The following is a 72,089-nucleotide window of genomic DNA, read 5'->3' as shown; positions in this document are numbered from 1 at the left end:
TATAGGCTGAACAGAAGCTCGGGCACGGCCCCGTGTCCATTGGGCACGGCCCCGTGTCCATCCTCCTCTCTTTCTTCATAAAATGCAGTTTGTCTGCATTAGTTGACCACGCCCCCGTGTCCGCTGAGTACGACCCCGTGTGCAGAAGCATATCTGTACTATCAAGATTTGCCTGGATTCCGCGAATCTTATAGTTGACCACGGCCCCGTGTCCGCTGAGCACGGCCCCGTGGTGGGCGATGGAAGCTTCTACAACTTTGTCTTTTCTGCTGACACTTGGGCACGCCCCCGTGCTCATTGAGCACGGGGCGTGTTCAGCCCTCTGTTTCCTTGTTTTGCTTTGGGAAGATGCTGTCGGGAGGCCGGGCATGCCACGTTTGTTCCTTTTCTTGTATTTATGTTAGATTTAGCTGCCTTTTTGCTTCTTTTGTTTATTTGAGCTCATTTAATCCTGAAAATACAAAAGGAAGACAAAAGCACACTTTTTCCAACATTAGTACTAAAAAGGGGTTAGTTTTATGCCACAATTGATGTATTTTATATGTTGCATTTGTGCACATCAGCATTAATCAATCTTCTAAATGAAATAAAGATATTATTAGCAAAACTGATTCTATGTGTCATAATAATGTTTGGGAATCGACTGGGAAGGACACTCGTCAAATTTTACTCTGAATTTAACTTCGATTACACCTCTTGTACACCATACTGCACCAACTCTTATACACTTAGAAACCAATGTTGCTCCTAATATACCTGAAAATGATAGCATTTAACCAAGAGCTAATCCATAGTACTGAAACTCCTGATAAACGCAATAATCAACTCAGGAGGTCATTTAGGTTTAAAAAGCCTACTAACTTTGATGATTATGTATCTTGCCTGACTAAAGTTGAAATGGATGTTGGAAAGTTAACTGATCCTACCTCTTCTAATTAAGTCATTAGCATTACTTAATATTCTAGATGGAATAAAGTTATTATTAGCGAACTGATTCATGTGTCATAATAATGTTTGGGATTCTATTGAATTACCTAAAAGGTGTTCATAACTAAACTAAATCCGAATAGAAATATTAAGACACTAAGAAGTACGATTGATTGCTAAAGGTTATACTCAAGAAGGAAAAATTATCAAAAAAAAAAAAACCTTCTTACCTATCATACACAAGGTTCCTTTGAGGATCATTACCGTTCTAGTAGCTTATAATAAATTTAAGCCACATTAAATGAACATTAAAATAACTTTCCCTATCAGTGACCTACATGCTCATAAAACAACCAAAAAGTTCTAACCTGAAGGTTAAGAACTATTAGTTTGTAAGTCAATGAAATCCAAGTATTGGTTGATGTAAGTACCAAAATGAAATGAAATCATAATGCAACTCTCTTCATCAAGAACCAAGTAGATTAATGCACCAATATCAAGATGAGTGGGAACAACTAATCCAAACTTATTCGTACATAGATGACATTTTTTAACAAGTGTATGTTACATAAGTTAAGTATTGTTCACACATGTTTTGACATATGGAACTCGGAGATACATCTTACATGATAGATATCAAAATACACCATGATAGACCTAACATGACATCGGTTTTATCCCATAAGCTTTATATTAAGTGGGTCTTTACACATGTAATGTACAATATTGCTCTCCTTCATTGGCTAAAAGGATAAATGAGATTATTCCCTTTGTGCTTTATTAATTAGAAGCCTTATGTAAGTTTGATTTTAAACTCGTTTAGATACTGCTCATATTGCTAAACACTAGACCGGTCTAGATTATTATGAATCATTTAATAAAATATTACAATATCTTTAAGAAATGAGAGACAATAATCTAATGAAAAAGTGAGAACTCAAACTGGTTGATTACACTTACTCTGGATTTGATGTATTCAAAGAAAACAAAATGTTAACTGTAGGGTATATCCTTATGTCAACCGATAAACATATCTCATGGAGGAGTCATAAGGAACTACTAACAATAACCTAAGTTAAAATGACATAATATGGTGTTAATCACAACGCAGTTGTCACTAAATGTTGTTGGAACTTTATCAGTTGACTCACAATATAATAACTCCACGTAAATACTATGTTAAGGACTTATTGTGATAAGTCAGCTACCCTTCTTCCTCGAACAGTAACAGTTTGATAGGAGTTGCATTAAATTTCGATATGAAATTATTGTTCCCTTATGAACAAGTAGAGGAAACTAAATCATTGTAATGGATACATTCATGATATGCTTTTGGATCCAATAACTAAAGTTCTATCACCAATAAATATTATATAAGCGCTTATAATAAAGATGGATTTTCTGATGACCATGTATAATTGTATATCGTATGATGAATGATTAATTATGATTTTTTTCTCACTCGTTTGGAGTTTGTTTCTCTGAATATGTTCACACTAGTAAAGATATATAGACAATAATTATACAAAATAACGTTAGGGGTTTATTTGTCAATTTGATCCCAAGTTACTTAAGTTTTAAATTTGTGATTATAGTATGATCAATGGGGGTCTTGAGTTGAATATTGATTCAATAACTGTATTCTCTGCTACGGTTTCGGTTTAAAACTTAAATGAGTATTAAAATTCAACCAGACATAATTAATACTCATAATAAATGATAACTCATGTAAGAACAAACACTTATTTGTTTATTCATTTATATTAAATGGTCATTATTATCATTTATGTAATAGATGATTATTGACTTTATTACCCCTATATCAATTAATTAATAATTATTCGCTGGACGTATTTATCCTTGCTAGATAAATAAGGTTTCCCCTTGGATGTATATATATAGTCATCAGACAGAATCTATATCGAACTAAACACAACCATACATTTATTTCTTTTTTAAAGTTCACAAACGCAAGTATCTAAAAAAATTAAATTAGATGAGTTAAAAACTAATATTATTTATAGTTTAAAGGGTTTAAAAATTAAAAGAGAAAATAAAGTAATTAATAGCAATAATAGTTGTTAAGTGGAGAGTTCAAATGAAAAGAAACTTTATGTAAAAATAAAAAAGAAGAAATTTCAACCAATAAGAATACTTCGTTTTATTTCATTTAATATAAGTATTTAATGTTACTATAAGGGTAATATGGTAAACCTACAAAGATCATTAATTAGTAGTATTGCTCTTTAATAGCTAACTACATTAAAATTTGTAACTTATCTTCAAAATATATATTTTTTCAAAGAAATAAAATAAAATAATTTAGAGTGTAGGATAAATTACAATGTGTATATGATAAATTATGGGTTTTGTAGGATAAGATTCAACATGTGTAGGGTAAATTTCGAAAGGTGTAGGGTAACTTTTGATGTGTGTAGTCAAAAAACATTAGTGTGAAGGATGATAGTTTTTATAACTAATTAATTAGTCAAAGATGATAATAAATGAGATAAGTGAAAAAGTATTTAATGTTTTATAATTATACCATTTATTCTTTTTCTTTCAATTAAATTTTCCTCTCAAATGAACCTTCCTCTAATTGTTAAATTATAAATAAATATAAACTTTGCCAAATATTAGTAGTGAAAAGTATAGAAATAGAGAATTAATATAAATTTAATATTATAACTATAATTATAATATAAATAATATTGAAATAAAAACAATATATGATAAAATCAAAACTGAATGAACAGTACATTCAGTTTTGATTTTTTATTATTTTTTAATTTTAGTTCTTTATTTATTACGTGATCTTCTTTATATTGGAGCGAGGGTTGGGCCGTGGTTTGGATACAAATGCTTAAGTCACCATCCTGGGTGGGTATGGGTTTCGGCGTGGCCCCTTGGGCGGGAGTTTCAGCCCGGGCGTTGGGCATGCCTAGCGGTCCTCCGTGGCCGACTTCATTCAGTTTTGATTTTTTATTATTTTTTAATTTTAGTTCTTTATTTATTACGTGATCTTCTTTATATTGGATCGAGGGTTGGGCCGTGGTTTGGATACAAATGCTTAAGTCACCATCCTGGGTGGGTATGGGTTTCGGCGTGGCCCCTTGGGCGGGAGTTTCAGCCCGGGCGTTGGGCATGCCTAGCGGTCCTTCGTGGCCGACTCTCATTGGCTGGGTTGGCTAGGCCATAGCGGCTAAGTTTAAATTTTAAAAAATAACCGTTTGGCGCTAGGTCCTCCGTGGCCGGCTCTCATTGGTTTGGTTGGCTAGGCCATAGCGACTAGGTTTAAATTTTAAAAAATAACCGTTTGGCTTATATTGGGGCGAGGGTTGGGCCGTGGTTTGGGTACAAATGCCCAAGTCACCACCCCGGGTGGGTTTGAGTTTCGGCGTGGTCCCTTGAGCGGGAGTTTTAGCCCAGGCGTTGGGCATTTCTAGCGGTCCTCCGTGGCTGGCTCTCATTGGCTGGGTTGGCTAGGCCATAGCGGCTAGGTTTAAATTTTAAAAAATAACCGTTTGGTGCTAGGTCCTCCGTGGCCGGCTCTCATTGGCTTGGTTGGCTAGGCCATAGCGGCTAGGTTTAAATTTTAAAAAATAACCGGTTGGCTTTAGCCCGGGCGTTGGGCATGCCTAGCGGTCCTCCGTCGCCGGCTCTCATTGGCTGGGTTAGCTAGGCCGTAGCGGCTAGGTTTAAATTTTAAAAAATAACTGTTTGGCGCTAGGTCCTCCGTGGCCGGCTCTCATTGGCTTGGTTGGCTAGGCCATAGCGGCTAGGTTTAAATTTTAAAAAATAACTATTTGGCCAAGCCAAACGATTCACCCAAGTCACTATAAAACCCTCCAACCCCACCACCTGTCCACATCGCTACCCCAACCCTTCGCTCCACCTACCCGAACCAACTCCCCACACTTGATACCGGCACAACGCGATGAAGGGCAGCCAACCCGGTGAGACCCGTTACTGGCCGGAAGCTTTCGCTAGCTATCGGCACAACGTGGGGAACGACCGGCACAGTTTAAACGCGTGCTAACACAAGTGGCGCGAGCTACGACCGAAGCTCGACCGTTTTAAAGCCTACTACGATAGCGTCCCAGGTGGTGATATAAGTCACGAAAACCGGGTGGCGGTGGCCAATATCGAGTTCCGGGGCAAGGAGCGGAAGCCGTTTGACAAGCTCGCCCTGTTCGAAATCTACCTAACGCTTTAGTCTTTTTTTTCTTAACCGACCCAACACGTCACTTACCAGCGGGGAGGCTCGAAGTCCACGTGTCAACCCATGCCCCAAACATGAATCCTGTGAAACAAGAGTTAGGGTTTACGCTCAGTCTTTGCAAGAATTGAAACAGTTAAATGAAGAGTTGCAGGATGATGTCGGTCGAAAACACCAATGCCTTTCGCGCAACACGCGTCATTGAAAAACACTAGTTTATATATAAAAGAAAGGGTCAAACCATTAAATACTATGCACATAAACACTAGCCATTGGGATCGTACTTTGATACTCTCCCTGCAAAGGAGAACAACCTAAACATTTGAGTTACCTTACATTGTTAAAGCTTTATGTATGTTTCTGTATGTATCTATCTATCTATCTATCTATCTATCTATATATATATATATATATATATATAGAGAGAGAGAGAGAGAGAGAGAGAGAAAGTATAATGTACATCAGAGCTTAACCTACATTAACATACATGACAAAAAATATAACGTGCGTTATTATCATAGAACGTGCGTGATTATAGTCCCATGCGTTATTATGTGGTCCCATGCGTGATTATGTGGTCCCATGTGTGATTATGTGGTCCCATGCGTGATTATACCCCTGATCCAACGGTTACCATTGTCTCCTACGTGATGTATGATAAGGCTTTTTGTATGTTAACCTTACTCTATATATATATATATAGGGTAGGGATCCTAAGAGAAGTCCACCCTATTTGAGAAACTTGAGAAGCATTCTGGACCACACATTTCCCTAAGCTTTTCGTAATATACCACCACCATCATCAGCCACCACCGCTACCCACTCCAAACGACCATCGACCACCACCACCGCCACCCCCACCCCACCCTAACCCCGACATCGGCCCCGCCACTCCACACAGTCGCCATTGTGTTTAGATCTATCCTCCTTTACCGCCTACCCGGTTGTTTCCGGCATTTAAAGGCTTTAAATGCGGTGGTGAGTTTAGGTGATTCCGGGTAAAAGGGGGTCAGATGTGGTGCTTTTGGCCGGCTGGAACCTTAGATCTGTTTAGGGTTCAATGTAGATAGCGACGGCAATGGTTAAGACAAATTCGGTTGTGGGTGTTTATGATTTTGCAGGTGGCAGTGACACGATTTTGCAGATGATTGTGGTAGGATTGAGGATTTGTGACAGTAAGAAAAGGAGAAATATATTGGTGGTGGTGGCAAGTGGTGATAGCAGGTGTGGTGGTTTTGGACAGCTGGAACCCTAGATCTGCTTAGGGTTCAAGCCAGATAGCGACACCTAGAGTTAAGATAGATTTGGTTGTCGGTGGTTACAATTTTGCAGGTGGCGGTGGTATAATTTTGAAGGTGGTGAAGGTGGCGGTGGTAGGGTTAACGGTTTGTGACAATAAGAAAGGGAGAAAGATAGTGGTGGTGATTGAAGGGTAGAACAGGTTGTACGGGAGAAGGGTAGATGGTGGTGATGGCAGGTGGTGGTCGTCGAATGGTGGGGTGGTCGTGGTTTGGTAGTGTTGGGCAGGTGGTGGCGGCTAGAGATGGTGGTCATATCTGGTAGAGAGAAGTAGAGAGATAGAGAGAGGTTTTATATATTTTGTATCATATCAATAAATAAAAAGATAAAACAAATTTAAGGAATTAATGATAAATAATTAGATACTTATATATAAAATTACTGAAATATCCCTATCGTTAGTTGATTGGTTTAACTGAATTAAGAGTTGGGGAGCTTATCAGGAAAAAACATAGTACACTATTGGAGTAAAATGACACTTTTTAAACATTTAAGACAAAATCGTTAAAACGACCAAACCACAAGAAGCTAAACTGAAGTTAACTTTAAAAAAATATTAATATCCAAACTTCACTTTAAAACCTATTGAGAGTCAAAGGTTGCTGCAAGTGGAAGACAACAATTAATGTTTAACAAATCAAAACAACCACTCATTTTCGGTCTCTTTAGATATGAACGTATGCGTCAAAAAGGCATAGCATGAATTTTCAACGTCTCAATCAAATATACATATTTAAGTAAATAATTGAAGAATTTATTTAGCTAAATATCAAAGTTGTAATCATAATAAGAGGACCCTAATGCTTGTGGCCCAAGAGAATTATAACATTTTCTTATTAATTTAACGTTACTAAATTCATATATTTGTTTTTACTACCCAAGTAAATCGAAGTAAATCAACAAGTTTGATACCTCAATGATATCAAACAACCAAATCCTGAATTTATTTATTACTACTTGTCAAACAAGTTTTTTTTTTCTTAAAAAAAATGCCTGAGGCTCCTTTTGTGCAACCTCAATGATATCAAACAACCAAATCGTGTACAACCATCTTGTATTCGATTGTCAAGCGAGACATTACTATGAATAAAAAAAACATAATGCCAATTATATTTGTGGTTCATTAGTATTATCACTAGTACAAAACCAATTTTTTGGTGGTGTAAATTTCATGTTTTTGGTGCTATCTTATAATAGAAAGCACCAAATAATAAAACACACCACTTAAAACTACATTATACACCACCATTAAATTCTTACAAATTATACACCAACAAAAAATAATTATTTGAGGCTAAGGTTGCTAATAGCACCAAAATACACAATAAAATTGATTTTTTACTCGTTAATACAGGCGGTAATCCTTTTAAATTTTTTCATTTTCCCTCTATTCTTTTCCAAACACCCTTATTTGCTTAACAGTCAAACAAAAACTCAAGTGAGAACTGGAAAGAGGAGACTGGGGATGAGACGAGAGCCGGCCATAGATTCCTGCGCCTCTTTATTCGGAGAAGACATAAGATGATGGCAATCGAGTGGTGGTGTTGTAATTTACGCCAACCAACTAAGACGGTCGGGTTAGTCAACGAAGCTATGTTCGAAGCATAGATCGACGATGGTAAGCAATCAGTTCTTCATGTTTGATTTCAGGTTAGATCTGATAACTCTAATGTTAGATATGGTGGTTTGATTTCAGGTGATGCTAGATCCCAAAAACGTTAGGAAACCCTAATCCCATATCCATTCGATTTCTCCATATTTACTCAAATTCTTTTAAATTTACAATTTGGTGGTGGTTCGTAGTGATTACTCTAACTAATCCCCAATTTGAAACTTACAATTGGCTCAACTCTACATTTCTAGGTTTTCGATCTCTGTGTGTGTTCACCTTCTTCGTTTTCCATTCTGCATTGCTTAAACAACGGTGATTCTACCTCCATCAGTGACAGCAATGGCGGTAAACCTGCTCTTGATTCTTCTAGCGACGGTAAACAATTCATTTCCTTCCTTTTTGATTAAAAATATATGATTTTCATTGATGCAGTTTTCGATGGAACTTATTTTGTTGTTTATGTACTTAGATCTGATCTATTGTTTGGCAATGTTGCTTTTCATTTACTATAGTTACAACTTACAAGTTAATGAATTATGTGAACTGATGAAATGGTATTATATATATTATGTGAATGACTGGAATGTTAATATATATATTAGACATTAAGGTACTTTTAGGTGGTTAAATGTAGCTAGGCCATAAAGATGGTTCGTTTATGTGCACATACAAACTCATTTGTTACAATAACGAGTTTAATTTTTATGCTTGGTTGTAATACGATAACCTTCATTTTGTTTTGTTTATTAATCGGCAACAAAATTCCTGAGTTCAACGGGATGGTTTATCGGAACAGATGGTGTGATGCATTAGATCGACTTTTTGAGACAAATAACTTCCGAGATAGGGGTGAGCATATTTTGGTCCGGACCGATAAAACCTGATAACCGACCCGAAAAATACCCAAACCGACCCGAACCGCATAAGGTAGGTACAATGGTTGGTTCCAGTAATTCTTATAATTCTTATGAGATTGTTCGGGTCGGTTCGGGTCCAAAAACCGAATAAAACCCGAAGTAAAGAATACGGATCGAATTTTATGTAGCATATGTTCTATTTTGTTTGGCTCTTTTCTGTTCAGCTTCACACCTACAAAACTTTCCTTTTGACCCACTTAAGTAATTTTTTTTTATTTACTATGTTATACCACTTCAATTTTAGGAGGTTATTACAAGAATAAATACTAATTTTTACTAAAAGTTTTCTGATCATACCTTTGCAGGTTAACTAGTTAATTTATGGTTAACGGGTGAAAAAATTTTAATAAATGGATAAACGGGCCAGGTTTTGTTGCATGTTATTCTCTACTGGGTCAAGTCGTGTTCATTCCGAGTTCGTATACTAATTAACAACTATTCGTTTTCTATAATACCCGACCTATTAATTTATTATTTGTTGGTGTTATTATAATTAGTGGTATAACTATTGTTGTTGTTTTTGTTATAGATTGTTTTGTTATTTAACGAATAGGTCTAATAACATTACATGATCTTAAGTAATATACTATACCTTGATATTAAACTTCACAGGTTAATGAAACCAAATCACATGATTTAATATATGTCTCCACTACAGAGAAAGCTACTGCAAAAAACATTGAGTGCTTGATCATACACAATCATTTTGAGGAAGGATGGATGGTGTCTCGACCACCCCTCAAGAGAACTTGGTAATTTTTAGTTTCTTTGCGTTGACTTGCTTAATTATGCATTTTCATTTTTGACCATTCCATTTTTCTATAGGATGATGTATGAGGTTCCTAATTTTGAAGCCTGACAGTCATCGTGTTCGATAGGATAGGCCATACAGTCATCGTGTTCGAGCGTGCTGACCGAATCAGAGAATTGATGATGTATGAAGTTCCTAATTTTGAAGCCTAACAAAATCGACGTGGTTCAAAGACGGCTACTAAGGTAGGTGTGGATTTGTGGTAAATGCCAATGTCGGAACTGATCTATCATATTCCGTTGCAATTCTATAAGTTATATAGTTTTTAACAATTAATTAGTAGAAAACAATAACTTTGATTATTGACCCGTTTAACAATTTAGGTTGAAAAAGTCCGATTTGAAACGAAAAATGAACTTGCAAATGAAAGGGATGCCAGACAAGAGTTGGAGCAAATAGTGCATCAGATGGAAAAAGAAACGAGATTAATTTTAAGTGGCACATGGCACAGGTATGTGAATACTTTATTTGTTTAAAATAGTCTAGTCAACGTAATTCATTGTGAATATGATGCAGTGCAAACAACAGAAAGGCAGTTGGGAAGGTAGGTATATGGTAATCAAACATATGAAAGAGTTTATCGACTCTGTACAACATGATTTGGTTAACCCGAGTGAGTTTTCGTAAATATTCATAAACTTTGTTTATTGCATTAAATTATATATATTTGAAATCTAACTTTTGTATTTATTTGTTTTTAGCTTTGGAATGAAGAAGGGTATTTTGAAGAATCTCAAATTGAGAATTTAGTGGTAGATTTAATGTCGGGATTTATTAAAAAGATGTTTTGATCTTGTAAGCATTAGTTTGTGTTTCATATTCTTGTAATCCCGTATACTTGAACGGGTTGTTGGGTTGTTTAATACTAGTTAACTTTTGTCGTGAGCATGTGCATTTGCGTGTAATTGGAATTATATTGGGAAATATTACTAAAATTTCTGGAATTTTGCAAAAATATTAAAAATTTATATTTTTTTCTTGTCTTATTTTGTGGTGCTATGGTGTGTTTAAAGATTTAATGGTGCAGTGACTTATTTTTTATTATTGATTTTTTGGTGGTGTGTTTGAATATTTAATGGTGGTGGGACTTGTGTTTCATCATAGATTTTTTGGTGGTGTGTTTGGAGATTTAATGGTGCTGTTATTGAACAGCACCAACAAATCCTATTATTTGATGGTATATTTATTAGTGCTCTATGGTACAACATAAAATAAAGCATAAAATACAGCACCAAAAAGGTTATTTTGTACTAGTGTATTTAAGTATATATTAAGTCAAAAGCTTTTATGGAAAAAAAAAAACTAGCTAATGAATTAAAGTAATGTATAGACATTTAAATTATGTTAGGATCATTTTTTTTTTGGAGTACATATGGTCATTTAAATCATCTACTATTAAGTTGTTTGAAGTCCCGGGCAATTTGGTGGAATGTCTTGGTGTGGTTAAAACTATCGGTACAAGAGAATAATGATTCATGCGAGGAAATATTTGAAAGAATAGAAGAGTACAACGGATTGAAGGAATGGAAGAATGTAATAAAAGCTATAGTCATGACAACTTTGTGGCAAATTTGGAAGTCTAGAAATGATGTGGAATTTAATAGAAAGGAAGGATCGGTATCAAATATAATAGACGGAATATAAGAATTATCGTTTCTTTGGATAAAAGAAAGAGCAAAAATGAAGAACTTAGTATGGGAGAGGTGGAAAAATTTCAATATCAGAGATATCATAAAATGAAGTTTGTAGTTTTTGTTTCCTTTTAGTTTTGTTTCCTTAGAACTTAGTATGGGAGAGGTGAAAGGATTTAAATTATGTTAGGATCATTTAAATCATCTACTATTAAGTTGTTTGAAGTCCCGGGCAATTTGGTGGAATGTCTTGGTGTGGTTAAAACTATCGGTACAAGAGAATAATGATTCATGCGAGGAAATATTTGAAAGAATAGAAGAGTACAACGGATTGAAGGAATGGAAGAATGTAATAAAAGCTATAGTCATGACAACTTTGTGGCAAATTTGGAAGTCTAGAAATGATGTGGAATTTAATAGAAAGGAAGGATCGGTATCAAATATAATAGACGGAATATAAGAATTATCGTTTCTTTGGATAAAAGAAAGAGCAAAAATGAAGAACTTAGTATGGGAGAGGTGGAAAAATTTCAATATCAGAGATATCATAAAATGAAGTTTGTAGTTTTTGTTTCCTTTTAGTTTTGTTTCCTTTTGTTGTTTGTTCCTTGTACTTTTGGGTTTTACAGCTTGCTGGCCCTTGTTCTATAATTATAGAATTTTCGTCGTTCAAAAAAAAACATATGGTCAGAGTTTTGAAAATTATTTTTAAAACTTACTCTTTTTTCCTTCTGCATATTAAAAGATGAAGAAATGAAAGGATGGGTTATAGAAACAATTTTATACACTCTTTACCCTATTTTATACACTCTTTATATCGTTTTGTACACCTTATTTTATACACTCTAATTCATCTCACAAAAAACCTATACCCTTCTATGTTTTATACTTTTATACCTATGAGGATGTAGAGTACTTGAGCACATTTCCGTCTGACTCATCTAGTTTGTCGGAATCTTTGGGTTGCGTTTTGAAATTTTTTAAAAGGATGTCTTAGCTTGGAGATAGTAAAGTTTTAATAATTACCACAGATAAGGAACTAGGGTTTTGAGCAAAAATAATTTTTACGGGGCAAATGTCATAATTACCAATGTTCTATTATTATTTACTAGGTTATAACCTCTTATATTACATGGATTATTATTTTTGTAATTTGAATATGTGAGATAATAATAATAATAATAATAATAATAATAATAATAGAAAAGAATATAATGTTTGAGAGTATAAATCAATCCATTATCCCTATTGTCCAGCCAAATAGATTACAAGAACTGTTGGATAGATCAAGATAAGATTGTTTTGACTTAGAAATAGATAATATTGAAGTTTGAATCTCAGTAAAGGTTAGTCAATTTATTTGTTGTTTAAGGATTTTTTTAATCTGATTGTAATTGATCTTAATTTAAAGTGTTGTTCCCCTTGAGGTCAAGGGTTAGAGCCCTGTCGAAAGCAGATTTAGTGTAATTTAAGTCGTTAAAAACTGATCACAATTTAAAAAATTATTTAGTTGCTTTGAGCCCATGACAGTCTAGTCCATAAACCCGTGAAACACGATTAAATTATCTAACACCCATCACAATGTAAATTGAAATTTTATTTGTGCTCTCTCATAGATTGAGTGTGTGTGTGTATAGGAGAAAGATCGATTAGAAATCAACCTTTATTGCAAGAATCAATGTGAACACAATCAAAAATACCTAAAAAACACTCACAAAAAAATTAATATCTTTTTTAATAAAATCGCTACTTTTCGTCAATAAAAAAATTTAAAAAAGATTTTTGGAGACTAAAACTAGCGATTTTTATTAAAAAATATTAAAAAAAAAAAATTGTGCGTTTTTTAGATTTTTTTAGGTCTTTTAAGGGATTTAGCTTTATGGTTTAGTTTTTAGCATTTATCTTAGGTGGGGGGGGGGGGGGGGAGGGTAGGTTTTTTGGGGGGTTTAGCTTTTAGCATTTAGCTTGGGTGGGTGGGGGTTAGGTTTTTTTAGGTTTTAGTTGGTGTAGTGGGTTTATTTTATTGTGTTCACATTGAATCTCGCAGTTCTTGCAATAAATGTAGTTCTCGCATGAACTGTACCATATATATATAGTGTGTGTTCATTGTGGAACACTAAAAAAGTGGGGAACCGGAGAACACTTTTAAAAATTTAACTTAACATGTTAAAAATCAATTTTAAAAAAAAAAATTGACGCTACTCCTTATAAATACTTGTAGAAGTATTTTTAATAAAAAAACTAAAAATATAAAGAAACAGTTAAAAATAGGCAAAAAAAATTTACGAAAATTATTTTTTTTATTTTGAATAGTTTCTACCCATTTTTAGAAGGAAAAGCGCTGAATTTTTTTTTTAAGTTATTTTTAACATGTTAAGTTAATTTTATAAGATATTTATTTTTAAACATTTTTTTATATTTTTAGTTTTTGATTGTTTTTATTAAAAATGTTTCTACATGTACTTTTAAGAAAAAACGCAGAAACAAATTAAAAAAAAATAATTTTTAACATGTTAAATATAATTTTTACAAGTGTTCCCCGGTTCCCCACTTTTTTAGTGTTCCCAAATGAACCCTCCCTATATGTATGTGTGTATATATATATATATATATGTGTATGTATGTATATATATATATATATATGATAATGATCATGTGAGAAGTAGTAGGCTAATTGAGAAACTTAAGAAGCATTTTGGACCATACATTTTCCCTAAGCAAAAAAATGCAATAAAAAAAGTAAAAAAAATGCAATTTTTTTTTTTTGGAAAATCAGAGCTTTTTTTTTAAGATTTTGTTTTGTTTTTTTTTTTAAATTTGGGATTTATATACATGTGCATATTGTTAATCTTTTAACTATACATATGTGTATATTGTCAAATATACATATATGTATAAACATGTTTAAAACTGAAAAATAAGTGCTATTTAGGGTTTAACATTAGTATTTAGGGTTTAGCATTAGTATTTAGGGTTTAGCTTTAGGGTTTAGCATTAGTATTTAGGGTTTAGCTTTAGAGTTTAGCATTAAGGTTTAGGGTTTAGCATTATGGTTTAGCTTTTGGGTTTAACATTAGGGTTTAGCTTTAGTTTTTGGATTTAACTTTAGCTTTAGGGTTTGCATTAGGGTTTAGCTTTAGGGTTTTGCATTAGGGTTTAGAATTAGGGTTTAGCTTTAGGGTTTAGGGTTTAGCATTAGGGTTTAGCTTTAGGGTTTATGTCACACCCCCAAAATCCACACGCGGAGTATCACTGCATGGAGGCGTGACTGACCAGGATCAAGCCACCAATCATATTGAACATTGCAAGTATTAAATAAAGTTCAACTCATCAATATAAAAGGTGTTCAAAACAGAACATAGTCACGTGTTTAGCGGAAGCATAATTGTGAAACCCCAAACATAAGTAATAAGTTCAAAATGTCATAATGTTTTTAACATGGCATCCACTGTCCATGTCCCACAACGACTGCGCCTCCTAGTGCAAGCTCCATAAGTACCTAACGTCCTGCAAGGCATGTAACAGAGAGTCAACAACAAAGTTGAGCGAGTTCACAGTTGATTGTTCAGCTAAAGAGTTCGTTTCAGAAATGGTAAGTTCGTTCCATAACCCTGCGTTACCCAGTATCTTTGTTTCCAAACCTTTACAATAATAAGTGGGGGCTTCCCATGTTGTATGTACTAGACTAGTTATATCTATAGGTGTCCTTCCCAATCCGAGGACAATGGTAAATATGAGTTTACGTAGGTTTTACGTAAGTGCCCTTCCCTAACCGAGGACAGTACGTAGCGAGTACGTAGGATTAGCGCTGGTGCCCTTCCCAAACCGAGGACAATAGTACTTAGGTTTTACGTAGGTTCTAACACTGGTGTCCTTCCCAAACCGAGGACAATAGTACGTAGGTTTTACGTAGGTGTTCGCACTGGCGTCCTTCCCAAACCGAGGACGGTAGTAAGTAGTCTAGTAGTCTAGTAGTGATGCAAGTACGGGTAATCATTCAATCCATACCCAACCCACCGGGAATCCCATGCCTTGGAAAGGGTGTGAACTCACCTTGGTTTGCTCGGTATGCTAAAGTATGTGCTCACAAATAATCAGCCAAGGCCTAAAGTACGCACGTGTGCATAATCAGTTTACATTCACGAATTCACGTATAAATACAATCACAGTGGGCATTGAATCAGTGATCACCAAATAACACAAAGCACATATTCAATCTCATGCAAGTCATGCTTAACATTTAACAATAGTTAGCTAACCCAGTTATTTCTTAACAGAAATAAACTTAGTTACTGTGTAGTTTACCCACTCGACGAAACATACTCGTTTCGTCGTGAACCCCTTCGACGAAACCCACCCCTTTCGTCGTGCATGTTCTCGACGAAACACTCTTGTTTCGTCGTGACTGTCCTCCGGCGAAACACTTCCGTTTCGTCATCATCGGCGTTTCGCCAATTATGTCAGTTACGTCATGCCAACAGTTACACACAGAAAACCCTAATCATCTTGAACAGCCATTACCCAATGATCACCCACAATCACACAGCAAACATACAATCATTCGGAAATCATTGATACCATTTATCATACCAAATCATCATGGCACATAATATCTAGCATGTATCCTAATTCACCAAACAACCTTATACGATCTGGATTTCAACCCGTATGTATTTCCATGATAAGATCTATTTAACACAATACAATATAGACAGAATCATGAGCAGTGAATGTAACCAATTAACCATAAACGACAGAGTTATCAAACTTTCATAAGATCCATATCACATACAATCATTGGATTATCGGCACAACGATTCTAGACTCAATAATGTTTATGAAAACCCTAATCCTACACACAAAATCATCACATAATTATTTAGGTCAAATCATAGAGTTTTACACTAACCGAGATAGAAGGAATGATGGTTTGATCGCTAAAGAGGGCTTGGTAGACACAAAGCTGCCGTCACACAGAAGAGGAGAGAGTTCTAGGGTTTCTAAACTGCCAACAGTGTGACGAATGGAACAGTGGGACTTAATAAGTATACACGTAACATACTGGGCCCTTAATGGGCTTCGGCGAATCAGTGGGCCGGCGAAACACCCGTTTCGTCGGGATGCTTGTGATGAAACAACATCTGTTTCGTCGCTATGGGTTATGGCGAAACACTTTTGTTTCGTCGGTGTGTTCATGGCGAAACAATCCGGTTTCGTCGGGCCATTCAAAGTTTAAATAGTATATGTTTGTCAAACAGATTACATGATATAACACTAAACACATAGATTCAACAATCTCAATACGTTTCAACATATCACAAACGTGTACGGTTACAAAGCAAACAACTCGTATAAACCAACAACTTAAACAAATAACGTGCAATAAATGCGAAGGTGAAATCTTGGAAACTCGAGTTGTCACATTATCCCCAACTTGAAAGAAATTTCGTCCCGAAATTTAGCATGCGGTTACTGAGGAAGCTAGTTGTGTTGTGTAGTTTACTGGTTTTCCTGGGGTGTCACATCATCCCCCCGTTGATTTGGAATTTCGTCCCGAAATTCTGTAGTAGCTTCAGCCTCAGTAGTGGTTGCATTGTTCTCGAACAACTGGGGATATTTGAGTTTCATTTGATCTTCTCGTTCCCAGGTGAACTCTTGGCCACGACGGGAGTTCCAACGAACTCGAACAAGAGGTATTCTGGTGTGCTTGAGGACCTTAACATCCCGGTCTGTGACTTCAACTGGTTCCTCGACGAATCGCAACTGATCGTCGATAATTAGCTCCTTCAAAGGAACTATGAGGGTCTCATCTGACAGACACTTCTTCAGATTTGACACGTGAAAAACGTTGTGAACTCCATCGAGTTCTGCTGGTAGGTTCAGTTTGTAGGCCACCTTGCCTATTTTCTCAATGATTTCGAATGGTCCAACATAACGTGGGTTAGGTTTACCTCGTTTGCCAAAACGAACTACACCTTTCCACGGTGAGACTTTGAGTAGCACTCGATCCCCAACCTGGAACTCGAGTGGTTTCCTGTGCTTATCAGCATAGCTTTTCTGACGGTCACGAGCTGCCACCATCCGTTGTCGTATCTGAGCAATTCTTTCTGTTTCGTCTACTACAAGTTCTGGACCCGTGATCTGACTATCACCCACCTCTGCCCAACAAAGAGATGATCGGCATTTACGCCCGTACAATGCCTCTAATGGAGCGGCTTGAATGCTGGCGTGGTAACTGTTGTTATACGAAAACTCCACCAAAGGGAGATGTTTTTCCCAGCCGTTGCCAAAATCGATTGCACATGCACGTAGCATGTCTTCTAGGGTTTGAATAGTGCGCTCAGACTGCCCATCCATCTGAGGGTGGTAAGTTGTGCTCATGTCTAATCGAGAGCCAAAAGATTTGTGCATAGCTTGCCACAATTCAGAAGTAAAACGTGCATCACGATCGGAAATAATAGAGGTTGGCACGCCGTGCCTCGAAACCACTCCTTTTAAGTAAATGTCTGCTAATGTAGAGAACTTGTCTATTTCCTTGATAGCTAGGAAGTGTGCAGACTTTGTGAGTCGATCCACGATCACCCAAATAGTATCATTCCCACGTTGCGATCTAGGCAGGCCAATAACAAAATCCATGGAAATTTCCTCCCATTTCCATTGTGGTATCTTGGGTTGCTGGAGTAGGCTAGATGGTTTCTGGTATTCGGTCTTGACTCTCGCACAAGTCAAACATTTGCTGACGTAAGTTGCTATGTGGGCTTTCATGCTAGGCCACCAATACGTAGTTCTGAGATCGTGGTACATTTTATCCGAACCTGGATGTACTGAGTAGCGAGACTTATGTGCTTCATCCATCACCAGCTCGCGTAAGTTTCCATAATGTGGGACCCAAATGCATCCTGATATATAGTAGGCGTCGTCTTCCTTTTGTTCTAACCGTTGCCTTGAGCCGCGTAAGGCTTCAGCCTTGACGTTTTCTGGTTTCAATGCTTCTACCTGAGCATCTCGTATATGTGCTGGAAGACTAGACTGAATAGTGAGTTGCAACGCTCGTACACGCCTAGGTGTAGTATCCTTTCGACTGAGGGCGTCGGCCACCACATTGGCTTTGCCCGGATGGTACTTAATTGCGCATTCGTAATCGCTTAATAGCTCGACCCATCGACGTTGACGCATGTTTAATTCCTTCTGTTTGAAGATATGCTCGAGACTCCTGTGATCGGTGTAGATGGTGCACTTGGTACCGTACAAGTAATGTCTCCATATCTTAAGTGCGAAAACAACAGCTCCCAGCTCCAAATCGTGTGTAGTAAAATTCCTTTCGTGAATCTTAAGTTGGCGCGAGGCGTAAGCAATGACTTTATCCCGTTGCATCAAAACACAACCCAGACCCTGAATTGATGCGTCGCAATAAACTACAAAATCGTTCGTGCCTTCAGGCAATGAGAGAATAGGTGCGCTGCAAAGTCTATCCTTTAAGTGCTGGAATGCTGATTCTTGTGCATTACCCCAACGATAAGTAACGCCCTTCTGTGTTAGTGAGGTGAGAGGTTGCGGCAATCTTGGAAAAATCCTTGATAAACCCCCTGTAGTAACCTGCCAAACCCAGGAATTGGCGAATTTCTGTTGGTGTACGGGGTGCATGCCAGTTCTTAATCGAGTATACCTTGGATGGATCAACATGAATCCCATCCTTGTTTACCACATGGCTTAGAAAGTGGACTTCACGAAGCCGGAAGTCGCATTTCGAAAACTTGGCATACAGCTGTTCTGTTCGGAGGAGTTCCAAAATAAGTCGTAAATGCTGCTCGTGTTCCTCCTGACTCTTAGAGTAGATCAGAATGTCGTCGATGAAGACAATAACATATTTGTCAATGTAGGGCTTGCATACTCTGTTCATAAGGTCCATAAAGACTGCAGGCGCGTTTGTTAACCCGAATGGCATGACCAGAAACTCGTAGTGGCCGTAGCGTGTTCTGAATGCTGTTTTGGAGACGTCCTCATCCCGGACTCTCAGTTGATGGTAACCTGACCTCAGATCAATCTTCGAGTAGTAGCTTGACCCTTGCAACTGGTCGAATAAGTCATCAATGCGTGGAAGAGGATAGCGATTCTTCACAGTCACCTTGTTTAGTTCACGGTAGTCAATACACATCCTGAAGGTACCGTCCTTCTTTTTCACAAACAACACTGGAGCTCCCCAAGGCGAAGAGCTAGGACGAATAAAACCTTTATCCAAAAGTTCTTGCAATTGTTTGGACAGTTCTTCCAGTTCGGTTGGAGCTAAGCGATAAGGTGCTCGAGCTATGGGCGCTGCTCCAGGGGCCAGCTCGATTTGAAATTCGACCTGGCGATGAGGCGGTAGACCAGGTAAATCTTCAGGAAATACTTGAGGAAAGTCGCGCACTACTGGAATATCCTCTAATCTCTTCTCTTTCGTTGATGCGTCAGTAACAAGTGCTAAAATAGCGGTGTGACCCTTTCGCAAACACTTCTGGGCCTTAATAAAGGAGATGATGCCTACCACGGCACCACTATTGTCGCCATGAACTTCGAGAGGTTCTTTACCAGAATGGGGAATACGAACAATCTTCTCTTTGCATAGGATCTCTGCTTGCTGTTGGGATAACCAATCCATCCCAATGACGATGTCGAAACTACCCAGAACTATAGGAATGAGATCGATTGAGAATGTCTGACCAGCGAGGACAAGATTACAACCCTGAACTATGTGTGTGGCCTCTAGACTTATACCATTAGCTAACTCTACGACATGCTTGGTGTTCAAAAGTGTTGGTGTGCGCTTGAGCATTTGACTAACTTTTAGAGACACATAACTGGAATCGGCACCCGAATCAAATAAAACAGTAACATAAAAGTCATCGAGAAGGAACTTACCCATCACCACATTAGGATCATTCCTTGCTTCACCCTGACCAATCACGAACACTCGACCACAAGCACCTTTGTCAGCATTGTTGCCCCCATTGTTGTTCCCGTTTCCTTGATTGTTCTGATTCTGATTCTGATTTAACTGTGGGCAGTGTCTCTTGAAGTGACCTTCAGCGCCACACTGAAAACATCCCTTGTTGCCCTGTTGCCGTTGCTGATTCTGCGGTGCTTGCGGTTGCTGCTGACGATTCTGATTTGCAGGTCGTGAGCTCTTGCAATCCTTGGCCTCATGACCCATCTTGAGACACCTCTGACAACGTCCCCTGTTGCACTGACCACTGTGGTGTCTGTTGCATTTGTTACACTTTGGGTGGTTCCCTCGATATCCACCCTGCCCCTGACTACCAGAAGATTAGACCAGGACTCTAGTAGTCGTCAGTCTTTCGCTGCTGTGCCTGGGACTGAACTGTAGTCGAACCCTTGCTGGAATCCCCATCCCATTTTCGCTTGTTGTCACTGGGAATAGCAGAAGTATTAGTAGCGGTAGCAGCACTGATACGTTTAGGCGGCTTGTTATGTTCCACTGCCTGGTCTGTGAGACGATGAGCAAGACGAGTAACATCCTGGATGGTAGCAAGATTAGCAGAGGTCACAAGGCTTTGAATCTCTGGTACTAAGCCTTTGAGGTACAACTCAATGCGCTTGATAGGAGGGTCCACCATAGTTGGACACAAGATGGCCAGCTCGTTTGACCTTTTCGTATACGCCTCTATCTCTGACCCTGTCATCTTCAGGTTAAAGAAATCCACTTCCAACTTGTGGATGTCATCACGAGTGCAGTATTCCCGCTTGATCAATTCCTTGAAATCGTTCCATCGGGTGGCATTAGCAGCCGCCAACCCCAGCATCTGAACTTGCGCATTCCACCAAGTTAGCGCAATGCCTTCGAGAGTACCACTGGCATACTTCACTCTACGAGCCTCAGGGCATTCACACATCTCGAAGACCGATTCGAGCTTCTCGAACCAGTGGAGGAGTCCAACGGCCCCTTCAGTGCCACTGAATGTGCAAGGACGACAGTCCATGAAAGTCTTGAATGTGCATACAGGTGGCTGAGCGTGCTGACTTGTTGTGTATAAGAACAGGACAAAGTTAAACACGAGAGTTGGTTTAGGAGTGTAGGATCTAAAGATCCTAGAGGGAGTTTGCGACTGCAGGGTATACCTCCTGCTTGAGCGGCTGCAAGTGCCGCAGCAACTTGTTCGTTAATCAAAGCCGTCAACTGGGCTTGAGTCATATTGACACGTCCACTCATGATCTTCACAACAAAAGGGAAACATGAGTGAGAGAGGTTCGTGAAAGTGCGATGACAGAAGAGAGTAAGCACACATGTGTTTTCAATCAACAGTTGCTACGTTTATCTAAGCATACCATGAGCAAGGTTCTATGTAACTAACAAGTAGGCAATAAAACATAAACCATATCACCTATGTAACTGACCAGGATCAAGCCACCAATCATATTGAACATTGCAAGTATTAAATAAAGTTCAACTCATCAATATAAAAGGTGTTCAAAACAGAACATAGTTACGTGTTTAGCGGAAGCATAATTGTGAAAACCCAAACATAAGTAATAAGTTCAAAATGTCATAATGTTTTTAACATGGCATCAACTGTCCATGTCCCACAACGACTGCGCCTCCCAGTGCAAGCTCCATAAGTACCTAACGTCCTGCAAGGCATGTAACAGAGAGTCAACAACAAAGTTGAACGAGTTCACAGTTGATTGTTCAGTTAAAGAGTTCGTTTCAGAAATTGTAAGTTCGTTCCATAACCCTGCGTTACCCAGTATCTTTGTTTCCAAACCTTTACAATAATAAGTGGAGGCTTCCCATGTTGTATGTCCTAGACTAGTTATATCTATAGGTGTCCTTCCCAATCCGAGGACAATGGTAAATATGAGTTTACGTAGGTTTTACGTAAGTGCCCTTCCCTAACCGAGGACGGTACGTAGCGAGTACGTAGGTTTAGCGCTGGTGCCCTTCCCAAACCGAGGACAATAGTACTTAGGTTTTACGTAGGTTCTAACACTGGTGTCCTTCCCAAACCGAGGACAATAGTACGTAGGTTTTACGTAGGTGTTCGCACTGACGTCCTTCCCAAACCGAGGACGGTAGTAAGTAGTCTAGTAGCCTAGTAGTGATGCAAGTACGGGTAATCACTCAATCCATTCCCAACCCACCAGGAATCCCATGCCTTGGAAAGGGTGTGAACTCACCTTGGTTTGCTCGGTATGCTAAAGTATGTGCTCACAAATAATCAGTCAAGGCCTAAAATACGCACGTGTGCATAATCAGTTTACGTTCACGAAGTTCACGTATAAATACAATCACAGTGGGCATTGAATCAGTGATCACCAAATAACACAAAGCACATATTCAATCTCATGCAAGTCATGCTTAACATTTAACAATAGTTAGCTAACCCAGTTATTTCTTAACAGAAATAATCTTAGTTACTATGCAGTTTACCCACTCGATGAAACATACTCGTTTCGTCGTGAAACCCTTTGACGAAACCCATCCCTTTCGTCGTGCATGTTCTCGGCGAAACACTCTTGTTTCGTCGTGACTGTCCTCCGGCGAAACACTTTCGTTTCGTCATCATCGGCGTTTCGCCAATTATGTCAGTTACGTCATGCCAACAGTTACACACAGAAAACCCTAATCATCTTGAACAGCCGTTACCCAATGATCACCCACAACCACACAGCAAACATACAATCATCCAGAAATCATTGATACCATTTATCATACCAAATCATCATGGCATATAATATCTAGCATGTATCCTAATTCACTAAACAACCTTATACGATCTGGATTTCAACCCGTATGTATTTCCATGATAAGATCTATTTAACACAATACAATATAGACAGAATCATGAGCAGTGAATGTAACCAATTAATCATAAACGACAGAGTTATCAAACTTTCAGAAGATCCATATCACATACAATCATTGGATTATCGGCAGAACGATTCTAGACTCAATAATGTTTATGAAAACCCTAATCTTACACACAAAATCATCACATAATTATTTACATCAAATCATAGAGTTTTACACTAACCGAGGTAGGAGGAATGATGGTTTGATCGCTAAAGAGGGCTTGGTAGACACAAAGCTGCCGTCACACAGAAGAGGAGAGAGTTCTAAGGTTTCTAAACTGCCAACAGTGTGACGAATGGAACAGTGGGACTTAATAAGTATACACGTAACATACTGGGCCCTTAATGGGCTTCGGCGAATCAGTGGGCCGGCGAAACACCCGTTTTGTCGGGATGCTTGTGACGAAACAGCATCTGTTTCGTCGCTATGGGTTATGGCGAAACACTTTTGTTTCGTCGGTGTGTTCATGGCGAAACAATCCTGTTTCGTTGGGCTATTCAAAGTTTAAATAGTATAGGTTTATCAAACAGATTACATGATATAACACTAAACACATAGATGCAACAATCTCAATACGTTTCAACATATCACAAACGTATACGGTTACAAAGCAAACAAGTCGTATAAACCAACAACTTAAACAATTAACGTGCAATAAATGCGAAGGTGAAATCTTGGAAACTCGAGTTGTCACAGTTTATAACACTTATTTTTCAATTTTAAACATGTATATACATATATGTATAATTAACAATATACACATATGTATAGTTAAAAGATTAATAATATACACTTGTTTATAAATCCCAAAAAACTATTTTAAAACATCTTAAAAAATGCTCTGATTTTTACAAAAAAAAAAAAAGATTTGCATTTTTAACCTTTTTTTTTTTTGCATTTTTTGCTTAAGGAAAATGTGTGGTCTAGATTGCTTCTCAAGTTTCTCAAATGAGGTGGATTTCTCTTAAGATCCCTACCCTATATATATATATATATATATATATATATATATATATATATATATATATATATATATATATATAGGTAGAGGATCCTGTAAAAAGTGTGAGAAGTATATTATAACACTATATATAATACTATATAACACCATATAAACACCGTATAACAATATATAACACCATATAATACCATATAACAATATGTAACACTATATAACATTATATAACAAATATAACACTATAGTTTGTCTGATAGCATGTCTATGATAGATGTCTAGTGTTATATTTGTTATATAATGTTATATAGTGTTAAATAGTGTTATATGGTATTATATGGTGTTACAGATTGTTATACGGTGTTTATATGGTGTTATATAGTATTATATATAGTGTTATAATACACTTCTCACACTTAGGCCCTTTTTACACTATATATAAACGGGATCAGGAGAAAACGGCAAAAAGTGTGAGAACGGTGAGAACGCATCCTGGCCGAACACGTGGCGTGAGGCTTGATCAGGGACCGAGGGGTTTTTTGTGTTTTTAGTATTCTTCTCCTTTCACGGTTTTCGCGTTTGAGAAGCTTCTTTATTTTTTTGCATGCAAGATAATTTTGGCGTTTTCTAGATTTATTAATTATTTGGCGTTTATTGTTTTATTCTCAGGTTTCTTCTCTTTGAGGTAATTCTTTTTGTGTCACATAGTTAATATTTTTGGCGTTATGGCTTTTTCCATGTTTTTTTACGTTTTGTATCTTTCTGTTAATAATTCATTACCATAGATTAATATTTTAAAAAATTACAATAAGTAGAAAATCTAATAGTCTTTCGTAGGTGGGATTACATCGGAGATGTACCCATTGCTTTGTTCTTCACTTTCTTCAGATTCTTCATCATCAAATTTCATTTTTGCGTATAACGTCATTAGCTCGTCTCTTCTTTGCTGCAACCTATTCAAGAATATTACTGCATCATTGGATTTTGGATCGTTTGAAGGTGTTAAATCACAGAGTTGTTCAATGATAGATAGCAACCCTGTCTTCAAAATTTCTTCCATTGGTCTTGAATATTGCACCCCGTTTTCATAAGTTACTTCAAGTGTTCCTTCTTCCTCATGCAATACCCAACTCCTAAGTTTTGGTATTTGTGTATCTTCAATATCATCATCATCTTCTTCATTATCTTCTACTGGAAACTTTCTCTCCAGTCTTCTTATTACAGTTCTTGTTCTTTCACAATCGTTGTCTCTTGGAACCCCAAGGGCCAGGATATCCTTTTAAATATTTTCATTCATTCCCATCATGGCGTTTATTGTTCTTACCTTAACCCTTCTCCTGTCAGCGAACTTTATGATGAATCTTTTTTCTTTCCTTACAAACCTCCATGCAATAACCTTAGCCATTTTTTAAATTTTTTGGCGTTTTGGAGAATATGTGGCATTTTAGTTTTTTTGGTGTGTTTGAACTTGGGTTCTGATGGTTCTTTTATATTGACTTTTTTTTTCCCGCGTATGTCAGGTAATTATGGGGTTTTGAAAAAGATAAATAAATTTAATATAATAAATGTTAGTAATTATGTTTTCCGTCGTTTCATTTTACTGTTTTTTGCAGTTTACCGTGTTTTGTTTTAAGACTCAATTGTTTTAATGGTGTAACATGTCAAATCTTTTGACAGCTGTAATTATGGCGTTTTGTTTTCCAATGGCGGTTAGATAACTATTGGACTTCTTTTGTTTTATATTCTTTTGCACATTTTTTCACTCTTTTTTTATAATATTAGTTGTTCAAATTAATTTTTCTTATAGTTTGTAGTTTATTTGGGGGCTTTTGTATGGCATTATGGCGTTTTACACGTATTTGCTAATTTTGGCATTTTATTATATTTTTCGTTATAGCATTAATATTATTTTGTTGTTTATTAACTGACATTACAAAACCAACAATAGACAAAGAAAAGTAAAAAAAAAGTTAAAAAAAAAAAGTAGAAGCAATTTATTATTTTAAATCTTCAGTGTCATCTGTCTCTTTTTTCTTTTGAAATTACAAGAAATGTGACAAATAAATTGCGTTTTGGGTTTGGCGTTGTTTATTTTCTTTGTTCATGTGTTGAATTGTCTTTGTTGATGTTTGAGTCATAGAGCGACCCCCTGTGGGTGGATGCTACCTGCCACTAGTATGGTCTCTTCTTATCATCCAAACCTTCTTCAGGAACAAAGATGACAGTATGACATATGAGTGTCATCAGTCCCTCTTTTTTCAATTTTGTCCATCTCATGCAGCAAAATCTTTTCTTCACTCGCGTAAAAAATCATTAAATGAAGTTCATGCAGAACTTTACTGAGGATCAAAGAAAAAGATGTTTTTGCTGTCGTTGTACTTTTTGGCATTTTACATTGAGTTGTAAATTTTTTTAGCAACCACTGTGTGTTTTTTTGTGTTTTTTTTTTGGTGTGATAAACGGAAGGTGGTGAGGCGTTTCTATTTATAGAATTTTTTGGCGCGTAGGTTAGGCGGGATGTTATTTTTGTAGCACAAAATGTAACTAACATTTATTCGGATGTAAAGTTTGGCGTTATATATAATGGCGTTTCCTATGTTATGGCGTTTTTGTAACCAGAGAGCTTAAATAAAAACACAGAAAAAAGCACCCAGTGATAAATTTGGCGTTTTGTATTTATTTGGCGTTTTATTTTCAATGGCGTTTTATGTGAGGTAGTTTTTTTACTTTTTTACCCATAATGACGCGCGTCCACGTAATAAAATTGGTGTTATTTACTAAAATGCCACCGCGCCAATCTAGTCTATAGATTGTTTTGATCGGGCGATGCATAAGTGTTCTCTCCGTTCTTATACTTTTGAGCGTTTTCTCTAAATCCTGACCCTATATATATATATGTATATATATATAGAAACGGGATCAGGAGAAAACGCTCAAAAGTGTGAGAACGGTGAGAACGCATCCTGGCCCAACACGTGTCACGCGACGTAGAGAAGGGCGGAGGTGCTTTCTTGTCTTTTCAATCTTTTTTTATTTTCCCAACGCGGTATAATATTTTATGGCGTCTAAGTTTTTTTTGGCGTTAATTGTGTTTATTAAATTTTTTGGCGTTGAATTAATTGTTTTTGTGTCACATAGATAATTTTTTGGCGTTATAGCGTTTCTGGTTAATTTTTTTTGGCGTTTTGTATAATAATTCAATACTAGTAATTAATATTTGCGTAAGATTACAATAAGACCAATTTTTTTTGGCGTTTAGTGACTTTTTTGGCGTTTAATACATTTTACAAGGTGCTTTGCCAGCACCCGTATTCCCAGTTTTCATACTTTTAGCATTTTGATGTTTGTAGTTTTTGGCGTTTTATATAATAATGTATTTTATTTATAGAGAATTAGATAACAAAACAACATATAACTTGATATCAAAACAATATAAAATGAAAATATAAAAATAAAAAATGGTAATCTAATTTCTCTTCCGAATCTTCACTGTCATCAGACTCTATCTTCTTGAATTTTTTTTTTTGGCGTTTTGAACCTTTTTTTAATACTTTAGCTAGATTCCAACTTTCCTATATAAATCCCGTCTTTTTCAGAAGAAGCTGCTTAGTGGCATCCTGCGTTTTGGTGTGATATTCTTGTTTGGTGGCATGCCATTGAAGATCAACTCTTGCTTGATGCTATTTATAATAATGGAGTCCAAAATAGCATTTTACACTTGTGTTGATCCCTTTATTCCATGCCGATATTCATCAAGAACAAAGCTCACATGATGGCATATCACTGTCATCAGTCTCTTTTTCTTGAATATTTATCCATCTCATTCAGCAAAATATTATTGAGATAACCCTCTCAGAAGAAGAATCCATTTCAGTGAAAGCTTTGCCATCTATGGCGTTTTAAAGTGACTGGTTTCTAGAGGATATGGCGTTTGTGTTTTCTGTGTGTGATCAATTTCATTGTGTATAGACCCCTCTCTTATAGGAGTTTTTTGGCGCGTAGTTTAGGCGGGACTCTTTTATTGTAATAAATGATAGTAATAAAGTAACTGTCTTTTCAGTTACTGTTTTTGTATTTACTGTATTGATCAGCTTTTATCAGTTTTACAGGTGATAGACGTCCCATCTTCTAAGTTTGGCGTTTTTTTTAAATGGCGCTATGCAGACCAAGATGACAAAATACAATAAAGGAGTAAATAAAATATTAAGCAGGAAAAATATTTTTTGTTATTTTTGGCGTTTTGTAAGGAGTAACCATGTTTAGTATTTTTTGGCGTTTTGCTAATAAAGAGAGAAATATATCATTTAATTATCTTAAAAAAACAAAAAAAGATTACACAGAAGAAAAAAAAGAGGAAAAAATTAAAAGCCTTCGTTAGAAGGAACTTTATCCGAAAAGTAACCATCACTTGCGTCATCTTCTTCCTCCTCAGAGTCTTCATCTGGATCTTCATACATGTCATCACTTTCACCTTCATCAGCTTCTTGTTCCTGAAGATTTTGAAGCCTCCACTTGAACATGTCTTGCATTAACTCCAATTTTGAGTCTATTTCTGTGTTGCTACAAGTTGCGTTATGCAATTCTTCCATGAAACCCAGACGCTGCTTTGTCATGATGTTTTCTAGCCAGTAGACTTCCTGCTCTCCGCTGTCGTATGTAACGGTCACTATGTCTGTTTCATCATCAAAACGCCATGATGTCATGACAAGGTCCGGGTTCACATCTACTTTGATTGGTCCAAATTTCCTGGTTAATGCTTTCATAAGCATATGTGTTTCATGGCATTCGTTTTCTAGAGCGACGCCAAGGGATAAGATTGCCCTCTGTATCTCTTCTTCCATCTTCAGAATTGCCCTGACCGTTTTAACATACACTCTCCTTCTGTTGTCAAAACGTAGGACGTATCACCTGATCCCCAGAGTGTATCTCCAAGAAACGATTGTTGCCATTTTTGGCGTTTTGTTAAAGTTGGCGTTTTTGGTTAAAGATTGTTTTTTTTTTTTTTTTTTTTTTTTGCAGAATTGGATAGATTGAAGTGATTATGGAAGCTATGTTTTACCTCGTTTATATAATGATGTTTTTCGCGCGTAATTTAGGATGAAATTTTCTTCTAATAAATGTTAATAACGGAAATTCAGTTTCTGTGTTGTTTCATCTTCCTGTAATATCCAACGCGTTTTATGACTAATTTTTTGCGTTTTGTTTTTAATGGCGTTTTATTTCTTTGAATGGCGTTTTGGATATGAGCGGTAAAAGACCCTTTTTACCCTTAATGAAGCGTGTCCCACATAATATAATTGATGTTATTTACGAAAACGCCACCACGCAATCTAGTCCATGGATTGGTTTGATCGGACGACCCATAAGCGTTCTCACCGTTCTCACACTTTTCACCGTTTTCTCTAAATCCTGACCCTATATATATATATATATATAGGGAGAAGATCATGCGAGAACCACCTCTTATTGCGAGAACCGCGAGAACCAATGTGAACACAACCAAAAATGCCTGGAAATAGATAAAAATCACACAAAATTTTTTTTTTAATATTTTTTATATAAAAAATCGCTACTTTTCGAAGCAAAAAAAAAAACAATTTTTTTTTGCAACTAAAAGTAGCGATTTGAGCATAAAAATATTAAAAAAAAAATTAGATTTTTTTTTTGATTTGTTTAGATTTTTTTAGATTTTTTTAGGTTTTTTGGGGGTTTAGTTTTTAGCATTTTAGCTTGGGAGGGGGGTTAGGTTTTTTTTTTTTTTTTTTTTGGGGGGGGGGGGGTTAGGTTTTTTTTTTTTTTGGGGGGGGGGGGGGTGGAGGTTTGGTTTTTTTAGGTTTTTTTAGCTATTTTAGGTTGTGTTCACATTGGTTCTCAAAGTTCTCAAAATAAGGGTGGTTCTCGCATGAGCCCCTCCCTATATATATATATATATATATGAACACAACCACCCTTTATTGCGAGAACCAACTATGAACACAACCAAAAAATACCTAAAAAATAAAAAACACTAAAAATTTTTTTTTTTTTTTACTATTTTTTATGAAAAAATCGCTATATTTCGTCACAAAAAAACCAAAAAAAAAATTCAAGTAACAATTATCCATGCACATGTGCATATGTATCATTTCTTTGACAAATTCCGTAATACATTACTAATATCAGACAATTTCACTTTCATTTACACTACCATTCATAATACACTACTTTTTACATTAACAATATTAGAAATGCACATGTGCATCTATATGTATGAACTTGTTATAACATTAACAACACTAGAAATGCACATGTGCATCTATATGTATGAGCATGTTATAACGTGTTTTGGTACACCACTTTGAATACATTTTCCCTTTCATCTATCATACCATCCATAATACACTACCATTACATCCTACCATCGGAAATACAATACCATTGCCTCCTACCATCCATAATACAATACTATTACCAATATTTCACTTTATTACATGTATATCAACACCCTTTATACCATCCAAACAACATATTACATCATAAAGTGACAAATATAATCAAACCACCAACCACTAGATATAACTAACCAAAACACATGTATATGGGCCTACTTCATCATTTAAAATCACAAACTTTTTGTATCAAAACACGTTATATGATGGTTATACATAATGATGCACATGTGCATTCGTAATATTGGTAATGTAAAAAGTAGTGTATTTCGGATTGTAAGGTAAATGAAAGTGCATTTTTCTACTACTAATAATATATTACGGAATTTGTCAAAGAAATGATAGATATGTACATGTGCATCCATAACTGTTACTCGAAAAATTTTTTTTTTTTTTTTTTTGTAACGAAATATAGCGATTTTTATTAGAAAAATATTTAAAAAAATGTGTGTTTTTTGGATTTTTAGATATTTTTTTGTATTCACATTGGTTCTCGCGGTTGTCACAATAAAGGTGGTCTCAAATAAACCTTAATATATATATATATATATATATGTTCTTTTTAGTATATTTAGAAATTGTTTAGCTACTAAGATCATTTAACAAAAATACTAATACAAATTTATGTGAAAATTATTTGCTTCAAATTTTGTTTGACAAAAGAAACTAAAATAAACAATATTCAAATTACCAAAACAGATCATAGTATAAGCCTTGAGGTTAGGTTCTCAGATCATTTCCCATAAGGGGGTTTTACAAATTTATTCGGTTTTTTTTTTAATTGGTGTATAGACATTATTACTTAGTGAAGATAGATATGATCCGGTAGTTCCACTGGTGGTACAGTGATACTCTAGTGGTCCGTCAGTAATCTAAATTTACCGGAACATAGTATAAGGATTTGTTTGTTATTATATAGTTAAGTTATTTTTTATTAGATAATAATAAATATTTAGGTATAATATTTTTTAGAAAAATTAAAATCTAAAGAGAAGATGTTTGTCATGTGACATGAGAAATTGCCATATGTCATTTAATAGAATGGAGTTTAGATTTTGTTAGGGTGTTAGGAGTGGAGTCGGCAAAGGTGTTGGCAAAGGGGGTAGCTGCGCGGCAAACACCGCCGCCAACCTTTGTCGATGCCGAAAATCAAGGGAATCGGTGGGTGCATGCCGCTGCGGGGAAGAGAGGAAGGAGAGAGAGAGGGTAGTGTGGGGTGTGGTCCATTCTAATCTCAACCAATCAGACCTTTTTTCTTTTTTCTTTTTAAGTTTACCACTTCACCAAATGTCTAAACCATTGCCAACACTTTTCACCAAAGTTTAAACACTTTTCACTGATTGACGTGGCACACTCTCATTGGTTGATTTTTTAGTTTGCCACTCTCAAGTGTTTAACCACTCCTAACACCCTTAGGCATTGTAGCTTTTTTTGAACGGTGAACTTCATGTATAAGATTATCACACTCTTCAAATCAGAGAGTTTCGTATTGCCCCACTTTGGTCAGACTATGTTGTATTAATCGGGCCTACGCTGGTTTCAAAGTTTGGCTTTTTTGGGCGTTCCCCTGGGAAACCATACCGCCAGCTTCCATTTGACAATCGTTGTGCCACCACAAGAGGCCGAACTCTCTGGCGTAACACACGGTGGGACGAAACCCAATTGGGCGCGGAAATCGAACTGATAACCTTACACAAGACTAGTCCAAATCCTTTATTGCCTATATTCACCCTAATATGAGATAAATAGAAATTCAACTTGAGTCTATTATTATTTATTTCACTAGACATTGTAGCTAGTTTGCATTATTTGACTAATTGAGTCTATTATTATTTATTTCATTAGACATTGTAGCTAGTTTACATTATTTGACTAATTAAAAGAAGACTTTATAGCTTATTTTGGTTACCTGGGGCTGGTAATATCATAAGCATCGATGTAACGTGCCGAGGTGACTCTTTTTAAGATTTGAACCTATAACCAACCACTAGGTTGGTTGGGCTTGGGCATCTTAGATAAACAAGCTCAAGTGCTACTTAATAAGATATCTGTGTTTAATAATGTGATGACATGAAATTCATTTATGCATATTTTATTTATTTTTTATTGTTATCATTATCAGGGCCGGCTCAATCAATTAGGAGTATGGTTGTAGACGAACCGAATAAACACGAACAAGGCCTTGTTCGTGTTTGTTCGTTAAGGAAAAAATGTGTTCACGAACGGTTCATGAACACTTACCGAACAAGATTTTATGTTCGTGTTCGTTCATTAAGGAAATGAGCGTGTTCACGAACGGTTCACGAACACAAATAAATTTGGCGAATGTGACGATAGCTAAAGGTGGATGGCCTAGAGAGTAGTACTGGAACTTGAAGCCCTAATTGTGAAACATAGGTCGATCATATTCGTCGACGTAAATAATAAGTAAGGAAATGTGAATGGTGCATAAACAAGGTGGAAATAAGGTTTCTAATTTAATTGTTAGATAAAATATATGAAAACACAAAAATCTTTAATTAAAACACAAACAAACAAACATAAACGAATGCAAATGAAAAAATGTTCACGAACACCTTACCAAACGTTCACAAACACAACTGAATGAACGAGACCTCTGTTCATGTTTGTTCATTTAACTGATCGAACGAAATTTCTTGTTCATATTCGTTCGTTTATTAAACAAACGAACATAAACAAACTTTCCGCCGAACAATTCACGAACTGTTCGCTGAAAGTTCGGTTCGTTTACAGCCCTAATTAGAAGTCCCAAAACGAAGTAAAAATCCAAAGCTTTTTTTTTCTTTGTTCTTTAATATGTTTCCATAAATTACTCAATCTGTCTTACAGCCTGATAATTACCCGTTCATATTCCTTAGAGTTAATAGCCAAAATGGTCCCTGAGGTTTGCTCACTTTTGCCACTTTAGTCAAAAATCCAATTTTTTTAAATCTGGGTCCCTGAGGTTTGCATTTTGTTGCCATTTTAGTCCAAATTTCAAAAAAGTCTAATTTTGTCAGGATTTCTTACTGAATTTTGTCTTCTTCCTCATTTCTCATAAGGGCAAAATTGTCATTATAGATTATTATAAACTAATTTATATTAAAAAAGATTTAAAAAGCCTCAAAGAACTTTAAATAACCCTAATCGATCAAAACCTCTCACATTCCCCCATCATCTTCTTCCTCAGACCTGCTTCCCTTCCCCTAATCGAACATCGAACCCTAACATCGAACCCTATCTTGTTCACTCGAACCCTATCTTGTTCAGTCTGCAGTTTGGATGAGATCAAATTAATTCGCTGCTGTACATTTGTCCGAATCTGCATTAGTTGTCCATTCGCGCAAAATAGTTTGAAAGCTGATACTGATTCATCCGCTGGAATTAGTTTAATTGCAGAATTATTCATTCGCTATAGGTTTGTTTGTTGCAGTGTCTATTAGCTGTTACAGGTTTGCAGGTTATAAACGAACAGTAGGTTACGAATAGCAGATAACAGAACTACAGGTTATTAACTGTAAACAGCAGTGGAGTCGCTGAAATCATAGAACATGTTCATCTGTTACAGGTTCATTAGTTAATACAGATTTGTCCATCTGTTTAAAATCAGGTTTATTCGCTGAAAGCAGAAGTATATTCGCTGAGAACCTGAATATGTTGATTTGAGTGAACAAGATAGGGTTCGATGTTCGATTAGGGGAAGGGAAGCAGGTCTGAGGAAGAAGATGATGGGGGAAGGTGAGAGGTTTGATCGATTAGGGTTATTTAAAGTTCTTTGAGGCTTTTTTTTATTTTTTTAATAATCTATAATGACAATTTTGCCCTTATGAGAAATGAGGAAGAAGACAAATTTCAGTAAGAAAATCCTGACAAAATTAGACTTTTTTGAAATTTGGACTAAAATGGCAACAAAATACAAACCTCAGGGACCCAGATTTAAAAAATTTGGATTTTTGACTAAAGTGGCAAAAGTGAGCAAACCTCAGGGACCATTTTGGCTATTAACTCTATTCCTTAGAATTTTAGATTCAGTTTATTTGAATATCACATGCAACTTTTTTTTAACGGTGACTTTTATTTTGAGTGACCCAATGTCACACCATCTAAACGGCGGCCCTAGCCAAGATCTTCTCATACTACGTTATCTTAAATGGGTCCGCGTTAAATTGATCAGACTTAGTTACGGCGTTTCCCCGGAAACCACTAGTAGCAAGTAATCCGTACATGAACACTGTTCAAAAGAATTTCTTACATAACTGGAATACCTACAATTTGATGATGTAGCAAGGCTACATAAAGCACCGGTTAAGATTAAATTTTCATTCCAATGTAATGGACTTTTCCATTGTTACCTAATTTCATCAAACCAATAACTACGTTAAAGTTCTAATGCATATTAAATTATAACCCTTAACTGATATTAAAAACAGACGGTCACTATAAGTAATATATAAACTCTTTCATCAAATATTCAAAAATTGCACAAACTCAAACTTGCAATATGTGACACAAACAACAACCAATGGCACAACTTTAACAAATAATATTGCATCTCAAACATCACCTACCCAAGTAAATCATTCCTATTAGTTTTTTTCAACTCATTTTAACAATAAATTGAGTTTATTTTCTATAAAGAAAAAAAAGCATAAAAATTGATTTAATCACATCCAACTTACCTTTGTAGATATGCGCATTCGGAAAGAAATAATGCTTTCGGTTTTAATTGGTTTAATCTCCAAATCTAGAATTGACTTCGGAAACGATTTCTGGTGTGCTTATTCATAACTGATTTCTGTTCGAAACAATTTCCAAAGTTCGTTTAGATTACCCAGGAAAACGTCAAACTGTTCCAGTTCTACATGCGGCTTTTAGATTACCCCGAACAGACTCAACCCTCAAGGCCTCACGAGACTACTCACATGCCCAAACTTAACCCAGTTCAAACCTAATAAACTTCAAAAATATGAAGCCCTTCCAAACTGGTGGTCCAAAGCGAAAGCTTTATTAGGCTTTGATCATCATCATCTCTTATGGGGCGCATTGAGGAGAGAAGGAGGATTGTAATAAATGTGGTAGATCATTGTGATCAATGTTGAGGAAAGAGAGAGGAGCGACATTTGTGAGGACAAGCTAGCACATCCGTGAAGGATTGTGGAAGAGGGAGAAAGTGAAGAGAGGAATATGGATTGCATCTCTGGGCGTCCGTCAGATCCATCTGAGCTGTGTTAGGTGGCTTCATGCATAAAGGGCCTCAATGGGATGCTTTTGAAGAAAAAACTACATTCATCATTACTTCTGCATGCTTCTCAATTTCATTTCCTATATTTCTTTGAGAATACGGATTTTCACTCCATTATTGACATCATTACTTCATCAAAATATCATTACATACTCCCCGCAAACGCCCCCATCTATCTATCCACTCGCAGAGAATTTTGGGCAAATGTGAAGCTAACACTTCAAAACAAAAAGCCCTTTCTCATAACCTCCACCGTAAAAAACGAACATGTGGAAATCACCGCAAAATCTATCTCTACCATGTTTCAATTAGAGGATTTGACAGGTATGGAATCTTACCCCAAAAATGACTTACATGCCGAGTTCATAGAAAGGGGCTATGAAGGTTAGACGGTAGGAGCAACACTTTACGAACCAAGGTTCCCACCAGAAATGAAATTCTTTTTCCATACTCTCTTGGTTTGCCTATCTGCAAAAACCACTGCTTGTAATGAAATACCCCTAAAAACTCAGTGCTTGGGGTACGCTATTTGAGAAATTCAAATCATAAGCTATCCCAGACATTGTCGCTTGATTTGGTAGCAAACTTAAGAGCAATCAAGAGAGGAACTAGCAATCCTTTTCTAATCTATCCAAGACTGTCAAGCTTTTACCTTAAAAATGTTTTAAGAAAAGAAAAATTTTGAACAAGGTGAAGCACTTGAAAGTAACAGTCATTCAAATTCAAATGAAACTTTTACACGCATGATGGCCAAAATCCAGGAAAATGTTGTACAAGAAAACATTTTGGAAAACCAAGCAACAGATGTCACAACATTTGTTGCTCGGGCCACTACTCTTGGTGGCCACATTACACAGCCCCGGTGGGGAAGGAGATCGTCAAAAGGTAACGGGAGCAGGTGGGGAACCGGTGGTTGAAGAGAAACAAACCGTGTGAGTTGAGAAAGAAGTTATGAAACTAAGGGTTTTATCCCATCTGCAGTCAGGCACGGCCCCGTGCTTTAGAGGCACGACCCTGTTTATTTTAAAAATTAGTTTTTTGTGTGGTCGTTTCTATGTCCACTTGGTTCCTCTGCTCAAATTACCTGGCTTGTGGACTTTTTGTTATCGTCTTCCAAAGTGTACCTACAAGATGGATTATTGTAATAAAGCAGATAAATATATACAAGTTGTTACCATGTTCTTGTTATTTATCTATCTCTTCCAAGGTCATTTCTGTTTCTTCATCCTCGAAGAATCCTTCATTGAACTTAAGCCTACGCCCATTAACTTTAAATGGTTCTCCGTTTGGAGGCTTAATATATATTGTACCATGAGGGTAAACTTTGGTGATGGTAAACGGTCCTGACCATCGAGACTTAAGTTTTCCGGGAAAAAGTCGTATCCTTGAGTTAAAGAGGAGTACCTGATCTCCTTCTCTGAATTCCTTATGTCCGCTTATATATTTATCATGTATTCTTTTGTAACGTTCCTTATAGAGTTCTGAGCTAGAATATGCTTGTATTCTTAGTTCGTCTAACTCATTTAACTGGTGTAGGCGATCTTTTCCTGAAATTTCTTGGTCTAAGTTTACGTTTTTTAGTGCCCAATATGCTTTGTGTTCAATTTCTACTGGGAGGTGACAGTTTTTTCCATAGAATAGCTTATATGGCGTTGTACCTATTGGTGTTTTGTAAGCTGTTCGAAAGCCCATAAAGCAGCGTCTAATTTATCTGCCCATTCTTTTCGATTTTGACCCACAGTTTTTCTAGGATTTTTTTTAAACCTTGATTTGTTACTTTGGCTTGACCATTGGTTTGAGGGTGATAAGCGGTTGAGAGACGATGATAAACCCCATATCGTGTTAGAGTTTTCTCCATTTTTATATTACAAAAATGAGTTCCTCTATCACTGATTAGGGCTTTTGGAGTTCTAAAACGTGAGAACAGCCTTTTTAGGAATTTTACTACCACTCTCCCGTCATTGTTGGGAAGAGCTTCAGCCTTGGCCCATTTAGAAACGTAGTCGACAGCCACCAAGATATAATTGTTTCCTCTCGAAGGTGGGAATGGTCCCATAAAATCCAATCCCCAAACGTCGAAAATCTCACAAATAAGAATGCTATTTTGTGGCATTTTGTTTCTTCTTGATATGTTGTCTGCTCGCTGGCATTCATAATATGTTTTGGTTAATACATAAGCATCTTTGTGTATTGTGGGCCAATAAAATCCTGCATCATACACCTCTCGTGCGGTGTTGGCTATTCCGTGGTGTCCTCCAAATGGTCTTTCGTGACAATGCCGAAGAATTTGTCTTGCTTCACGACCATGGACGCATCGTCGAATGAGTTGGTCTGCACATATTTGAAAAGATATGAGTCTTCCCAAAAATAGTGTTTTACATCAACGAAAAATTTATTTCACTAATGAAAATACAACCCTTTTGACAATAATGCCATTAGCTAAGTAGTTAGAATAATCTGCGTACCAGGGTTCTTCTTGATATTCTACCATTTCTTAGAATTCTGTGAGGAATTTCTCATTGATGAGTTCTTCTTGAGTTCCTTCCAGAGTAGGGTCTTCAAGACGAGATAAGTGGTCAGCAGCAGTGTTTTCTGCTCCTCTTTTTTCTTTTATTGCTATGTCAAATTCTTGAAGGAGAAGAATCTATCTTATGATGTAACACCCCAAATTTATTTTAACATAAGAATAGGTAAAATCATGAAAGTGCTTGAATTAAACATTAAACAAGATTAAAGGGGGGCAATATGAAAATTTATCACTTAATAGGGTTTAATTATGTTTTAACTAAAGTTAAAACATTCTGTACGTGGGGGATCGATCAAGGGCAGGGGAAAAACAAGGGTTACCTTGTTCTTGCAAGAATTCACCAATTGACAAGGAGAAATCAAGGTTTAATTGCTGCATGTGCTAAAACTTCAAACATCTAAGTATATCTAGTAAAGTGGTAAGCTGAATTTTTGATTTTGGTGATGTTTATAATTAGGGTTTCGACCCAATCATGGAATTGTGGTATGATTTGTGTTGTTTAGATGTTAAGGATACTCCCTAGAGTAGAAATCATGCTTGATTTTAGTTAATTGAAAGAAAGCCTCTAAAAACCCACTTTGTGAAATTATGATTATGAATATGGGGATTATAGGAATGATGAACAAATGTAATTTTACATGTAAATCAGCTTGTAGTACCCAAAGGCTAATTAAATTGATGTAGATAAAAGAAATTGTAAAAGATAGATTGAGTAATGATGATGTATAGGATGGAATAGCAAGTTATGCTTTAAATGTTGTACACTATGCTTTATTAAGGTAACGCCTACTAGGTGCTCGATGAAATGCTTGAATGAGTAGTTATGTGTAAATTGGAAAAATGATGGAATGAAGTTTGGGTACTAAATGAATGATTAATCATGTTGATTTAGGTGTAAAGGAAGAAGGCTCGAACTCTAAGAAGCCGGAAGGTTCACAAGACCGAGGTATGATCCGTTCATACGAAAGTTTACTTGTTATTTATTTGTTAGTAATTATATTGAACGACCCTTGTTATGAGAATTATCCTATGTTATGGTTAATTGCAATGTTAGTAAAAGAATGGTAGATCCCTTGCGGATCCGTTTATGCTAAAGAAGGATTATGCTAAGTTATGCAAACCGACCGGTCCTTACGACTAGGTCGAGTAAGGATATGAGACCATCCGTCTAGAACGGGTGGTCATGTAAGCAAAATTGTATGCAAGAAGGTTCAATCCGCTATACGGATAGAACAAGAGATTTTAAGTTGAAAGCAAATAACCCGATATTATCGGGTCGAATGCGAAATGCTTAAATCTCATTATGAGATTGTATGCCATACCCACTAAATGGGTAATCGAATGCGTATAAGGAATGGACGTATATGGATGATTGTAATTACCATGTTGGTATTGTGGACTAAATAAGCGCCTTTACTAACTTTTTAAAGTTTGATGTTTAATGTAGGTAAATCCTCGACTTAGGCGATTGGACGACTTGGAACGTGCACACATGGTTTACGCCCGCTTCTCGCTTCCGTTGTTAAGCCCTTTTGGAATGGTTTAAGTCTTGGTCTTATGTATTTAAGTCTAGTTAGTATGTTGTCATCTTGTCGTAGGGTAAAAATTTGGTAGATGGAAATCATGTCGTGACCAATGTGGACTTGTTGTTTGTTTTGGGTTTTTGTCAAAGATGTTTAATGTTTAAGTTTGGTTTGTAAAACAGGTGGTTAATGATGTCTAGAACGAATAGGTCATGTCGAAATTTTCAAAAAAATATTTTCCTACTTATTTGTACGTATTTAATAGTAGGATTGGGGCGTAACAAGTTGGTATCAGAGCCTAGGTTTGAGGGATTCGAGCTGGAGTAATAGCGCTTGAACTCAAACCAATGGCTCTCGCGAAGGTGTGCTCGTTCCGAGATCGTCAACGAGGTAAAGTTTTAAATATTTGTTTAGTATGAGTAAGTATAACGCGTCACGAATGAGTTTTGAGATTGAGTATGCTAAGAAGTTATAAGATGGGTAAAATAAGAAGCCCCTGGACCCGGGTAGCTGGAAATATACTCGGGAAATGGTCGGAAAAGCCTAAAATGAGTTCAGCATCGTTTCAGCAGAGGAGAGGCTGTCGCCGACGGGCCTCTGGCCGTCGCCGACGCCCCCCCATGTGCCGACGCCTTACTTACCTGCTTACGGGTGAAGGTGGCCGACGCCACAATCCTGAACCCGTCGCCGACGGGAGGCTAGGCCGTGGCCGACGACTAGCGGAAGTCTGGTTCGCTGAAAATTTTCAATTAATGTCATTTTCATATTTCGAGTTCCCGAATTATTTGAAAGCCTTTTTTTTTTGTTGGGTAAGGCCCATATAAGACCTAAAAGGATAGATGTAACCACGGATAGAGGTTACAGTCGAATGAAACCATAAAAGCCGAAAGTAATATGTCGAATAATATGGACGAATGGAGGAAACCTTAAAAATGGATAAAGGCTTAAAACGTGAAAGTATAATGAAATGAACACGGGATTGACGAATTACGATATATGGAAAGCTTATGATTTGTATTAAATGAAATGTAACATTGTGTAGATGGCTGAAGCAAGAAACGTCAATGAGGATGATGACGCAACTCGGCAAGAAGCGTTTAACAATAGGGTTTCGGAGGTGGCGGAAGGGGTTATGCAAGCCCACCTTCCGCGATTAGCTCAAGAGGTGGAAAGCCGGGTTTTGGGAGTCGTAGATGCTATGATGACCAGTAAGATCGAGGAATTGAAAGAACTAATTGAGGGGTCTAAAAGTAAAGGCAAGGAACGACGATGCACGTATAAAGACTTTATGGCGTGCAATCCGGCAACGTATGATGGTAAAATTGATCCGATCGCATGCCAAAGATGGATTTCAAACATGGAGGCAGTGTTTATACGAAGCCGGTGTGATAGAGAAGATCAAGTGATGTTTGCTACGGGTCAACTCACCCTCCAGGCAAAAGACTGGTGGGATGCGCATAGCAAGGAAATAGGCGAAGAAAGACTCCAAACGATGACCTGGCAAGAGTTTAAGGATCCCTTTATGAAATATCACTGCCCTCAGTCAGCCATTGATAAGATTCAAGAGGATTTCTTACGCCTCCGACAGAGAAACGAGACGATAAATGAGATATCAAACACTTTCTTGGATAAGATGAAGTTTTGTGGAGAGTTTGTGCAAACTGAAAGGATGAAGATTAACCGCTTTTATGGCGTATTAAAGGCGGAATTTAGGGAGTTCATCACTCCCTCGAAGTGTGAGACTCTTGATGAGCTCATCAATCTAGCGCGGGATAGAGAAATCGAGATCAAGAGGCAAGAAGAGCGTGGAGAAAAGAGACCCAATGAAAAAGGTGGAAGTTCGACCCCGACCAAAAAGGGGAAGTATCAAGAGCAAGGAAGAAAGGATAAGTCGAAGAGTGGTATCACGCCGTGCAAGACTTGTGGAAAACTTCATACGGGGGAATGTTTGTTAGGCAAGAAAGGGTGTTACAAATGCGGTAAGGAGGGACACTCATCTTATCAATGTCCGAGTAGCCCAAAAACTTGTTTCAACTGTTTCGAAAAGGGGCACATCAAATCTGAGTGCCCGAAACTCCAGCAAGAGTCGAAGAAGGAAGATAAGAAACAGGAAGGTTCTAGGGCCAAGGGTAGAATGTACCAAATTACATCCGATGAAGCCAAGTCTCTCCCGAATGTGATTTCAGGTATCTTTTTACTAAACTCCATACCGGTTTATGTTCTATTTGATACTGGAGCTACTATGTCGTTTATTTCGAATGAAATCATACAACATCCGTCCTTTAAGATCGAACGAATGCCAATGCCTTTAGAAGTAGAAATAGCCGATAGCAAGATGTATATGTTACATGAGGTTTGTAGAAATTGTAAATTCACTATAGAAGATGAAGAATTTGACATCGACCTGATACCCATGGTTTTGGGGGAATTTAAAATGATCGTGGGGATGGATTGGTTGGCGCGACACCATGTGGAGATTAACTGTGAAACTAAAGTGATGGTTATTCAAGCTCCAAGTGGAAAACAATTAAGTATTCAAGGAGAGAGAAACGTGGAAACCAAGTTGTGTACCTTGGTCCAAGCTTATAAGTACATACTTAACGGGAGTAGAGCATACTTAGCTTATGTAGGAGATGCCCGACAAACCCTCCCGAAGCTTGAAGACGTTGAGGTCGTGGACGAATTTCCGGATATATTTCCGGAAGAACTGCCGGGACTTCCTCCCAAAAGGGAGATAGAGTTTCGCATCGAATTAAATCCGGGTGCGAAGCCTGTTGCGAAGGCTCCCTATAGACTTGCCCCCACCGAGATGCGGGAATTAATGACACAGTTGCAAGATCTTCTAGATAAGGGTTTCATACGCCCGAGTGTGTCGCCTTGGGGAGCACCCGTCCTTTTTGTTAAAAAGAAAGACGGGTCGATGCGCATGTGCATCGACTATAGAGAATTAAACAAACTAACCATAAAGAACCGCTACCCTTTACTTAGAATTGACGACCTTTTTGATCAATTACAAGGGGCGAGCTGGTTCTCCAAGATAGACCTGCGTTCGGGGTACCATCAAGTTAGAGTACGGGAGGAGGATATTCCAAAGACTGCATTTAGAACCCGTTATGGGCACTATGAATTTTTAGTCATGTCCTTTGGATTGACGAACGCGCCGGCTGCGTTTATGGATCTTATGAACCGAGTGTGCCGACCCATGTTAGACAAATCGGTAATCGTGTTCATAGATGATATCTTAGTCTATTCGCGAAGCAAAGCTGAACATGCAATGCACTTGCGTGAAGTACTTGAAATTCTCCGCAAGGAGAAACTTTACGCAAAATTTTCAAAATGTGCCTTTTGGCTCAGAGAGGTGCAATTCCTGGGTCACGTGATCAATGCGGAAGGTGTTTTAGTTGATCCTTCAAAGATTGATGCTGTAATGAAGTGGGTCTCTCTGAAGAACCCGACAGAGATAAGAAGTTTTCTGGGCCTTGTCGGGTACTATAGAAGATTCATACAGGATTTTTCGAAGATAGCCCTACCCTTAACGAAACTGACAAGAAAGAAAGAGAAGTTTGTGTGGGGTAAAGATCAGGAGGAGGCTTTTCAAATGTTAAAGGAGAAACTATCCCGTCCTCCGGTTCTGACATTACCGGATGGAACTGAAGACTTGGTGGTCTATTCAGACGCTTCACACCAGGGATTAGGCTGCGTCTTGATGCAAAGGGGAAGGGTCATCGCTTATGCTTCAAGACAATTGAAGCCGCATGAAGTAAACTACCCGACTCACGATCTAGAATTGGCGGCGGTAGTGTTCGCCTTAAAGATTTGGAGACATTATTTGTACGGCACGAGATGCACTATTTACTCAGATCATAAAAGCCTCAAGTATCTTTTCGAGCAGAAAGATTTAAATATGAGGCAACGGAGATGGCTGGAACTTATCAAGGATTATGATTGTGATATTCTTTATCACCCGGGAAAAGCAAACGTGGTAGCCGATGCGTTAAGCCGAAGAGAGTATCTGACTCCTTTTCGTGTAAAGTCCATGAAGATGATTGTTACGCCACGGTTACTTGAAATGATACGTGAATCTCAAATAAAGTCGCTTGGAGCGGAAGACTTAAAGAAGGAAAGACTAAAAGGTGTAATCGATAAATTAGAAGAAAATTCGATCGGACTCAAAACGCGATTCGGCCGAATTTGGATACCCTGATTCTGTGAAGTCAAGGCTGCTCTACTCGACGAGGCACATAAGTCACGATATTCGGTCCACCCCGGGGCTACAAAGATGTATCGAGATTTAAAAACCAACTATTGGTGGCCGGGCATGAAACGCGATATCGTCAAGTATGTCGCAAAATGCTTAACGTGTTCTCAAGTGAAGGCAGAACACCAAAAGCCTTACGGAGAATCACAACCATTGGGGATACCGTTGTGGAAATGGGAAGAACTAACGATGGATTTAGTAACCAAGCTTCCAAGAACGAAAAAGGGGTATGATACAATATGGGTAATCGTAGATCGACTTACGAAAAGCGCCCACTTTCTACCCATTAAAGAAGCTTATTCTTCCGAGAAAATGGCGGAAATCTACATGAACGAGGTCGTGTCTCGACACGGGGTGCCTGTGTCAATCATCTCGGATCGTGATACTAGATTTACCTCTCGCTACTGGCAAAGATTTCACGAAAGCGTGGGAACGAGATTGCACATAAGTACCGCCTACCACCCTCAAACTGACGGCCAGTCAGAAAGAACCATTCAAACACTTATTGATATGTTGAGGGCGTGTGCCTTAGATTTTGGGGGGAAATTGGGATGACCATTTACCACTAGTGGAATTTTCTTATAATAATAGTTACCACAGTGGCATTCAAATGGCACCATACGATTTACTATATGGGAGGAAGTGTAGAACTCCCGTATGTTGGGGTGAAGTGGGGCAAAGGGAGCTCGCACCAATTGATTTAATAGCAATGACAAATGAAAAGATTGAATTAATTAGGACTCGTTTGAAAGCTGCCCAGGATCGACAAAAAGCTTATGGAGATAAGAGAAAGCGTCCTATTGAATTTCAAGTTGGAGATTTCGTTCTGTTGAAGGTGTCGCCATGGAAGGGCATAATCCGTTTTCGTAAACGGGGTAAATTAGGTCCTCGGTATATTGGGCCGTTTAAAATCTTGGCTCGTGTTGGAAGGGTCGCTTATCGATTAGAATTACCGCCTACCCTAGACGGAATTCACAATACCTTCCACGTGTCGCAACTGAGAAAATGTCTCGCGGATGAAACCGCGTTAGTACCTCTCGATGACATTGAGTTGGACAAGGGGTTGAATTATGTCGAAAGACCAATAGCTATTAAAGATGTCAAGGTAAAGAAGCTCCGCAACAAGGCGGTCCGACAAGTGTTGGTACAATGGCAACACCGAAAGGGTTCGGAACTTACATGGGAATCAGAAGATGAAATGCGAAAATACTACCCTTTTCTCTTTGGTATGTCAACGTTTAAATTGTTATGTACTCAGGTTTCGGGGACGAAACCTCTTTTAAGGAGGGTAGAGTTGTAACACCCCAAATTTATTTTAACATAAGAATAGGTAAAATCATGAAAGTGCTTGAATTAAACATTAAACAAGATTAAAGGGGGGCAATATGAAAATTTATCACTTAATAGGGTTTAATTATGTTTTAACTAAAGTTAAAACATTCTGTACGTGGGGGATCGATCAAGGGCAGGGGAAAAACAAGGGTTACCTTGTTCTTGCAAGAATTCACCAATTGACAAGGAGAAATCAAGGTTTAATTGCTGCATGTGCTAAAACTTCAAACATCTAAGTATATCTAGTAAAGTGGTAAGCTGAATTTTTGATTTTGGTGATGTTTATAATTAGGGTTTCGACCCAATCATGGAATTGTGGTATGATTTGTATTGTTTAGATGTTAAGGATACTCCCTAGAGTAGAAATCATGCTTGATTTTAGTTAATTGAAAGAAAGCCTCTAAAAACCCACTTTGTGAAATTATGATTATGAATATGGGGATTATAGGAATGATGAACAAATGTAATTTTACATGTAAATCAGCTTGTAGTACCCAAAGGCTAATTAAATTGATGTAGATAAAAGAAATTGTAAAAGATAGATTGAGTAATGATGATGTATAGGATGGAATAGCAAGTTATGCTTTAAATGTTGTACACTATGCTTTATTAAGGTAACGCCTACTAGGTGCTCGATGAAATGCTTGAATGAGTAGTTATGTGTAAATTGGAAAAATGATGGAATGAAGTTTGGGTACTAAATGAATGATTAATCATGTTGATTTAGGTGTAAAGGAAGAAGGCTCGAACTCTAAGAAGCCGGAAGGTTCACAAGACCGAGGTATGATCCGTTCATACGAAAGTTTACTTTTTATTTATTTGTTAGTAATTATATTGAACGACCCTTGTTATGAGAATTATCCTATGTCATGGTTAATTGCAATGTTAGTAAAAGAATGGTAGATCCCTTGCGGATCCGTTTATGCTAAAGAAGGATTATGCTAAGTTATGCAAACCGACCGGTCCTTACGACTAGGTCGAGTAAGGATATGAGACCATCCGTCTAGAACGGGTGGTCATGTAAGCAAAATTGTATGCAAGAAGGTTCAATCCGCTATACGGATAGAACAAGAGATTTTAAGTTGAAAGCAAATAACCCGATATTATCGGGTCGAATGCGAAATGCTTAAATCTCATTATGAGATTGTATGCCATACCCACTAAATGGGTAATCGAATGCGTATAAGGAATGGACGTATATGGATGATTGTAATTACCATGTTGGTATTGTGGACTAAATAAGCGCCTTTACTAACTTTTTAAAGTTTGATGTTTAATGTAGGTAAATCCTCGACTTAGGCGATTGGACGACTTGGAACGTGCACACATGGTTTACGCCCGCTTCTCGCTTCCGTTGTTAAGCCCTTTTGGAATGGTTTAAGTCTTGGTCTTATGTATTTAAGTCTAGTTAGTATGTTGTCATCTTGTCGTAGGGTAAAAATTTGGTAGATGGAAATCATGTCGTGACCAATGTGGACTTGTTGTTTGTTTTGGGTTTTTGTCAAAGATGTTTAATGTTTAAGTTTGGTTTGTAAAACAGGTGGTTAATGATGTCTAGAACGAATAGGTCATGTCGAAATTTTCAAAAAAATATTTTCCTACTTATTTGTACGTATTTAATAGTAGGATTGGGGCGTAACATATGAGACAGGATTTTGCATCTTGTGTTTTGAAAACGTATCGGATGGCAGTGTGGTCGGTGAAGACTATAGTTTTGGAGAGCACAAGATAGGAACGAAATTTATCAAACGCAAATACTACAACTAGTACCTCTTTTTTATGGTTGTGTAATTTTCTTGAGCGTCATTAAGAGTTTTGCTAGTGTAATATATGGGATGAAAATGTTTTTCTTTTCTTTGTCCCAAGACTGCTCCAACTGCAAAATCGCTTGCATCGCACATGATTTCAAATGGTAGCTTCCAGTCGGGTACGATCATGATTAGTGCTTTGATAAGCATATCTTTAAGAGTAAGAAATCCTGTCGTGCAATCCTTGTTAAAGATGAATGGGACATCTTTTTCAAGTAGCTTAGTTAGAGGTCGAGGGATTTTAGAAAAGTCTTTGATAAATGGCCTATAGAATCTGGCATGTCTTAGGAAACTTCGAATGGCTCGAACGAATAGGGTATGATGTTGACAAGTTAGAAGTGAAACTCGGACCTTGATAACTAGTCCCGCTCCTTGCTATTTTTATGTCTCGCCAAAGTCTCGAAACTTCCATTCAATTAGGAACGTGAAATGACCAAAAGGATGAATACCGTAGGCCTAACATCGATGACGTATTTGTCTAATTAAGTCAAAACTCGTTGCCTCAATTCGAAAGGGGTTCGAATCGCTTTGGTTAGTCACCGTTCCTCTACCCGGAACAATCCTATGTTTTATGAGCCTATCTTTTATGTATCTCGATTTTACGTGTGGTTTTAAACTTGATTCTTCGTTTATTTTGATTCTTCGTTTATTTTGAGACTCTTACACGAAACGCACGTATGTCCGCAATCTAAAACGTTAACTCTAATATCAGGATCAAACTAAATTTATGAAGCTTTATTCATAATGTTAATCTATGTGGGAATCTTAATCGACTATGATGCTCTGTGAATCTATCCGATGAACCTATGTGTATTTTTGTGGTTGTAAGGCACTAAATGTAACATGGCATAGAATACGAGGGGAAAGTGACGTGTCCGAAACATGGTGGATACACCGCTCGTACTTCCTATATATAAGTGTTTCAGGCATGTTACCAACTTTCGTACCAAGTGCCATGCGAAACTTAGTGTTTTGCAGACCGGTGATGAGGTTGTGAATTCTAAAACTATGGGAAACTACTTGTGTAATCTAAGTGTGATCTATTTGTCATTCTATTGAAGCAGCTCAACTCGAAACTATTGAGGAAGTCTACCGTCTTGCAACTAGTCTCAACTACAACCGCGTTCGTGATAAGCAGTTTGCTAACCCTACTCCCTCCAAGTCTGCACATCAAGTCACCCAGCAGCCAAGTGCCAGCAAGAACAAGAGGCGAAAGTCACAGGGTTCAGGATGCAATGCTCTTGTTCCTGCTGCTAAACCTGCTCCTGCTGCTACTGTTCAGAACCTGGCTGCTCCTGAAGTCAAAAAGCAGTACTCTGGGTCTTACCCCAAGTGCGCAACTTGCAACTTTCATCATCCTGCCAACTCTGCATGTCGTTTGTGTAACAACTGCAATCGCTATGGTCACACGACTCCCTATTGTCGTCAAGCTAACCCTGCACAACCAGCTCAGCAAACCCCCGTTCAGGCAGTCCTACCAGCTCTTCCAGCTCCACAGCAGAACCCAAGGCCCGTCAATGCTATTCGTGCGTGCTACAAATGTGGAGATACCACACATCTTCGTAACCAGTGTCCTCAGCTGAACCAGGATCAGCAGCCAGCCGCTCGTGGACGAGCATTCAATCTCAATGCTAACCAGGCTCTTAACGACAATGACGTTGTTAATGGTACGTTTCTTGTGAATAACCTTTACGCTTCGATTCTATTTGATACTGGTGCCGATAGAAGTTTTGTGTTCGTGGAATTTGAATCTTTGTTAAACTGTGCACGCTCTAAGTTACCTAAGTCGTTTTCGGTGGAGATTGCCGACGGGAAATCTATTCTAGTTGATTTTATTCTCTGTGGTTGTTCCTTGACTCTTAACGACCACGTGTTTGATATTGATCTAATACCCATGCAATTGGGTAGTTTTGATGTCATAATCGGCATGGATTGGTTGCGTAAGAACCATGCCGAGATTGCTTGTCACGAGATGTTTGTTCGATTACCTCTTCAGTCTGGTGATATTTTGCATGTCTATGGAGACCGACCTTCAAAAAGACTAAGGTTAATGTCATTCACTCAGGCGAATAGATGCTTACGTAAACAGAACTTTGCATTATTGGCCCACGTGGTGGAACAAAAGGGCAAGGAGAAGAACATAAGCGACGTTCTAGTAGTGTATGATTTCCCCGATGTCTTTCCTGAAGACCTTCCTGGTCTTCCTCCTCCTAGATCCGTTGATTTTCGTATTGATCTCATACTTGGTGCGACTCCTGTCCCCAAGGCCCCCTATCGTCTTGCACCATCCGAGATGCAAGAGTTATCTAGTCAGCTTCAAGAACTGCTCGATAAGGGATTCATTCGTCCAAGTACCTCTCCGTGGGGTGCTCCCGTACTATTCGTCAAGAAGAAAGATGGTTCGTTTCGTATGTGTATCGACTACCGTGAACTTAATAAGCTTACCGTTAAAAATCGTTATCCTCTACCTCGTATCGACGATCTATTTGACCAACTACAAGGCACGTCCTATTTCTCAAAAATCGATCTTCGTTCTGGTTATCATCAGCTTCGTGTACTCGAGGATGATGTACCCAAAACCACTTTTCGTACACGTTATGGACACTACGAGTTCGTGGTCATGCCTTTTGGATTGACCAACGCACACGTTGTGTTCATGAATCTTATGAACCGTGTTTGTAAACCTTATCTGGATCGTTTTGTGATAGTCTCTATCGATGATATTCTCATTTATTCTAAGTCTAAGGCTGACCATGCTCGTCATTTACGCTTGATGCTTGAACTTCTACGTGGTGAACGTTTGTATGCTAAATTCTCTAAGTGTGAGTTTTGGATTGATGAAGTGCAATTTCTTGGTCATGTTGTTAGTATGATAAGGAAGTTTCACCTTCAACATAAGAAACTAGTTATTAAAGTCATTAATACAAAACCAAATAAAAAGTGCAAAAAGATTAAAAATCAAAAGTATTACATTAAATGCTTGTCTTCACCAAGTGATGTAAGAGACTTAGGCAAACACGACCTTTGATTGTCAACTCTTACTATCAATCTTGGATCCCGAGACTACTACACACACTCTATGATGGATGATGGATGATGGTGGTGGATGTGGGTTGTAGTGGTGGTGGACTGTGGGTGAAGTGGGAGAGAGGTGGTTTGCTAAGGGATGCCTCTGAAGTGAACCAAGCACTTCTATTTATAGCCTGCACAGAAGCCCGGACACGGCCCCGTGTCCATCCACTTTCTCTTTCTTCATTAATTGCAATTTGTCTGCATTAGCTCCACACGCCCTCGTGTCCGCTGGGCACGGCCCCGTGTGCAAAAGCGTATCTGTACTATCAAGATTTGCTTGGATTCTGCGAATCTTAGCGTTGACCACGGCCGTGTTGAGCTGGGCACGCCCCCGTGTCAGGAAATAGAAGCTTCTATAGCTTTGTCCTTTATGCAGACACCTGACCATGCCCCCGTGTCCGCTGGGCACAGGGCTGTGTTCAGCCTTCTGTTCTTTTGTTTTTGCTTGGGAAGATGTTGTCGAGCTGTCGGGCATGCGACGTTTATTCCTTTTCTTGTAATCATGTTAGATTTTGCTGCATAATTGCTCCTTTTGTTAATTTACGCTTATTTAATCCTGAAAATACAAAAGGAAGACAAAAGCACACTTTTTCCAACATTAATACTAAAAAAGGGTTAGTTTTATGCCTCATTTGATGTAATTTATATGTTGCATTTTACACACATCATTGACCCATCTAAAATCGAAGCTGTGAAGAATTGGAGTACGCCAAAATCTGCATCTGAGATTCGTTCCTTTCTAGGATTGGCGGGTTATTACCACCGATTCATCTCGTACTTTTCTAAGATTGCTGTTCCTCTCACTTCGTTGACTCAAAAAGAGAAACCTTTTGCTTGGGGTCCCGAGCAAGAGAAATCTTTTCAGACTCTTAAAGTCCTTTTGTGTAACGCTCCTATTCTTACTCTACCTGATGGGAATGACGACTTCGTGGTATATTGTGATGCCTCGAACCGTGGATTGGGTTGTGTGCTCATGCAGCGGGACAAGGTTATTGCCTATGCCTCTCGTCAACTCAAGGTACATGAGAAAAACTACACTACTCACGACCTGGAGCTTGGTACAGTCGTGTTTGCGTTAAAAATCTGGAGACACTACCTGTATGGTACTAAGTGTGTGGTTTTCACCGACCATAAGAGCCTTCAACATATCTTTGACCAAAAGGAACTGAACATGCGACAGAGACGTTGGGTGGAATTGCTTAACGACTACGACTGCGAAATTCGCTATCATCCTGGCAAGGCAAATGTAGTAGCCGACGCTCTTAGTCGTAAAACCCATGTTAAGGCTATTCGTATCTCTAGAGACCTGCATACTTGTATTCATGAAGCCCAGTACTCGTCAGCTAATGAAGGTAGTCTATATGTTGAAATTCATGGTGCTAATGTGGATCAACTCGAAACTAAATCTGATGGTCTTCAATACTATCTCAATCGCATCTGGGTGTCGGATCGCGATAATCTTCGTGAGCTCATCATGAATGAGGCTCACAGATCTCGTTACTCTATTCATCCAAGTGCCGATAAGATGTACCATGATCTGCGTATGACTCTATTCATCCAGGTGCCGATAAGATGTACCATGATCTGCGTATGACTTATTGGTGGCCTGGTATGAAGGACATTGTTGTATATGTTTCTAAATGCCTTACTTGCTCGAAGGTTAAGGCCGAACATCAGCGTCCTTTTGGAATCTTAGAACAACCCGAAATCCTAGTTTGGAAATGGGATAGCATTGTTATGGACTTTATTACTAAACTGCCCCGTACACCGTTTGGTCACGATTGTATCTGGTGATTGTTGATCGTTTGACCAAATCAGCCCACACTTGAATCTTTGCTTGTCCTCAAGCAAAACTCTTTATAATGTGGCTTACACTCCCAAATGAAATGGGTAGAAGAGAAGTTTTGGGCTTGTCTTGAGTGTCGGGAATCCAATATCTTTATTTAGCTTTATTATTATGTTATTTACAATCCTATTCGTTATGATTTATTTTGAAAGTTTCATAAGAGAAATTACTTATTTGGGCATAACATGCCTTTTTAAAATTCCATTTATATACAAGTTCACATACCTCACGGGAGATCGCTCAACACTCGGCCAAAGATGTATTTTTGTGAAACGCTCGAGACCGGCATGGAACTTACTTCTACCATATGCTTGCCAAGCAATCAATCCTCCTCCTTTTTAACTATACACCTTTGTAAATATCAAGAGGACTTGGGGAAGGGTTAGGCTTGGGTTAAAGGTAGGTGGTTTTGGATTAGTGGTTAGTAAAAGGGCTAAAAGCGTAAAAAGCGTCGGTCATCGTAAAACTTTTTGTTTTTGTGACTTTTATTCAAACAAAGCATTTTCTAACAAAGTTTCTTTGAGGAACTTGTTTGTTTATTGCTATACTTTATTTTTTTTCATAAGGAATGTCACATGAAGATCGAGCTTTTTACTAAAATAAAGGGTTAAAAAATAAAAAGGGTTTTGGTGGGTAAAGGGTCTTTGTTTTGTGGGTTTAGAAACGAAAAGGTTTAGGCTCAAAGGGGTTAACTAGGGGGATTTTGGATAGGTGGTAAAAAAAATGAAAAATAATGGTGTTGAAAAGAAAAAGGGTTAGTTCTAATGCCTCCATTATTTACTTACTTGGGTTTAAGTTGGTAAGGACTGCGAATGTATCGTCATGGCAAGTTCTAGAGTCGTAAGAAACCAAGCGACTATTCACACAAGAAACGTTTGATGAGCATTTAACCTAAAGATGTGTATTTGTATGCTCAATAAAGGCTCAAAACTCACTTTTTGTGGGAATGGGTTTATAATGTGATCAAGTATATATAATCAAATTTTAACTAGATTTGTCATGCCCTTTCATAATTTTCTTATGTTGGTTCTTTTTATCACGACGCTACCGGTTGTAAATTTGTAAAAATATAACCTTTTTAGAACTTGTTATTCCCAAATTAAACCAAGACAAGTAAAAAAATGAAAAGTTTTTGAAGAAATTTCGGGTGATTAGCGGTTCCAATGGAGTTTTGTGTAAGGCTTGTTATTAGGACTTGCAAAATTCAAGGTTTTAGCATCCCCCCCCCCAACTTAAATTACACATTTTCTCAATGTGTCCCAAAAATAAGTTTTTAGGTTGATTGAATGTGTAAAAAGGGTGTTAAAATAAGGTTTTGGTGTTACTGGGCATCTGGACACGGCCTCGTGTCGGATGAGCACGGCCCCGTGGTCAGATTGCCAGTAACGAAAACTTACAGAAGGTGGACACGGGGGCGTGTCTGGTGAACACGACCCCGTGTTGGGCAAAAATTAAACAGCAATCTGCAGAAATTAAACAAACAGCAGGTTCTGGGCGGTGGACACGGGGGCGTGCCGGCTGGGCACGGCCCCGTGTGGACAATCTGCAATCATTGAAAACAGGTTTCGGCTTTCGGTTCTACTTTCACGGCTTTTGTAGCACTAATATTTAGTGATTTAAGCCTCGTAGGTACATGTTTTACTAATAAATACCACACCAAACTAAATAACAAACATCCTACTTTACCATAGTTTCATCACCCACAACACAAACTAAAAAAATCTAGGAAATTAAAAGTGTTAAGAAAGTAAATTGTTCAACAATGGCACGCAGGCCATGAAACTGTTTGTGAGAGATAAAGGGTTAACCTGTTACGCCCTTCAACCGTTTAATACCACCTCCAACTCCTCCAGCTCAATCCATGTCCTCATCCTCGTCATCATCCCCTCCTTGGCCCGCCATGTACTCCCGGATGTTGCCGATGTCATCCTGTATGTCAGAGATGTTTCTTTCTATAACTCCGACCCGGGCGTACGTGTTGCTTACCATATTGTAGGTGTTCCGGGTACACATGAGATTTTCCTGCAATAAATGATGTAAACATTAAAAGTTAGGAAAACCACCTCCTTGAGAGGAGGATTGGCCCGGGTCACCCTGAGGCCGGTAGTGGTACTGGGGAGGAGGACGGATCTGCGGAGCGTGAAGGACGAGAGCTTCTTGAGGGTTCCACACATGCCCTTGAACTGTCTGAAATCTGACCGTCCCATCATCCGCTTCGTTGTTTAGGTTCATGGAGCGACATATAACAAGGTCCACTTTTCCCGACCATGGGCCCTTTTGAAAGGACCTCGGCATCCTTGGCACAAAGTGTTTGAAAAGGCGGTAGATCCACCCTCCAAAAAGGATAGGAGTCGGGGGAGTGGCAAATTGGTTCAAGTGCATGTTGCGAAGTAGCAGGTATGGAACATCGAGGTTGATACGGTTATGAATGCAATGGAGGACTAGTAGATCGCGCAATCCTACAACACCACCGCTGTCATGTCTCTGGCAAAGAGAGTAGCTGAGGACCCTATGGATGTAGCGGTAGAGAGGGTCCCTCAATACTGTGCTCTTAGTTCGGCTCGGGTTATAGTGTCCCTCCCCAATCTGAGCCCATGCAGCTTGGCGTTGATCTTCTGGAATTTCGCGGAGGCCACCAGTGTTCTCTTCCTCTCCAGCATCCTCTTCCGAATATAACCTGATGATTGCCCTAAATTGTGCGATCGAAATTGAGTACACAACCCCTGCACAACGGAATTCTACCCCCTCACTGTCAAACGGCTCCGCTCTTGTCTTGAAAGCAAATGTCCTGTAAAATCCCATGTTATATTTGTGCACGGAGTGAAGCCAAGTGCAAAGAGCTGCTCATAGTGGGCCAGTAACAAGGTTGTTGAAGCGGTCTATTTGGCCTACTGCTTCTAGAGTATCCAAGTAAACTTGTCAGGGATTTTCTTCTGGCCTTGTTTTGAGAACTCAAACCGTGCTAGAGTAGCCAACTCACTCGCGTTGAACCTGATAAATTTCTTGGCCATCTGAAAGAAGCACCAAACAATTAGCACGAAACAGTAAAATTTTCGAAGAAAACTGAAAACAGTCAGCTGAACACGACCCCATGTTCAGCAGACACGCCCCATGTTCGCCTGAAATCAGCTGGACACGCCCCCGTGCTCACTGAGCACGACCCCGTGCTCAGGTGTCTGTTTCCCAAAAATCCCATTTTTCGACCTGGTCCCGAAAACTTGAAAATTCTTGGTCCAGTAGGAGCGGTTTTCCCCGAAAATGAAACCCCAAGTGCCGTTTTTCTCAAAACAAACCGTTTACCCCTTCAATTTTATCTTTTTCGGTTCAAAAACAAGGGTTTGAGGTTTTTGTGAGAAATCGGGCAAAACTACCAACAATACAAGTTGATTTACTTCCTATAACATGTATCTATACTAATAATAACAGAGCTAAGCAAAAATTTGAGGTTTTGATTCGGTTCAAGTTGAAGAACCCTAGATTTTTCCCCAATTTTTTTTATGTTAAACTACATGCAAGTGATTAAACTAACTAATTATGATGATAGAATCATACCTTGACGTTGTTAGAAGTCGGCGGAACATTAAAATCTGCGGAAAATTTCGCCGAAACCAGAGAGTTCTTGGGGAAACGGGGTGTGTTGAAATGAGAAAATGAAAGGAAAAGGGGTTTTGTTCCCGACAGTTGTGCGGACACGGCCCCGTGTCCGCTAGACATGGCCCCGTGGGCGGGCAAATTAGTTTTTTTTAAGTGCACGTGTGAATGCCCTGTTTCCCGAAGCTTGGTTTTAGAAATCTTACCGATTCAGATGCTTTCCAGATGTTCGTAACTTACAAGATATGATGTTGATGCTCAAACCTTCGTTTCATTCTTTGGCCGCTTGTAGCGAGATTTCTTCCTCTTTATCCTCAATAAATCCTTAATAGAGCTTTAGCCGTTAGCCATTGACTTTGAATGGGATTCCATTCTGAGATTTAATTTCAATTGCACCGTGCGGGAAAATGTGGGTGATGGAAAAAGGTCCCGACCACCTAGACTTTAATTTACCAGGAAATAATCGAAGTCGTGAATTAAACAATAGAACTTGATCTCCTACTCGAAATTCATTAGGTTTAATGTGTTTATCATGCAGATTTTTCATTCTTTCCTTATAAATTTCGGAGTTAGAGTATGCGTGATTTCTTAATTTGTCTAATTCATTTAATTGACAAAATCGATTTTTACCAGCAATTTCTAAGTCTAAGTTTACGTTTTTAATTGCCCAGTAGGCTTTGTGTGCTATTTCTACCGGAAAATGACAACTTTTTCCATAGACAAGCTTATATAGGGTTGTACCTATGGTTGTTTTATATGCTGTTCGAAATGCCCATAAAGCATCGTCTAATTTATCGGCCCATTCTTTTTTATTTAACCCTACGGTTTTTTCAAGTATTCTTTTTAAACCTCGATTAGTCACTTCGGCTTGCCCGTTTGTTTGAGGGTGATATGCTGTTGAGACATGGTGATAGACTCCATACCAAGTTAAAAAAAAATTCAAGTTGATGGTTACAAAAATGGGTGCCTCTATCACTTATTAATGCTTTTGGAGTTCCAAAACGAGAGAATAAGCGTTTCAGGAATCTTACCACAACCCTTCCATCGTTTGTTGGAAGTGCCTCGGCCTCGGCCCATTTAGACAAGTAATCTACCGCCACAAGTATATATTTGTTTCCTTTTGATGGTGGGAAAGGTCCCATAAAGTCGAGTCCCCACACATCAAAAATTTCACAAACAAGAATGCCATTTTGTGGCATTTCATTTTTGGAAGAAATATTACCTGATCTTTGACAAGCGTCACATGTCTTGATAAGACTTTGAGCGTTTTTGTAAATTGTTGGCCAATAGAATCCTGAATCAAATACCTTTCGTGCGGTAATAGCGGCACCATGATGTCCTCCGTATGGACCTTCATGACAATGGCGGAGAATTCTTCTTGCTTCACTACCATGTACGCATCAACGGATGAGTTGGTCGGCACACATTTTGAAAAGATAAGGATCTTCCCAAAAATAATGCTTTACATCGGCAAAGAATTTTTTTTCTTTGATGATGTGACCATCCTTTTGCGACTATACCGCTAGCTAAGTAGTTAGCATAGTCGGCGTACCATGGCTCTTCTCGGTATTCCACCATTTCTAGGGACTCCGTTGGGAATTTTTCATTGATTTGCTCGTCCCTAGTTGCCTCCAAAGTTGGGTCTTCCAAGCGGGAAAGATGATCTCCCGCGGTGTTCTTGTGTCATCGACTTTGGTGGTAACTGGGATGTACATTTACCATTGATTGAGTTCTCGTACAACAACAACTATCATTCCAGTATTCAGATGGCTCCTTTCGAAGCCTTGTATGGCCGCAAGTGCCGATCTCCTCTCAGCTGGCATGAGGTTGGTGACAAGAAGTTTACTGGCCCTAAAATCATTCAAGAGACAACGGATAAGATTCTTCAGATCCATGATAACTTGATCAAGGCTAGAAGCAGACAAAAGAGCTATGCTGATATTAGGCGTAAGCCTCTGGAGTTTAACGTTGGTGATCGAGTTCTTCTCAAGGTATCTCCCTGGAAGGGAGTAGTTCGTTTTGATAAGAAGGGAAAGCTCGCTCCTTGCTATGTGGGTCCTTTCACGATACTCGAAAGGATTGGCAAGGTGGCGTATAAACTCGACCTACCACAAGACCTTAACAACGTGCACCCAATGTTCCACGTATCTAATCTACGTAAATGCGTAGCCGACGAGGAACTACAGGTTCCCCTCGAAGACTTGCAAATAAACGAAGTTGTACACTTTTTGGAGAAACCGGTCGAAATCATGGATCAGGGCGTCAAGCGACTGAGGCGCAGCAAAATTCCCATAGTCAAGGTTCGATGGGAAGGAAAGCGTAGCGCCGAATTCACTTGGGAACTGAAAAGTGAAATGAAGACCAAGTATCCGCAGCTCTTCGAGCAGTCTTCTTCTTAGATTTCGGGGACGAAATCTCCTAAAGGAGGGGAGACTGTAACACCTGCGTCCCTAGACTTTAGCTAATTGTCACTTTTAGCCCCTATACAATGTGATACTTGATACTTTTGATACTTGGTGAATCTTACGCTATGATACTTGATTCTTAATGCTATGATTCTTGATACTTGATACTTGGAAACTATGATTCTTGATACTTGGAATCTAGATTCTTGACTCTTGAATACTTTGGTGCTTAACTCTTGAGGCTCGTGAAACTTGAGACTTGGTTGAACGAGGGACTGGAGTCTTGTCACTGGCGGAAACTATGGAAACTATGGAAACTTATGTGTTAATAATATAATCTAGTTATGTGATACTATTACCCAATAATACGCAACGCAACGCTTAATCTAACTCGTGAAACGAATCAAAGACGAGAATGCGGAAAGGATGGGATTGACCGAATGGCAATCCGATCGGATGACCATCCGATCGGATGACCAACCGATCGGATGGCCATTCGGCCGAAGTGCCATCCGATCCGTACACACGGCCTCACTCCCTCTCACTGACACTATAAATAGGCCTGTCACATCCTTCTCACTGATGTGACAGCCTCACTCGACCAAGACACACGCAGTCCTACTTTTCTTCCATTTCTCGGTGATTTCGGTACGTTTTACACTAGATTCTTTTACATCTTTGATCTACACGTTATTCTCTACATGATTCTCCTTTGAAATCTAACTTTTCACCGTGAAATCTCTAAGATTTGAGCTCTTGAGGGTGATGTCATCATGGTGGTTTGTACAAACTATGGTGTGATGTCATTCCTGCCAAGATCTAACTTAGATCTAAGGAATTTCATGTGTTTTACATTGAATCTTAACTAAATCTATACTTTTTTAGCTAAAACTTATGTTTTCTCTCATATCTTCTTAACTTTTCACTTAAAACAGTGGAATCCGGATCTAAACGGACTGTAGACTTGATTATTAGTCTTGAGTCAGCTTGGAAATGGATTGTTAACCGGGGAAGATGACCGGAGTACGGATTCTGGCATAAGCACCGTCACGAACAGACGACTGAACGGACTGGGGTGATTCCCATCCGATCAGATCGGCTGTACACTGATGTGCTTACCGTTGTCTCAATACATACTCTGTCGTCGCCGTTTAAACAGAAACTTAGAAACCTTACAAGGTTAGGAACGGGACAAGGAAAACTAGATCGAATGGCAATCCGATTGGATAGCCATCCGATCGAACTGCCATCCGATCAGGTGATACTTGCCTCGTAACCTTAAATACTTTGAAACCTTGAATCCTTGATCGTCGAATGGCAATCCGATCGGATAGCCATTCGATCGAACTGCCATCCGATCGAGGTGACATTGTGTTTTGGAACCCTTCAACACTTAGAAACTTTTTTCAGAAACTTGAACACTTGGCAAAACCTTTGGAATCATAACACTTGGATCGAATGACTATTCGATCGAATGGTCATCTGTACCATCCGATCGGATGGGAATCCGTCCCCCACACAATAGTCATCCCAATCGCATGGCAATCCGATCGGATAGCCATCCGATCGGACAGCCATCCGATCAAGATGACTGATCCAACACTTGGTTTGAATCTCGTTATTCTGCCCGACTCTTATCTGTTGTAATCTAATCAGACAAACTCTAAAGAGCTCCCTTTGATCCAATAACAGTTAATCTGTTAAGCAATCACTGTGAGTATACTCGATCCCTTTTTGTTTTAAACTTTGGGATGCAACCTGTATTCTATTAAACTATGATACTTGAAACTTTTGGTATCTAAACTCTATCATATGTTTATGTGAAACTTGTGATTCTTGATTCTAGACTCTTTGTGCTATGCGGACGTTTAATCCAGAGTGTGTAGTTCCGCCTTAACAATAGTAGCGCTATAGGAGATGCACCTCCCCATTATTCTCGGGGGTATTGTTAGGAGGATTCTAGTTTTCCTTGAGACTTGGGAAAACACTAAAGCATCGGGATACTTGGGCTATCACTTGTTGGACTGCGAACACTAGCATGGCTGAAACTATTTTTGTGTCACTTACACGACGGATATGAGTTGTTTTAATCTATTATGCTATTACTCAAAGTTGTATGCTCGCCAGTGCATTTTGTACTGATTTTATTTTAATACATGTTGCAGGCTGACAGGATGCTAGGAATCGTGAAACAAGCTAGGATGGAACTTAGATACTCCACGTAGCTTTAGATACTCCACGTAGCTAAAACTAGAAACTTTGAAACAATAATTATGTTTGTTTTAGTTTGATACTATGTTTTGGTGGTTGATGTTGTTTTAGACAATTGCATGAAATGAATCTAATTTATATTGAAACTATTAAGTGTTATGGATTCTTATGAGCAATCTGAACGCTTAGTGCTCGTACCCCGATGTTTCCGCCGTCGGTTGCGGTGTGACAGTAAAGACACGAATGAGTGAATCAACGAAACATGAAGAAATGATAGAATAAAATTCACTTTCAATATAAAAAGCTAGTTATTAAAGTCATTAATAAGTGACCAAAGGTTGGAATCAAAAGTAATATATAAAAGATTTTTCCTTCACAAAGTGATGTAAGAGATTAGCCAAGCATGGCCATAGTTTGACGAAAGCTCTTACTATCAATCTTGGATCCTGAGACTACTACCCACTCTAACTCTAATGATTGTGGTGGAAGATGATGGTGTTGTGGTGGAAGTGAGAGAAATGGTTTGCCAAGGGATGAGTTACAAGTGAACCACGCACCTCTATCTATAGCTGAAAACACTGGGTTTACACGGCCCCGTGCCCTTCTCCTTCTATGTCTTCATTTAATGCACTTGTCAGTCCAGATGCTCGCACGACCCCGTGTATGAACGACACGGCCCCATGGCCCTTGTACTTGCTGTACGATCCAAGATTTGCAAATCTGAGAGTTGACCACGGCCCGTGTCCATGAGACACGGCCCCGTGTCCCTTGTCTACTTTTTTTTGTCTTCTTATTCAGGGAATACTGAGTGGGGCACGGCCCCATGCCCGACAGGCACGACCCGTGCTTGGCTTTCGGTTTGTTTTCATTGGTCTTGGGGTGAAGCATGGAGGGTTGGTATATTGCATCAACTTCCTTCTTTCGTATTTATACTGATTTTTGCAGTTAATTTGTTCATTTTGTACGTTTAAGCTCTTTTAATCCTAATAATCAAAAGTATATAAAGCAACGCAATTTTTCCAACATTAGTACTAAAAAGGGTTGTTTTATACCTTATTTGATATAATTTATATGTTGTGTTTGGTGCATATCAATTATATATTTCCCCTTTCTAATATCATTAATCGATTACATATGTCCCCAATTCGTGTAGTATTTCCCCGATTCTTCTATTTGCTATTCTTGACAAATAATACAAACAATACCATAATACTCATGATAAAAAAACACAAACTTGCATTAAAATGCTGTCCTTACTTGTTCATAATCAATTGCTCTAAAAAACATAAACTTTCGTAATATTCAAAATCAATACGATACCAAAAATTCAAAATCAATACGGTACATAAAATTCAAAATCATGAATCACCTTAACTTGTTATAATCATTATGAGGAACCGATATGGAATCAACCATCGGCATGTTATACACAACCAAAAAATAAAAGACAACAAACAGTTCTCTTGGTTAACACTAAATATTAAAAACCAGTGGCGGAACTAGACCTTCAACTCAGGGGTATCCCAAAATTTTTTAGGGGTGTCCTCGTACTTGTTCAGGGGTGTCCTGTGTATAAAAATCGAAAAAAAAAATCTTTTTTACACTACTGGTAAAAACTTGAGCCGTAGCCCGGGCTACGCCCGTTTACACTACAGGTCCGCCCCTGTTAAAAACCCAAAAGACTTAAATTAAATCAAGTTACAGGCACTCTAATTATGCTCCAACTTATGATTAATAGCCAATGAAATTGGTGATGAAAATAGATCGAAGACAATATATTATACTAATAATGAGATGATTAAGAAATTAGTTGAAAATAACGAACAAACAACAAACATATTTTAATATGAGAAGAAAAGTTGCGAAACAGAAGAAAGAAACGAAGACGTGGGACCAGCGTTGAAAATAATGACCAAACATCAAACATATTAGTTGAAAAAAATAACAAACATCAAACATATATCATCTTCTCATACTTATGATCATCATACTCACTAATCCCTAGCAAAGCTATGATAGGGTTGATAGGGTCTGAAAAGGGTAAGATGTAGACAGCCTTACCTCTACCCCATAGGAATAGAGAGACTGCTTTCAGTGAGACTCCCGGCTCGATAGTCCATGTTATCCTATTTATCATCTTCCATTATGATTAATATCCTGTTTATCCTTAAATAGAAGACATGGGACCAGCGTAAAACCACCATAATCCACGCTATTTATCCTCGATTGGATATATACATACCTAGAACGATGCAACGTCGTCTGTACCGGAGGCAGAAGAAATGATGGCGGGGTTTGGCTCCATCGATCGTGCCAGAGGAAGAACAAAAGTGGTCTGGTGGTGTAGGGTTTGTGTGCGCCGTGTGTATACTAGAGGAATATGAAACAGACTAATGGATTATGGGGTTTTTACAAGGGTAATTGGATAATTTCTTAAAAAAAGGAAATATGTAATTGTTTATTTTGATTAGTGAAATACGTAATAAGTCAGCTTAGGAGGAGAAAATATGTAAAAATCTCTTTAATATATAAGGAGATTGAGTAAGTAATGTGGTACAAACTTAAAAAAAATATTTTTCATTTTTGACTGTTTGGGAAGAGTTATAATTTGAAAGTTGTATTTAAGAAAAAAAAAACATTCTTCAAAACTCGCTTCAAGCCACACTAGTGGAATTCCCACGCCATTAACACCACGCCGTGACCACAACATGACCGGGTTTTCCACGCTCTGCGATCTGGGCACTGTCTCGGAGAGAGGCTCGGTGGGAAATTTATGGAAAGTTACAATCATACACAGGGTCGTAGACATGCATTATGCATATAGAACTAAGGGTATATCCACAAGTAAAATCAAATTAATATAGAACTAAGGGTATATCCACAAGTAAAGCAAATTAACTAATCAAGGATTGGTCAATCTAGTGAATTTTGTTTTATTTGACCTATATATGTGCAATTAGGTACCAATTGACATAAGCGTGATAAAAGACGACGGCCAAGAAGTGCTAATCATGGTGTAAAGTTGTGTTCATGTCGGGGTATATCAAAACCTATTCCATTTTATGTTCTTTCAAATGTAAGGTCAAACTTGTTATGCTAAATCCGATATTGCCAAATTTAGTAACTTTATTATATATGAAATTTATTTGATGTACAAATGTTGTGGAGATGCGTTGCCAAACCAAAATAAGGGGCTGTTTGGTAGCCTCTGAATGGTTATTAAGAGGTTACATCTTAATGGAACCATTAATGATTTTACCAATGAGAATGTAGAAGAATGTGACATGTGATGATTTACCATTCAGAAGTTACCTCTTAACCATTCAGACTTGAGATTACCTCTTATTCATTCAGAGGTTTTAAACCATTAAGAGGTAACATCTGAATGGTCATTAAGAGGCTACCAAACAGCCCCTAACACAGCTTGTGTGACCCGACAACTAAGCCAAGTCATATAATTTCCTAAGTGGATGGTTTTTTTTTTTAACCGCGAATTTATGTTTCTTGTGAGACATAACCTAAGATCTTACACTTAGGTGTTTTAGAAAGCTATAGTTTACCTAAGCAAAGTATAAGAGTTATCTTATGGGACAACCAAAATTTTTAATTTGGGGTTGTAATATAATTTATTTTTACATTTGTTGGCGCTGTTGGCGTGCATCAATATATATTAAGAATAGAGTAAATTACAAAATTTATCCTTTATGTTGACATCAGATTATAAATTATGTCTTTTATCTTTATAAACTTGACAGAATTCATACTTTATGTTTACAAAACATTACACACTATGTCTTTTAGCCCTAACTCAGTTAAACTTTAATGTTAAATCTGATCAAATGAACCACACGTGAGGGTATTTTGGTCATTTTACCATAAATACTAAAATAAAAATCATAATCATAATAAATAATAGATAAAAATAATTATGTTTAAAAAATATTATATGAGTAAATTACAAGTTTTGTCCTTTATATTTACACCAAATTGCAGGCGCTGTCCTTTAGCGCAAAAGTTGACGAGTTTTGTACTTTATGTTTCAAAATCTTGCACGCTTTGTCCTTTGATCCTAATTCAGTCAGATTTTTTTGGTTAAGTATGGTCATGTGCCTTGCACATGAAGGCATACTTGTCATTTCACCTTTCTAGGGGTTATTTTGTAAACACTTATTATTGAGGGACTGTATCTACATAATTATAAACACTTATTAATCATCAGTTACATTATAATCTCTCTCTCTCTCTCAGATTTTCATCTTCCTTGCTTTCTCCAGTCTCCTGCTTCTTCGTGTCTCCAGTTGCAGTGGTACAATCCGGATTCTGGACCATCAACGGTAACCATCAAAACTCAAACAGTGAACCACAGCATCCGACGGTCAAGATCCGACCCAATAAACCCAAGACCCGACCCGCAAACATCCTCCATCTAAAAACCTTCGAACGTTTCCCAATTCATAGTTTTCAGCTCATACCCAGAACCGGATCTTCACTTCTTGAAACAAATCTTCAAGAATCCACCAAAATTTCAAAACCCCACATCTCACTTTCCCCAAAATCCCACCTTTTACCATCCACCCCTGTTCATCATCTTTCTGAGTTAAACCCCAAAATTAAACTCTAAAAACCCTAACACAACCATTTCAGAACCTGTTCATCAATACATCTATTTCAGAATAAACACCCAAAATTAAACTCTAAAAACCCTAACACATCAGAACTTGTTCATCAATACACCCATTTCAGAATCAAACACCCAAAATTAAACTCTAAAAACCCTAACACATCAGAACCTGTTCATCAATACACCCATTTCAGAATCAAATCGGTGGTGATGGGTGGTTGCAGTAGCAGGTGGTGTGGGGATTTGTGGGACATGGAAATGTTGCTATACGTTGTATCCCCATCATTAATCTCTCTATGGGACATGGAAATGCTGCTATACCTTTCGGAATCAACGTCTCCTTCTTGTCGAGATCGTTTTGATCCCAAATCGACTTGTCTTTCAGGTGATGGCTGCCGGGGGTTGTTAACATTGACAATTTGGCCATCATCTAAACTCATACCGGAGTTAGATGATGATGATCATGGATCAAAAGTGGTGGATTTGTGGTGATGATCTAAACATCACCCACCTCGATCTCTCTCCCTCCCTGGAAACAATCAATCTAAATATTGTATATAAGTTTTATGTATATATTTATTTATTTATTTTTTACACAATACTCCCTACATATAAGTTGTTTACACAAAAATAATCTCTGAAAATGAAATGACAAAAATCTATTATCTATTATATATATTATACACACAATCTCCAGGTTTAAGGATCGCTCTCTTACTCTTAAGGAGTTCTTATTCTCACGCCGGATTGTGGTTACAAGGAGAACCCCACACCTCTCCTCCTTGTAACGAGTTTCATGGTGTTGTGTTGTGTCGTTTTGCAGGACTAGCTATTGATCAAAGCAGTTATTAGACGAGGAAGGAAGAAAGATTAACCTCGTGAATGAGGCTAGTGTTGTCTAATGGAGAACAAACACAGCAATTAGGGTTTGAATTGTATTTAGGATTGTATTGTGTTCATCATCGAAATAGGGTTACAAGAAAGGTGTTTATATAGGACACCACTTTACATACTAGTCCCTACACTATATATTATTCTCATTTCTGACACTCCCCCTCAAGTTGAGTAGTGGGGTCACCAATACTCAACTTGCTCAAACAGCTACTAAACGCGTTTCCGTTAACTGCCTTTGTGAGAATATCTGCAAGCTGATCTTTTGATGCCACATACGGGAGCTCTATGATTCCTCCTTCCAACTTTTCTTTGATGAAATGTCGATCTACCTCCACATGTTTTGTTCGATCATGTTGAACTGGGTTTTCTGAGATTTGTATTGCAGCGGTATTGTCACACATAACTTTACTAGGACCCTTTTGTGAAAAACCAATGTCTTCTAGCAGCTTCCTGATCCAAAGAACTTCGCTTAACCCTCGAGCTATACCCCTGAACTCTGCTTCTGCACTTGACAGAGCAACCACCTTCTGTTTCTTACTTCTCCAGGTAACTAGGTTTCCGCCAACCAAGGAGAAGTACCCTGATGTAGACCTTCGGTTTCCCTTATCTCCTGCCCAGTCTGCGTCAGTGTAGAGTTCAACATTTAAATGCCCATTTGTTTTGAACAGCACACCATGGCCTGCAGTTCCCTTGAGATACCTTAGAATTCTCTGAGCAGCTTCCATGTGGGCCACTTGTGGTTGGTGCATAAACTGACTTACCACTCCAACAGCGTAAGCTATATCAGGGCGAGTATGGGAAAGATAAATTAGCTTGCCCACTAGCCTTTGGTATCTTTCTCTGTCTGCGAGCTTTCCATCGAGTTCCATGTGAAGATTGTGGTTCACCACCATTGGCGTATCAGCTGGTTTACAATCAATCAACCCAGTTTCTGCCAGGAGGTCAAGAACATACTTCTTTTGGCAGATGAAAATCCCCCGTTTAGATCTGAGAACTTCAATTCCAAGGAAATACTTGAGATTCCCAAGGTCTTTCATTTCAAACTTTGAAAACAAGTTCCTTTTCAGTTGTGCTATTTCTTCTACATCATCTCCGGTGATAATCATGTCGTCCACATATATGATCAAGCAGGTTACGAGGCCGTTCCTTCTTTTGAGAAATAAGGTATGATCAGCGTTACTTTGGCAGTACCCGTATCCTTTCATGGCCAAGGTGAACTTTCCAAACCATGCCCGAGGAGACTGTTTTAGCCCGTATAGAGATTTCTTCAACCTACAAACTTCCCCATCTTTAAAACCTCCTGAAAAACCTGGAGGTGCTTCCATGTAAACTTCTTCAGTTAGGTCTCCATGAAGAAATGCATTTGTAACATCAAATTGATAAAGGGGCCAATCCTTATTAGCTGCAACAGAAAAGAGGACTCTGATGGTATCCATTTTTGCAACCGGAGAAAATGTCTCAGAGTAATCGATCCCATACGTCTGAGTGTACCCTTTGGCTACAAGCCGGGCTTTATATCTTCCAATGGAACCATCTGGTTTATATTTAATCGAATACACCCACCGGCATCCAACTGTTTTCTTTCCTTTAGGAAGAATGCACTTTTCCCATGTATTGTTTTTCATAAGAGCACGCATCTCCACTTCCATTGCTTCTTCCCAGTTCTTCTTACCTTGAGCTTCCTTTACGGAATTGGGTATCTGTTCAGTGTATAGGGAAGCAACAAATGCTTTTGCACTGTTAGATAAGTTCCCGTCGACCATATTAGCTACAGGATATCTTGAATTTCTGGTTTCCCTCTCTGGGGAGTACCGCTTTGGAGGAACTCCTCTATTGGATCTGGGTGGAAGTGAGTATCTTCCGGTAGTCTCCGTTGCACCTGATTCAACATGTTCAACAACTGGATCAACCTGTTCAACAACCGGATCAACAACTGGATCAACCTGTTCAACAACTGGATCAACATGTTCTGTAGTTGTCGGTTCTATATGTTCCCCTGTTGTCTCATAGTTATAAGACGTAGAACATTCAGGATTCTCAGTATCTCTTACCTCAGGCATCACGTTGGATGGACTTTCTTCAGTGGTACTGTGCTCCGTGGATTGTGTGTCTGTGTTTGAAGGACTCGCCGTACTGTGATAGTTTTCTGTTGTGACTTCTTCAGATGAGGGAATTTGAGTTAACCAGCTCAGAGTGTCTATACTGTCATTCTCCCCCTGACCACTGAGTTGGGTGTTATAAAAGTATTTTGTTTCAAGAAAATCAACATTCATTGTGGTGAACATTTGACGAGTTGCTGGATTATAACATCGGTAACCGATTTGATCGATCCCATAGCCGACAAATACACATTTCTCAGCACATGGGCCAAGTTTGTTCCGGTTGGTTTTGGGTATATGGACAAAAGCGGTACACCCAAAGATTCGAGGTTCAAGAGTAAGAGGATGGGGAATATTGGCAGATTTAGACAGACAATCTAGGGGAGTCTTGAGTTTAAGAGCTTTTGTGGGAAGCCGGTTCAGCAGATATACTGAGGTTGCAACTGCCTCCGGCCAGAAAGATTTAGGGACTTGAGATTCTATCAACAGGGCTCGAGTCATTTCAAGAATAATACGGTTTTTCCGTTCGGAAACACCATTTTGTTCTGGGGTATGGGCACAAGAGGTTTGATGAATTAATCCTTTGGTTGTAAAGAATTGTTTCATGGACGTATTGACAAATTCCCCTCCATTGTCGGATCGAAGGATTTGGATTTGAGTTTGAAATTGAGTTTGAATCATGGCATAAAATGTGACAAATTTTTCGAAAACTTCGGCTTTGGTTTTTAAAAAATATACCCATGTCATGCGAGTGCAATCATCCACGAATAATATAAAGTACCGAAGACCCTGCCCCCCTATCACAGGGGCAGGACCCCACACATCAGAATGGATTAATGAGAAAGGGGAAGCAACTTTCGTATTGCTAGGTTTGAACGGGTGTCGATGGCTTTTGGCGCGAAGACAAGTTTCACAATCTATTTTCCCATTTGAAGGGAAGAGTTTTGGAAACAAAAGGTGCGAATAACCGTGGGATGGATGTCCCAAGCGTCGATGCCATAACCAGGCGTCCCGGTTGTCAGTTCCATGAGCCAACATCACAGTACCCTGGTGAGCCACTTCATCCACATAGTACAATCCTTGGCGCTCAGTACCACGTCCAATAATCACACCCGTCCTGATATCCTGTAGGAGACAGAAAGTAGGGTGCATTACTACCGTGCAATTTAATTCTTTTGTGATATGACTGATTGACAGTAATTTGTGTGATAAGGACGGAACATAGAGGCAATTTGACAATTTCATAGTTGGTGAAATTTCAATTACTCCTCCTCCTTTCACTTGCATCGTTCCGTTGTTCGCTGTATGTATTTGAGACTTCTGAGGTCGGGTCATTGACCGTATGTCCAATGGTTCAAACGTCATGGTGTCAGTGGCACCAGAATCGAAAATCCAAGCATTGTTCTTACTAGGGTTGATTTCCATTTTTTTCCTTTTTTTTAAATAGTTTCTTTATTTGTAAACTATTAAAATAGCATCAAATCCTTCGATTATACCAACAGATCTTTTGAATCTTTTAAATCTTTGAAAATTTTGTCCCAAATACTCTTTCCACAATAAACTCCACCAAATAGGATGAGTATCCTATAACATAGTCAACGAAGCTTTTCTTTGATTTCCAAATCCCATGAAGATCAAACAAGCAAAATATATAATTATTTTGCTCTTTGGTAAAATACCACCGACACCAAAAAAAAAAATCGCCCGAAATACTTCTAAAAAATCACGAAGAAACTACTTTCTTGAACCTTGAATTCTTTGATATCACTAAATCGAGCCTTCGTAAAACTCGCGTACAACGTTACCGACCGGATTTAAATACGCTGTTCAGACGTATTTATCAAAGAACACCCGCGTATTAAACACGGAACTGACCAAGCGTACTTAACAAATACGCTGGCACTTGAACTCGCGTTCAAGATTTAAGGAGAGCCCGCAGATTCGCTAAAAAAAAACCAGCGAAATTATTTATAGCGAAGTTGGTTTGAAGATGTCGGCAGCGAAATTGTCGGCAGCGAATTTGGAAAGAAGTTGTCGGCAGCGAACTTTGGAAAGGAATTGACTGATTGGTTTCCTTACTTGGAAAGTAATTGACTGTCGGCAGCAAAGAGGAAATTTTTTTTAAACAATTTTAAAAAAAATGGCAGCGGTTGGACACGTATGGAGATTGATCCGAAAAAAAGTGTTTCAGATTGGCTGTGTTGGTTGGTGAGTGATTTTTGCAATTGGGGTAAAAGAAGATGGGATGGGATGGCCCGCCTGAAAGTGATCGGCAGTAGAAGCTCCGATGAGGGGGAAATCACAGTTGTTAGGTTGATTGGTTGGCTGTGGCTGCAGGAATTGGTTCCAGAATTATTCTTGAACCGATCGACTCTTGGTGTTTTTTCTTTCTTTGATTTTCAGGTTTGAGGTTGAATTGGGTGTGAGGTTATCTCAAGAATCAGAGACCTGCTCTGATACCATGTTGTCTAATGGAGAACAAACACAGCAATTAGGGTTTGAATTGTATTTAGGATTGTATTGTGTTCATCATCGAAATAGGGTTACAAGAAAGGTGTTTATATAGGACACCACTTTACATACTAGTCCCTACACTATATATTATTCTCATTTCTGACAGCTAGTCCCCCAAATTAACCCACGGTTTAACTTGGTGTTTCTTCACAGGGCAGGCCCTGAGAATTCGTGTACCATGTTCGAGCTTGAAAAGCGTGCCCTTAGGTCTTAACGAAATTGGGTATTAGTCTCACTAAAGGTCTAAAACTAATGCCAATGGGCTAATAACTAATCTAAACCATTAAAATAGTTTTGTAAGTGGGTCTATGTTGGTGTTTCCATGAGTATACCCTATTAATTTTTTTTTTACATATACGTATCAATTTTTTTTTAAATAACGTGCCCTTCGAAATATCAGGCCCTGGCCGGTGGTCCTCCCCGCCCACCCTCAGGGCCGGCCATGGTTTTCGTTTCGGTTAACGGTTCAATTATTGCTCACCTCTAATTGGTTCAATTATTGCTGACATCTAATATTTACCTTTTGAAGTATAAAGTAACATGTATATATATATTTTTTTCAATTGTCATTTTAACCTGTTGAGTCTAGTTACCAAACATTCAACCCATTGGGTCAGTTGGATTCACATGATTGAAGTTGAAAACCATGGTGAGTCAATGTGTTGACGGATTGGAATCAAATAGTTAAAATAGCTAAAATGATCAAACCACTAAAAAGAAATTAGATGTTTTATATGTCAAATTTAAGAGCACTCCAATGAAAACTACCATAATTGGCAACCTCAGACCACCAACGTAATCACTAATCATTTCCTTCCTCTTATTCCTACCACCTTTCTTCCCATCCATTATCAACCCTAAACCCTAATTTAAATTATGGCAAATCTTTACCAATGTCAAAGCCCTAATTTTGTAACACTTTGATGCAAAGATAATAAAGAACGAAAACACATGATATGTTATGTGTAAATAATCTCAACAACGAAACCCACAATAAAAACTCTAATAAAAGTCTACAATTCGAGTTTGATGAACGAATGATATGTTATGTGTAAATAATCTCAACAAGGAAACCCACAATAAAAACTCTAATAAAAGTCTACAACTCGAGTTTGATGAATGAATAGCCAATTCTTCACTCATCTTCTTATCCATCAGAGAATTTCTCTGACAATATTATACGCCAACGAGCCTTAACATAAAATAAGTTAATATAATAATATGCAGCAAAATACTTTTTTCCCCGAATTTGATAAATTTATTTGTATTAAAATAATAATAGCAATGAGATGGACCACTATCACGTGCACAACGTCTAAATCAGATGTTTATTAAAAATTATATAATATCTACCAAACATATTTTTAAGTCGTATTGTACATGTAAAATAAAGAAACGGATAGTTTTCACATGAGCACAATGACACAGCATATATTCAACTCAAATATAAGAAACCCAGATATTCGGTTTCAGTTTTGGGTTCTTTTCTTCAAACTGAA

General features: G+C 38.2%; 1 protein-coding gene and 2 long non-coding RNA genes across 3 annotated transcripts; all 3 read left to right on the top strand.

The window, feature by feature from the left end:
• Positions 1–38,698: 38,698 nt before the first annotated feature.
• On the top strand, positions 38,699–39,961 carry LOC110915307. Its single transcript, XR_002578873.2, has 3 exons — positions 38,699–38,834; positions 39,309–39,362; positions 39,864–39,961. It is a non-coding gene; the product is annotated as an uncharacterized LOC110915307 (long non-coding RNA).
• Positions 39,962–40,981: 1,020 nt separating this feature from the next.
• LOC110920325 lies at positions 40,982–44,143 on the top strand. Its single transcript, XM_022164542.1, has 2 exons — positions 40,982–42,806; positions 43,074–44,143. The coding sequence occupies exons 1-2, from the start codon at positions 40,982–40,984 to the stop codon at positions 44,141–44,143; spliced, it is 2,895 nt and encodes a 964-aa protein (XP_022020234.1).
• A 1,503-nt stretch (positions 44,144–45,646) lies between these two features.
• LOC110915306 lies at positions 45,647–46,909 on the top strand. The gene is made up of 3 exons (XR_002578872.2): positions 45,647–45,782; positions 46,257–46,310; positions 46,812–46,909. It is a non-coding gene; the product is annotated as an uncharacterized LOC110915306 (long non-coding RNA).
• Positions 46,910–72,089: the final 25,180 nt, after the last annotated feature.

This window comes from Helianthus annuus, chromosome 16 (genome assembly GCF_002127325.2).
Source record: "Helianthus annuus cultivar XRQ/B chromosome 16, HanXRQr2.0-SUNRISE, whole genome shotgun sequence".
NCBI lineage: Eukaryota > Viridiplantae > Streptophyta > Magnoliopsida > Asterales > Asteraceae > Helianthus > Helianthus annuus.
The sequence above is the reverse complement of the archived record's forward strand: the minus strand, read 5'-3'. Positions and strand labels throughout refer to the sequence as shown.

Bases quoted from the DNA above. Each gene is read 5' to 3' on its own strand.
- LOC110920325 (XM_022164542.1), top strand. From the start codon at position 40,982: ATGGCTGAAGCAAGAAACGTCAATGAGGATGATGACGCAACTCGGCAA. The intron at 42,807-43,073 runs GTGTGTCGCCTT...ATGAATTTTTAG, and splicing joins TAAGGGTTTCATACGCCCGA to TCATGTCCTTTGGATTGACG.